At 47.9% G+C, this 71156-nt stretch overlaps 1 protein-coding gene and 1 long non-coding RNA gene across 8 annotated transcripts; one reads left to right on the forward strand and one right to left on the reverse strand.

Moving 5' to 3' along the window:
• Positions 1–11323: 11323 nt before the first annotated feature.
• BCL2L1 (BCL2 like 1) lies at positions 11324–60423 on the reverse strand. 6 transcript variants are annotated; one of them, XM_029917138.1, is made up of 3 exons: positions 60324–60423; positions 58089–58764; positions 11324–14800 (listed from the first exon to the last, which is right to left on the reverse strand). In XM_029917138.1, exons 2-3 carry the CDS (start codon positions 58650–58652, stop codon positions 14663–14665), a joined length of 702 nt encoding a protein of 233 aa, XP_029772998.1. In that variant the 5' UTR covers positions 58653–58764; positions 60324–60423; the 3' UTR covers positions 11324–14662. The 6 variants fall into 6 exon arrangements, with proteins under 6 accessions (XP_029772998.1, XP_029772997.1, XP_029772993.1 ...); XM_029917137.1 differs by lacking the exon at positions 60324–60423 and adding an exon at positions 60210–60315; XM_029917133.1 differs by lacking the exon at positions 60324–60423 and adding an exon at positions 59086–60011.
• Positions 31807–33548, forward strand: LOC115273864. 2 transcript variants are annotated; one of them, XR_003900992.1, is made up of 4 exons: positions 31807–31956; positions 32205–32335; positions 33181–33283; positions 33424–33548. It is a non-coding gene; the product is annotated as an uncharacterized LOC115273864 (long non-coding RNA). The 2 variants fall into 2 exon arrangements; XR_003900991.1 differs by having other exon boundaries at positions 32223–32335.
• Positions 60424–71156: the final 10733 nt, after the last annotated feature.

The raw sequence follows: 71156 nt of genomic DNA on the forward strand, positions 1-71156 counted from the left end.
TGAGCTGTCTGCACAGAGCCCGATGCGGGGCTCGAACCCACAAACTGCAAGATCATGACCTGAGCTGAAGTCAGACACTTAACCAAGCCACCCAGGTGCCCAGCAGACACAGTTTCAACATAGCTGAAGATGTTGGAATATACAGGAAGTTAACATTTGTTTAGATGAATAAATTACTAGGGTCGGTTTTTTTCTCCTGCAATAATGCTGGGTAACGACCTCCAGAACTTGGTAACTTACAACGTGGAGCATTTATTTCTACTTTCATGGGCTTGTGGGTTGGCTGAGGCTCTGCTGGGATCAGCCAGGTCTGGTTCTGGACTGCAGGATGGTATTTGGGTTTTCTAGGGCTGTCTTTTAGGTTCCTCGACCCACCAAACAATTCCCTGGATGCCAGCCGGGTGTATGAGCTCAGTTCGGACCCCATGTACTTGGAAATAGCATCAGCTTCCGCAGGTTAAGGGTTCAGTCCTGCAAGACTGCCCCGCCTCCTACTTTAAGACCCCCCCCAACCCAGGTTGTTACTTGCACTTCTTTTTTTTAACTCATGTCTTTTTTTTTTAACGTTTCTTTATTTTTCTTTATTTTTTTAATGTCTTTTATTTATTTTTGAGAGACAGAGAGAGACAGTACGAGCAGGGGAGGGTCAGAGAGAGAGGGAGACACAGAATCTGAAGCAGGCTCCAGGCTCTGAGCTAGCTGTCAGCACAGAGCCTGATGCGGGGCTCGAACCCACTAACTGTGAAATCATGACCTGAGCTGAAGTCGGCTGCTTAACCAACTGAGGCACCCAGGCGCCCTGTGTTACCTGCACTTTTGACTGACTGGCTCTAGATCAGAGGATCCCACCACCTCCTCCTTGGGTTTGATGAATTCACCTGCACGGCTCACAGAAGTCAGGAAACCCATTTACTCACTGGATTACCAGTTTCTTATACAAGGACACAACTCAGGAACAGCCAGATGGAAGAGATGCGGAGAGCAAGGCATATGGGGAAAGGCACAGGGCTGCCATGTCCCGTCCAGGCACTGCTGTCACCACACCTCCACGTGTTCACCAACCCAGCAGCTCCTGGAACCCGGTCCTTTTGGGATTTTATGGAGGCTTCATTACATAGCCATGATTGATGAAATCATTGGCCATTGGGGATTAATTCAACCTGGGGAGAAAGCCCTTTCCCTCCCCCAGAGATGGGAGGTATTGGGGGAGGGGAGGGGAGAGACTGAAAGTCCAATCCTCTTGTTCTCTGTTCTTTTGTTCTCTGTTCTCTTGTTTTCAGGGCAACCTGTCCTTAGGTGGGGTCCTCCGGAAGAAATAATCTCATTAACATAACAAGAGACACCTTTGTCGCTCTCTTCACTTTCGGAAATTCCAAGGGTTTTAGGAGCTCTGTGCCAGGAACTGGACTAGGACCAAATATTAGGAAAGGGAGGAATAAATCACAATCTCACAGGCCGCCATAACGAAATACCACAGACGGAGTGGCTTAACCAACAGAAAACTGTATTCTCTCACAGTTCTGGAGGCTACACATCTAGAATGTTGGCAGGATTGGTTTCTGCTGATACGTCTCTCTTAGGCTTGCAAATAGCCACCTCCTTGCTACGTCCTCATGTGGTCTTTCCTCTCTGTGTGCACATTCCTGGTGTCTCCTTGTATGTCCAGATTTCCTCTGCTCATCAACACGCCAGTCAGATTGGGTTAAGGCCTTTCCTAATGACTTCATTTTAACTGTATTACCTCTTTAATTGCCTATCTCCAGGGGCCTGTGGGTGGCTCTGTCGGTGGGCTCAGGTCATGATCTTGCAGTCTGTGAGTTCAAGCCCTGCATCAGGCTCTGTGCTGATGCCTCAGAGCCTGGAGGCTGCTTTGAATTCTGTGTCTCCCTCTCTCTCTGCACCTCCCCCACTCACACTCTGTCTCTCTCTCAAAAATAAACATTAAAAAATAAAAATAAAAATCCTATCTCCAAATACCATCACATTCTGAGGTATTGGAGGTTAGGACTTCAACATACGAATTTGGAGGAGAAATGACTCAGCCCTTCAGGGTTGGGTTCAAAATGATTCCATGTGTCTCCTTGTTCTGGGAGCAGTGGGCACTGAGGGCATTTGCTTCTCTTGGCAGAAGTCAGAGGCTGCCAAGGGGACAGGGGGATGGTTAGGGACACAAGATGCTCCTAAAGCTCGGCTCACAGCCAGCACACACAGAATCAGCACCACATCCCACTGGTCAGAGCAAGTCCTATGGTGTTCCAGTTACTATTGCTACATTCCAAACTACCCCAAAACACAGCGGCATGAAGCAGCCATTTTATTCTGCTCGCCAATTCTGTAGGTCAGGAATTCAGGCAGGGCACAGTGGTTACTGTTTGCCTCTGTTCTAGAATGTTTGAGGTCTCAGCTGGAAGGGCTCCAAAGGGCAGCAGCCAGAATGTTCTGGGGGGGGTTTCACTCTGGTGGTGGATGCTGGCTGTCAGCTGGCTGAGCTGGCCGGCTCCGCCAACCGGACATCCTTCTTTTGTGGCATGCCCGGGTGGTCTCTCTGTGTGGGCTAGCCTGGGCTCCCTCAGAGCATGGCGGGTGGGTTGCAAGAGCGAGAACTCCAAGAGAACAAGAAGAACGTGTATTGCACAGCATCACTTCTGCCGAACCCTGTTGGTCAAGGCACTCACAGAGTTCCACCTACATTCGAGAGGGAGAGGACACAGACTTCCCAATGTGATGGTCACAATGTACGATGGAAAGATGCATGTGAGATGGGAAGTACTCTGTGGTCATCTTCGGAAAATATAGTCTGCCACCAAAGTCAAGGCCAACAGCAGTGGGCAGAGAAATAGCCTCCATCAGAGTATCCGTGGCAAGTGTGGGGTCAGGGGGAAGGCAGAACCGTGTGCATATACTACATCCTATCACAGACGTGTAGGAGTAACCAGCGCAAGATCATGTCGATCAGAGCTGAAATGGACCACGTTAGATTGGATAGTGACAAAACTTCAAACAGATGGTAACATTTTGACATTTAGATAATAAAATTTGACCTAAAAATTTGACGGGGGTGCCTGGGTGGTTCAGTTGGTTAAGCTTCCGACTTCTGCTGAGGTCATGATCTCATGTCTGTGAGTTGGAGCCCCACGTCCAACTTATGGATAGGGGTGCCTGGGTGGCTCAGTTGGTTAAGCATCTGATCTCAGCTCAGGGCATGATCTCAGGTTCGTGAGTTCAAGCCCCCCATCGGGCTCTGTTCTGACAGCTCAGAGCCTGGAGCCTGCTTCGGATTCTGTGTCTCCCTCTTTCTCTGTCCCTCCCCCATTTGTGCTGTCTCTCTCTGTCTCTCAAAAATGAGTAAAGGTTAAAAAAATTGTTTTTAATTTTTTTAAAGAAAAAATCAAATGTGGATAAAAATGACTGAGGGAAGAATCACATCTTGTCAGTGGCATTTAGTCCACGAGGCTAAGTTGACTGCAATGAAAAAAATAATTTTGCTAAAATTAAATTGAAAATGGCAAACATTGGAAAGAAGTTAACTTTGGTCATAAAATAACTGACTGAGGAATAAAATTGACTTCATGCAGCTTGCTCAAGAAAGCTCATTCTTTTTTTCTTTCTTTCTTCCTTTCTTCCTTCCTTTCTTTCTAAAAGAAGCCCTTTCTTGATGTATTAGAATTAGTGTAATTCTGATAACAATATTTGGAGTCAAAACTCACAGTCAAAATAGTCTCAGGATAAACACATCCATGAGGTCAAAATGTCCTGTAATAGTAAAATTATCTGTAAAAAAAGAAAAAGAGAGACTGCAAGGACAAATAAGGAACTAGAAAGTATTTATCTGTATGAGAGATATGTTTATAAAAAAAAAGCAACACCTGGGGGCTCCATCAGTTCAATGTCATACTCTTGACTTTGACTCAGGTCATCCTCTCCTGGTTTGTGAATTCAAGCCCCAAATCCAGCTCCACACTGTCAGTGCAGATTCTCTCTCTGTCTCTCTGTCTCTGTCTCTGTCTCTCCCTCTCTCTAAAAATAAAGAAATAAATATAAAAAAAACCAAAACACCTGGGGCACCAGGGTGGCTAAGTCAGTTGATCTCCACTCACATCTTGATCTCAGGGTCATGAGTTCAAGCCCCATATTGGGTGTGGAGCCTACTTTAAAAAATGGGCACCAGGGGCACCTGGGTGGCTCAGTCGGTTAAGCATCCAAATTCAGCTCAGGTCAAGATCTCATGGTTGTGGGTTCAAGCCCCTCATCAGGCCTCCTTCCGATTCTGTCTCCCTCTCTCTCCCTCTCTCTCTACACCTCCCCACTTGTGCTATCTCTGTCTCAAAAATAAATAAACAAAAGAAAAAGTTAAAAAAAAAAAACACCTGGATGGCTTAGTCAGTTGAGCATCCTACTCCTGAATTCGGCTCAGGCCATGATCCTAGGGGCGTGGGATTGAGCCTGCGCTGGGCTTTTCGCAGAGTGTGGATTCTGCTTAAGATTCTCTCTCTCTCTCTCTCTCTCTCTCTGCCCCTCTCCCCTGCTCCAGTACTCATTCTCTCTCTCTCTCTCTCTCTCTCTCAAATTAAAAATTAAAATAAATTAAATTTATTGGGATTTGTTTTGTGGTTTAACACCCAGCCTACCCTGAGGAACATTTCATGTGCCCAGAAGAACGTGTTTTCTGTTGTTGTTGGGTGGGGTGTTTAAGAGACGTCTGGTAGGGCTGGTTGCTTCATAGTGATGCTTAAGTTCTTGATTTCTTCTCATTTCCTTTTGTGTATATTTTTAAGATATTTTCTTCATGGTCACCATGGGGATTTCAATTAACAGGAAATGCATAACTATCTTGCATTGATATCAATTTAAAAAATTTTTTTAATTTTTAATTATTTACTTATTTTTAAAAATGTTTTTTATTTATTTTTGAGAGACAGAGAGAGACAGCACAAGCAGGGGAGGGTCAGAGAGAGAGGGAGACACAGAATCTGAAGCAGGCTCCAGGCTCTGAGCTGTCAGCACAGAGCCCGATGTGGGGCTCGAACCCATGAACTGTGAGATCATGACCTGAGCCAAAGTTGGCCGCTTAACCGACCCAGGCACCCCAGTAAGATCTTATATAAAGCTTCATTTGAATAGATACCATCCAGGGGCACTTGGGTAGCTTAGTCCGTGAAGCATCTGACTCTTGATTATTACATGTCTGGTCATGATCTCACTGTTTGTGAGATCGAGCCCGCCCTGCATTGTGGTGTTAGCACAGAGCCTCCTTGTGGAGGGATTCTCTCTTCTTCTCTCTCTGCTCCCCTCCCCCAAATAAATAAACATTAAAAAATTAAATAGATACCATCCAAAGTATGGACCTCAAAAAAGAGCTGGAATTTTAAAAAAATGTTTAATGTTTGTTTACTTTTGAGAGAGAGACAGAGTGTAAGTGGGGGAGGGGCAGAGAGCGAGGGAGACAGAATCCAGAACAGGCTCTAGACTCTGAGCTGTCAGTACAGAGCCCAATGCGGGGATGGAACTCACGAATGCGGGTTCACTACCTGAGCCAAAGTCGGAGGCTTAACTAGCCACCTAGGCACCCTACAATAATTTTTTAATAGTTTATTTTAAGAGAGAGAGAGCAGGGGAGGGGCAGAGAGACAGACAGAGAGAGACAATCCCAGGCAGGCTCTGATCTGCCAGCACAAAGCCTAATGTGGGGTTTGAACTCACAAACTGTGAGCTAGTAAGTAAAGTAAATAAACTTAAAAAAAAAAATCAAGAGTTGAACCGACTGAGCCACCCAGGCCCCCCTAACCATTTGTGTTTTAAATCATGTAGGAAACAAAGAGAGCCCCAAAATACAATGATGCTTCTTTTATATTTTTCTGTGTAGTTACCCTTATCAGAGTTCATTTCTTCGTATGTCTTCAAATTTCGCCAGTTTCTACTCTTACGCTTATTATTTCCTTCCTTCTGCTTGCTTTGAGTTTACTTTGGTCTTCTTTATCTAGTTTCTTGAGGTGGGAGCTTGGATTGGTGAATTGAGACCTTTTCTCTTTTCGAATGTGAGCCTTTCTGGTACACACTCTCTCTGAGCACTGGTCTTGCTGTGTGCTGCACGTTTTGAAAAGTCATGTTCTTATCTCATTCAATTCAATGCATTTTTTTCTATTTCCCTGGAGTCTTCTTCTTTGACTCGAGAATGAGTTAGAAATGCGTTGTTTAGTTTTCTGAGTGTTCAGAGATTTCGTATTATCTTTCTGTTCTTGATTTCTGGTTTGATTCTACTGAGGTCAGAGAACACACTGTGTGATTTCAATTTTTTTTTGGTTTTTTTTAATGTCCAGAATATGGTCTATGTTGAGATACGTTCAGCAGGTGCTTGGAAAGAGTGCGTATTCTGCGGCTGTTGAGTGCCGTGTCCTGTAAATGTCAACTGGATTCTGTTGCTTGATGGTGCTGTAGATTCGTCTATACTCTTGGCGACTTTTGGTCTAACTGTTCTGTCGATTGTTGAAAGAAGTGTGTTGTTCATTGTGGATTTATCTGTTTCTCTTTTCAGTTTCATCAGTTTTTGCTGCTTGCATGATCTATCTTTTTTAAAAGATATCTTTTTCCTCCATCTGCCTATATATTGGAAGTGAATTTTTTTTTTAAGTTTATTTACTTACTTTGGAGAAAGTGTAAGCAGCGGAAGAGCAGAGAGAGAGAGGGAGAGAGAGAATCCCAAGTAGGCTCCATGCTGTCAGCATGGAGCCCGCTCAACATGGGGCTCAAACCCACAAACCGTGTTAGTGGTGCCATAGTTGTTACATTAAGTGCATATAACCACAGTCCACTAGTGCCATCACTTCCCAATTTGAGGGAAGTGTAGAAACTTTACCCTCTTGGGGCGCCTGGGTGGCTCAGACGGTTGAGCGTCCGGCTTTGGCTCAGGTCATAATCTCACAGTTCGTGGGTTCGAGCTCCACATTGGGCTCTGTACTAACAGCTCAGTGCCTGGAGCCTGTTTCAGATTCTGTGTCTCCCTCTCCTGCTCATGCGCACTCACTCACTCTCTCTCTCAAAAATAGACTAAAAAAAAAATAAAAGAAACTTTACCCTCTTTACATCCCTTTCATTTTACTACTTTCACTGTTGCCAGGTGGGGGTGGAATCCTGGGCTCCCCATGTGTCTCCATCGCCGTGCGGGAAGGAGGCAGGCGAGGAGGGCTCATGACTGGCCAGCAGACATGATGAAAGTCCTGGCTCCTTGGCCTTCCGACACCCCACACTGGTGAGAGTGTCTGGGCGCCTTGACTCATGAGGGTGGATGGCGTTGCCAAACCCCCACTTGGCCTTTGCTGATGTGGATAAGGCCACCGTTTTTTTCCGTGGTGTCTGGCTGGAGTGGGGCTCTTACTGTCTAGAAATGTTCCGCCCTGCTGGCTTGTTCCTTTCCTAATCCTTTGACTAGAGACAGCAGGCTTTTGTTGGGGCCGGTTTGCCTTTCCTGTGCCCATTGGCTTTTTTTGGGACACAGCTCCAGCTTCTTTGGCTCCGAGTCTAGGACTTCTGAGGCACATAGAAAACCGATGGAACTCACCGCGGGGTCGTTCCTGGGGTCCTGAGGTCCCCGTTTGCCTTCTCTTCGCCTTTCAGAGTTTTCTTATGCTTGTTTTATATACAGTGTCCAGGGTTTTTAGTTTAAGTAGCAGGAGAAAAAGGCACAAGTAGATCTGCTTCATCTTCCTGAGTGAGTGTAGAAGCAGGGTCACTTGTCCTGAGCAGTTTCCCCCAGTCTGCATTTTATCGATTGCGTTCCATGTAGCATTTATTGTGCCCCCGTGTCCCCTGCATTTTCTATCTGTGGTGGTTATATTTAGAGGCTTTGGTCACACTCACAGCGGACCTTCGAGAAGAATATTTCATGGGGCGTGCTGTGTTCGTATCTTTCTCTCTCTCTCTCTTTTGTTTTGTTTTGTTTATTTTTGAGAGAGAAAGAGAGAGGTAGAATGTGAGCAGGGGCGGGGCAGAGAGAGAGGGAGACACAGAATCTGAAGCAGGCTCCAGGCTCTGAGCTGTCCGCACAGAACCCGACATGGGCCTCGAACTCACAAACTGTGAGATCATGGCCTGAGCCGAAGTCTGACGCTTAACCGACTGAGCCCCCCCCCCCCTCCACGGGCGCCCCGAGTGTGCTGTGTTCTTTGACCAGGAGCCACGCGATGCCCAGCGTCCTTGTGTGCCAGTGGCAGCCTTGGCCGGTCATTGTGTGGATTCATTAACTTATCAGGGATACAGATGGCTTTCAAATTATTAAAAGATGCCAACCTCAATTAGAGTTTTGAAAATGAAATTTTAAAGTATAGGATACTATTTTTTTTTCATCAACCAGATTGACAAAGATCAAAGAGTGTTGACGCGGATGTTGGCAAGGGTGCAGGGGACACGCAGTTCCACAGGATGACAGCTTTGGCTGTCTCCATCAAAACAACACATGCATATATCCTTTGGCCCAGCGACTCTACTTCTATGAATATCCCGTGGGTGTACATGTGTGTGTGCAACATGACGGATACACCAGGCTGCTGACTGCAGTACTGTTTGGATTAGCAAAAGTTGAGGGAGAAATTGTTCCTCTCTCAAGGACAGTTTCCCAGCTGGTGCACTACACAGTTTCATGAGCTGTGGTGGACGTGTCGCTGCCCTGGCCACGTGCCCGTCCTCAGAAGTCATGTGTAACATTGGTGGACAGCTCTCATTCAGGGAACAGGCGCCTGGGTCCTTTTGACCATGGGTTTGTGCTGAGCCCAAGCATGGGGCAGGCAGAAAGTGCCAAATGGTGACAAGAAAGAACATAGAAACAGCCCTCGGCTAATGAGGGATGGGAGTTATGCGATGAAGACATTGATGTTCTTGTCCCTAGAATGTTCTACAAGGTTTTCAAAGGATGCCCTGGAAAGCAGCCCCATTGTCCAAAGTGGGAATCTACGTGTCATTGCACCCTGTATTGGCTTCTTGTCCTTCCCTGCCTCACTGTCCCTGCAGTCCTAGGATCAGCACTTAAACTACATACACCTGAATCCTCACTTTAGACTTTCCTTTTAGTGGCTATCTGTAATAAGACAGAGCTTGGGGCAGTTTGAGTCCCAAGACTAGACCCCTGAGCAGTGGTAGGGGTAACGGAAGCTGTAAAACAGAATTCCTCCTATGCCTAGGCACGTGCATTTATGGTGCCAGATGCCATTCTTCAGCACAACACAGGCATAGAACCTGCATTAAACCTGCACACCGCCCATTATTATCATCTCCATTTTACAGGTGAAGAAACTTAGGCACAGAGAGGTTAAGACACTTGTCCAAGGGCACCGACTATCGCAGGAAGTATGGTTTCAGAGCCCTGCTCCTAACCGCCACACAGCCTGCGTCTGCTCTGGCCCTCGCTGCTCCACCAGGATGAGCTGAGCATGGCCAAGGTTGGGCTCTTCCTTCCTGGACACCTACTGCAGGGAACAGCCACAGGGCTTGTGGCTGCCCGTCCTCCACGAGCACCTTCCAGAGAGTCTGTGGAGCCACTGGAGGAATTCTGTTTTACAGTCGGCCCAGGAGCTTGGCATGAAGTCCAGGGGAGACAGATGTGTCTACACAAATGGCCAAGCAGCTGCGCAGGGTGTCCTGCCACCTAAATGGTTGGCGTTTAAGGGCTTTGTCATTATTTTTATTTATTTCAATTATTTTTACAAGGCAGTAGGGCCGGGAACAGTCGTTGTGTTTTGTTTTGCAGGGGTGGGTGGGGGGCAATTTGAGCCGAGCCCCTGACTACCGGCCATTTCCCTGCTCAGCAACAAACTTACAAACTATTTTGCTGGCTACTCATTACATTGTTTATATTCCTTTTTATTTTCAGAACTTTTTCTTTCTTATGCTTATATTCTTGGTACTTCAGTGTTTGGTTTTTAAATATTTTATCTTTAAGTAATTTCTACACCCATTGTGGGGCTTGAACTCACAAGCCCAAGATTAAGATCAAGAGCCAGCCAGACACCTTGATACTTTTAAGCACTGATATTTTAGGAATGACTTCCTCAAATTTAAAAACATTATCTTTATAAATTTGTCTTGATTTTTTCTTTATGTTTATTTTGAGAGACAGAAAGAACAAGTGGGTGAGGGGCAGAGAAAAAGGGAGAGAATCCCAAGCAGGTTCTGCACTGTCAGCACAGAGCCCGGCACGGGGCTCGATCCCACAAACTGAACCATGAAATCATGACCTGAGCTAAAATCAAGAGTCAGATGCTTAACCAACGGAGTCACCCAGGTGCCCCTGTCTTACTTGATTTTTAATAAATATTCATGTTCTAATGCTAGACTTCTGGTCATACGAAGTATTAATTCCCTTCTAAGTTATTTAAACATTCCTGAGGGCTAATATATGAACACTTGGCTTGAACAATTCCATGAAAACAGCCAGTGGGTTCTTAGGAAATTTAAAAGGTCTTACCACAAAGTCTGTCCCTGCCTTCTTTACTTCCTTTCTCCCTCTTTCCTTTCCTCCTTTCCTCTCTTCCTGTGTGCTGTACAGCCTTGTCTAGTTTTAGTAATTTACGATTTTCTCAAAAAAAAAAGACTGGAAAGTTTTATGTCATTTCCTATGTTCTGTAACTCATCATTAATATAAAATACCTGAAATGAAAAAGTTCATTTGGATTTGAAATCCACTTGAATACATCATATTTGTCAATTAAATAAAGAGCTGTTGTCTATATGTTTATAAATAAAATTATAAGTTATATTTAAACATATAATTTCAATGGTAAGCTTTGGGATGGTTACCTCCTTGCAGCTATGAAGTCTCTCGGTGATGCCGACTACCCAGAATTTGATGAGATCATCATTAATAAGCCTTGATCGAAAACTGTGTGAACCATTTTGATTATAAAAGCTCACATATTTGTGTTTAAGAAATAAATTTTAAAATAGGTATATTGCTCTTTCAAAGTTCATTATGAAATATATTTCATTTTTCTTATTACAAATATAGTATATAGAAATGAATTCTGCCCCCCTCCCTGGACCCACATGGACAGTCTGAAACTGCTTCCAACTTTTCCTCAGTGTGCAATTCCAATATTTTATGCATGCGCCATAGCATGTATAAGGTGGGAAATCACTGAGTTAGATACTACACAGCCAGAAGAAATAATGAAGCTGCCCGGAGTATTGACAACCGGTGAATTTGCATGATGAGTACATGGGGATTCCTGTATGAATATGGAAACTTCTATAAGATACATTATTTAGGGGGGAAATGCAAGGCAGTGTGTCTGTTACCAATTTGTGTAAAAAAATAGGCAGAGCGGGAGGATAAAAATATATTTATATCTATGTATTTGTCAGTACGTGAAAAGATGTTTCCAGAAGGGCCAAAAATCTGAGTGGCTAAGGTAAAAGAGCAGGGGCAAGGGACACATTGTGGGGGCAGGGGAAAGGCTGGAGGCTTTGGTGTTGAACTAAGCAGAATGACGACCCTGAGCCCCGGGACAGCCGTGGCAAGCTCTGAACCCAGTACCCAACGATTGGAAGTGTACACTTCTGGGGAGCCAGATGGACGACGGACACCGGGGAAAGCTGGCCAGGGAGCCAGAGGTCTTGGGCGCCGCGGAAGGCAGCGGCGGTGGGCGTGGCTTCAGGTGTCACCCGCCTCGACCACCAGGGGGCAGCCAAGCTTGCTCCTGAAGGCGTGAGCGAGGGGCGGAGCGTCCGAGGCAGGTTCCCGCCTCCAGCTCCGTCCCCGGCTGGAGCGCCGGCCCATGGAGTCCTCGCTTTCCCAGACCTCTCCCGGACCTCCGGCGGCTACAAATGGAACTCTCTAGTGAGCACCTCCTTCCTCCTCCTGGGAAGCCCGCGCGATGGTGGGGTCATCGCTGCCGCGCACCACCCGCCCCCGCCCCCATCCAGCCTCCCGCAAGCTCTGTTAGGTTATTTCATTCAATCTTGACCACAATCGTGAGATGGGTACTGCCATCGATCCCATTTATGGAGGGGAAAGCTGGAGCACAGAGAAGGCAGGAAATTTGCCCAAAGTCAAGCCCAGGAAGGGCGACACAGGAAAAGCACCTGACTGGCCCACCCTGAGAACCAGAGCTTTAATCAAACCATGCATGCCTCCTTCACTGGTCTCCAGGTTCCTACTCTGCTCCCCTCCAGAACCTTCTCCACACAGCTGCCAGAGGGTGTTTTGGGGCTCTAAGTGGGCATATCATTCTCAGACTCACAACTTCGGTCTGGCTCTCACTGCCCCCAGGATCAAGTTCAGTCCCCTTGTGCCCCCTTTCTGGCATCACCTTGACCTAGGAAGCCTTCTCATCTCCACACACCAATTTCCCTTCAGCCTCAAGAAAACCTCATCTTGTGTGCTTGCTGCTTCTTCACCGGGACCCCTCTTCTCGCTTCCCCCCTTCTTTCAGTTAACTCCTACATTCTTCCAGCCTAGCTCTCATTACCACTTCTTCTCGGGAGCCTTCCTGGACTCCTGAGACCCAGGCAAGCTCAGGCCCCATATGGAACACTGTTGGGCCACTCACTATGAGCCTCTTAACGTTGTACTGGCCTCAGAAATGTGCTTCACTTTGGTAATTATAATGGTGTCACCATTCCAAGAACTCCCAAACCACCCTGGATTCCTCTTTCTTGACTGATTTCTAAGCCATCAGTAAATCCTTTGGAATCTGCTATTAAAATGCTACCTCAAGTCTGACTCCTTCCTCACTAGGTCCTTCATAAGTCTTGCCATCCTTCCTCTTGGTCACTCAGATCCCACCTTTGCCCTCCAGCAGCCAGACCCACCCTCGTATCTGTCTTCCTGAGAATGGAGAATGGGAGTTCCATGGAGGGTGGGCTTCGATCACTGCAGAATCCCCAGTGCTCTAGGATGGTGCCAAGTGTTTGCTTCTTCCCCCGGAATGTTGGTTCCTGGGGGGCAGGGATTGTGTCCTTCCCGTTCACACACAGCCCCAGCGCTCGGCACACAGCAGGTACTCAATAAAAACCCCATCAGTGCACAGGTGGAGAAACTCAGGCCCACAGGGAGCTCCCCTACTACACCACTGCCCCACAGCCAGCCGCACAGCCCCTCCTCCCCCAGCCCGGGGCACACAAGAGCCCAGGCCCTTTGCTCACTGAGTCAACACAGTTTATTACTGAACTGCACTTTCACCTTCACACAGACTATTTCAAAGAGCTGGAACAAGTGTGGGGTGGGGGGCTGAGTGTGGGGTGGGGGAGGGGGGACAGGTGCCCCTCAGGAGCCAGGACCCCCAGCTGGCTTCCCCAGACCAGGGCAGGGGAGGGAGCATCAGGCCGTTCCGTCTCCGGGCACCAGCTCTCCACGTGCACACGCACAGCAAGCCAGCAGCTCCTCACACATAAATACAGACACGCTTAACAAAAATAGTATATCATCTTCACAAGGAATAAAAACTAGTCTCGAATATGTACAGCAGAGAGCCCGGGATGGCTAGCGGTAGGCCGGGACCCCCAGGGATGAAACAGGCCATGGGTGGAGTAGAGAAGAGGGAGGCCTGAAGGACTCCTGGCCAGGCCACTCTGACCTTGGCAGCCTGGTAACCCAGGCTGAATGGGGGTGGGGCACACACCTGTTGGACCAGGTAGGCCTGGCCCTTCTAGCCACCCCCACCGACACCTCGTGCATCAAGGTCTCCTTCCTGCCCTTCCTGCCTGAGGTAGGGAAGACTCTAGGGCTCCCACAGCTGCTCCCTGTAGCTCCCCTTCAGCCCTGGGCTGAGGCCCCCAAACCCCTGGACTCCGTAGGCGGCAGCCCAAGGCAAAGATGCCCTAGGCTGATCTTCTTGCAGGAAGTGAGGCAGCTGAGGCCATAAACAGCGCTGGGGCACATGTCTTGGGCCCAGTTGGTCCCTTATTCGTGGTCATGGGAGCCAAGGGAAGGGAAAGGGAAAGGAACTAGGGTGGTGCTCAAATGCAAGGGCCACCCTAGCTTTGGCATGGGGTGCTTCCTGCAGGTACAGCCCCCTCCCTCCTGGGTGGGGCTGGCTTCTAGCCAGAGGCCTCTGGAGGACACTGGGATTGGGGTCAGGGACTTTGGCCAGGCCATAGGTGGGGAGGGGGTCCTGGTCCTTTTTCTTTATCCCAAGCAGCTTGAATCCCTAATCAGTCAAAAGTGGCCCCTAAGTGGCTCTTGGGAAGGTGGGGATGATAGGAAGGGGACCTAGATCCTGGAAGGGAGAGGGAATGATCAATTCTGAGGCCACAAACATCAAAAAGAAGGCAATCTAGTCTCTCCGAGGGAAAAGGGTCAGAAGACTTTCCAGCTCCCTGGCAGGAAAGCATTCTCAGGGAGGCTTAGGGGTCGGGCGGTTCCACCAATCAGGCAGGGCCCTCCAGCCCCTGACCACATACACCCCCACACTTGCCAGCTTCCATGGGCAGATTTTGGGGAAACTCTGTGGGTTGTGAGGTCAAGAGAACAAAGGTATGGGGAAGGCGGCTTTCACAGAAGCATGGTAGATTCTAGAAAACTAATTGCGGGGGCCCAGGTCTAGGCCCAACCCTGTGATGGGTAGGTGGCCACAGGCTGCATGTAGTGGTTCTCCTGGTGGCAATGATTGCTGGATAAAGGGATGTAGTGGGGGCAGGGCAGGGGTGGGAGGGTAAGTGGGTGGTCAGTGTCTGGTCATTTCCGACTGAAGAGCGAGCCCAGCAGAACCACGCCAGCCACAGTCATGCCTGTCAGGAACCAGCGGTTGAAGCGCTCCTGGCCCTTCCGGCTCTCGGCTGCTGCATTGTTCCCGTAGAGTTCCACAAAAGTGTCCTGCAGGGAGAGAGGAGAGAATGGAAGGTGCTGTTTGAGTCCTTGGACAGTAATGTAGGTGGGTGGGAGAAGGGGGCCGTCTGCTGCATGGTGGTTTGAAAAACTATAGCCATCTGTGCCTCCTCTGGGCCAGATAAAGGGTTAAGGACTGCCCTCCTTCCTGGTGGCCAGCTAGGGAGGACTAACACACATTACTGCTGAGATGACAGGTGCAAAGCTTTGTCTGAGGTGAGACTGAAAAGTGGCACTGCAGAACCTGCGGGAAAGAAAGGCACAGGCAGGGAACTGACAGGAAGCTAGGTGGCTGGAGCAGAGGGCAGGAAAGAAGGGGACAGAGGGAGAAGAGGGTAAAGTGGTGGGTGAGAGCGGGCCCATGTTCGGTCTGGAAGCAGAGGAGGAGGAGCATGGAGCTGAGTTTGTGAGTAGCCTTCTCACTGCTGGGCCAGAGGGGAGGAACAGGGAGGGAGAGGAGACGCGGCTAAATTCCCAGTGATTCAGGGGCAGGCCAAGTCTGGGGATTTTGAGCCAGAGGAGGGCAGAGTAGAGGGGTAGCAATGACTATGCAGGACTGGGATGGGATCTCTGAGGCCCTGTCCATGTCCTCTGGCCTGCCCCCAGAGGGCGTGACTCTGGGCCCAGGAGGAGGTGAGCAACAACAGCCTTCAGCCCGAGGCCAGTCAGGAGGGAAGCACATGATACGCGGAAGGTAGGGCTGTGGGTTAAGTTACCCAGCCCAGGGCAGAGCCAGCCTGTGGGGCAGGGAGAAGGGGCTCCCAGTACCTTCTGGGCAAGCTTTGCTTCCGATTTGTCCCCTAATCCTCCCAACAATGCTGCAGTGCAGACCCCCTCTTCCCATTTACAGACCAGGGGCCTCTGGGCCTAGGGAGGTGTGTGTCTAGAGTGTGAATGGATCACTTGCTGGTTCCAGGCCCCGTTCCTCCTCTCCACCGAGAACCCACACCGGAGGCCCTCATTTCCACCTGCTCCCAACTGGTTGAGTGGTGGCTGCCCCCTGAGACCAGCTGGTTCCAGGTTCCACCAGGCCAGTTTGCTCACTGTGACGTGTGCCTGGCCCTACTTCTGGTCTTGATACCCCCTCTCCGTCTGTGATCCACATAGACGGTCTCTAAGAACACAGATCTGATCATGGGGCGCCTGGGCTTCAAGTCCTCCAGCAGCCTTCCCTTGCACTTAGAAAGTCAGCGTCAGTTTTGCTCACGTCCTGGTACCAGCAGAGCGCCTTGCACACTGAACAGCCAAGATGACTCAAAGACTCCTCATTAAGCCCTTAGGGAAGCAGCGGTGACATGGAAGCTGCAGCCCTTATCAGAAAGTTCACCAGGATGGGGGTAAACACCAGAAAAAGCCCTTCCGTTCAGGCCGTGTCATTCCTTCCCATCTCATCCCAAGCTCTCAGCCTTCCCAAGGCTTCCCATCACACCTGGAATCAAGTCCTCATTCCTTGAGGTCATGCAGGACCTGCCCCTCCCTGCTGCACACTCCTATACGGGCCTCCTTGCTTTTCCTCCATCTGCTTGGAACCTTGCTGTGCTCGCTGCCTGGAGCACTTGACCTCAGATCACCACCACCTTGCTCCTGACTCAGAGAGGCCTGCCTTGGCCACCTCGTCTAAAATGGTACCCATCTTCATCTCTACCTGTCCTCTCACACTGCTTTATTTTTCTCCCCAGCACTTTTCATTACTGTTCATAATGGACAGATTTGACACTTTGTTTTGTCCCCTGCACTAGGAGCAGCTTGACAAGGGCAGAGATCTTGTCCTGTGTCTGTATACCCAGTGCCCAGGACAGTGTCTGGTACATGTTGGTACATGAGCAGAATGAAGGCACTACCAGTCTTCTAAGTGCCAGGCTGTTACCCATTTCACCTTCATCAGGCAGATCTAAGCCCCATTTCACACTGGAGAGGGAAGACCCAGCTGACAGGTGGCAGACCCAGGATCAGAATGCAGGGAGTCTCAGCTCCAAAGGAAGTGGGGCTATAGCAGGACACTTCCCCATGTGGGGGGCTGGGATGATCTGTCCTGTCAGTAGCGCTAAGATGGGATTCTAGAAAGAGGGGGTGGAGCTGAGGAGCCCTGGGTCTGGAGAGAGAAGGACAGTGGTGTGGCGGCAGCCAGCCTCCTAACTCTTTGGCCTTGTCGCTGCCCAGGCATCGCTGGTGTGGATATGCTTCCGTCTCTCCCCCCTCATCCTGGCTAGCCTCATGGGTGTTGACGGACAAGGAAATTCTTACCAGAGTTGTAATTTTTCTGGTCCTATGTGTCCTAAATGTAGGCCCAAGTGGAGTCACAAAAAAAAGATGGATCTGTGATGGGGGAAGACTCCTGGGCTCTCGGGGGCATGGGAGAAGTGAGGCCAAGGCCATAAGGACTGGCTATCCCAAGGGGCCCAATGTCTTGTAAGAAACCAGGGACACTGGGTTGCAGCCAAAGTGGGAGAGGCCTGGCTCTCTCGATGGGAACTTTCCTAAATTAGAGGGCTGGCAGCCACGGGAAACTTTCCTCTCCGGGGCTGGGCTGGAGTAAACAGGCCCTGTCCCTGCAAGGGCACAAAGCACTCACTGTCCAGGAGCAGTCATTCCAGGGTGGAGGGTACATTCTCATTTCGGTGCCATAGAGAACAAGACTGACATGCTCCCCCTCCCCCGCCCCCAAGCATTCCTGGCCAGGACGCCCTTCATTAGGAGATCCTTCTCCTAATGAGGGGGAGTAGGATTTCCAAGGGCCCTGGGTTCTGGGGACTGCTTTTGCAGACAGAACATGAGCAAAATGGGGTGTGCTACTGCAGGGCGGGTGCTGGGGAGGCAGTGGGGTGGGTATATTTAGCTCAAGGTTCACACGACACACTTGGAAACAAACACAGCCATTTTCTCAGTGGGCGGCTGCCCTGGATAAACAAACAGCATTGCAGAGCAGCCTGGTTCTGGAAAAGCAGAGATAAGCCCTTGGTCCTCCTCAATGGCTCCCACTACTTTCAGCCAGAGCTGGCATGGTGGGCAGGAGGGTGAGATGGAAGGCTGAGGTGCAGGTAAGTCTCTGATGTCACAGAGGCTTTCAAGAGATGCAGGCATGAGACGGTCTGCATTCTCAGCTTAGGTGACAGCAAAGTGGGGGAGGTCTTCTCTTTGCAGCTGTGACCACTGCCATGGGATTCACGCACTCCCCAGCCAGCCAGATGCCCCGCAAGTTAGTAGGACCAATGCACCTGCTCTTTCTACAGCTTCACACAGTTGGTTTGTGGTAGAGCCTGGACCAGGAACTGGTGTCTCCTGACTTGGCATCAGGGCCCTTTAGGGCGGTGAGCCAAGAGCCAGCGTCCCCAGGAGAAGCCAAAGCTGGGGCCACTTTCAAGGTCCTGCCTCCAACAGTCCTGGCCACATACATGCAAGGGCCCCACCCGACAGACTCCAGAGTGCTCTTCACTCCTGTGTCCTCCTGACTGGTCGCCCTCCCCATGCCATCCTCCTCAGATAGCCAACTGCTACCCAGCTTGCAAGACTCCATGACAAAGGTCTTTGTGCTCCCAGGGTTTTTGGACTTTCATTCACAGCATATATGTCTTTTCTTTCCTTTTTTAAAGTAAATTCTACACCTAACGTGGGGCTTGAACTCACGATCCTGAGATCAAGAGCGCATGCCATCTCTACCCACTGAGCCAGTCAGGTACCCCGCACCGTGACTATTTCTTGGGTGCTAGCCATGCTCCAAGCCCAGTGCCGGAGACACAGCAGTGGGGCGTGCACCAGACAAAGATCTCTGCTTTTACGGAGCTTCTGTTCTAGTCTGTGTGTTCTCAGCGGGAAGGGGATCACCTCGGGGGGCGAAGCAAAGCATTCTTGGATACTACAGTGGTCTGTGGTTACACAGGGCTGCAGCACACAGCGATACGGAGGACAGCCGTGCCGTTCAAATGTCATGGAAAGGCAATTAGGACAAGAACGTTGAAAAAGATGCCCTAGGTGGGTGGCAATAAGGAAAAAAGACTGAGAAGCACTGTCCTCCGTAAAGCAGAGAGGGTAAGAAACAAGACAATTTCGGAGACGATGGGGTTTTGAAGACATAAGTCGTGGGGAGATGACAGAGAGTACCCGTGGGACTGAAACAGGTGGGGTGGTCAGAGAAGGTCTCCCTGGGGAAGTGAGGTTTGAGCTGAGAGCTGAATGGCAAGGTGGAAGTGGCCAAGAGAAGATTAAAAAATCCTTGGTCAAAAAAAGAATGTGTCTCACCAGAAGCAATGAGTACAAAGGCCCTGAGGCAAGAATGAGAGGCAAGAGCCTCGGCTCCCGCCTTAGTCTTCGGGCTTAAGTCTGATAGATGTCTGAAGCCAAGCCCATCCAGACGGGCACAGACGGACCACGGCTAGATCTCTGCCCAGAGGTGACCCTGCAGCCGGCTGCAACCCTGGTGAAGTCAGGAGAAAGGCTGGCACGGCCGTGCCCCTCAGGCGGCGGCCCGTCCACCCTGCCAGGGCCTGAAGCGGAGCACCGATCAGTACTCCGATGCCCACCCTTCTCTCACCTCCCACGTTCCCAGCTTCCTCACAGCCATGTGACTTTGGGCAGCTCAGTGTCCTCACTTGTTAAATCACAATAAAACAGTAACAACTGCCAACACGGCAGCTGACTCTTCGTACACATTCGAATGTTAGCTGTGTCAGGCCCTGAGCTAAAGCATCCCCCCTTGACCAGGCCGCATTCCCTGGTTACACGCAGGGTCACATTCAGTTGAGTTATTATGTTTTGTCCTGTCTCTTTCACTAGACTGTGTGTGCTTTCATCCCTTGTATCTCTGGAATGCGATGCTGTACCTGGAATACAGCAGGTGCCATTCTAAATGGACCTGTTTTTTAATTTTTTTAAAAGTGAACTCTATGCCCAATGTGGGGCCTGAACTCCCCACCCTGAGATCAAGAGTCGTGTGCTCTACCGACTGAGCCAGCTGGCCGCTCTCTGTGAGAATCTATTTTAAATGAACAAATGAAAGATTACTTTCGTTTAATCCTCATACTATTTATCAATAGCCTCATTCTATGGATGTGAACATGGAAGCTTCGAAGTTCACCCACCCACCCTACAGAGGACGTGGTGGGACTGGGATTTGTTGGAGTTCCGGCCTCTTGCTCATTCTGATATCTGATCCTGCCAACTCGGTCCCTGCGGCCCCTGCCCACAGAGAACCTGACCTGCACAGTGGCAATGGTACTAGATGCTTCCTGAGCACCCTTTCTTGGTCCGTTTTGCAGATCAGTTCACCAAATCATCCCCACAGCGGCAGGCAGTGGGTACTGTGGTTAATCCATCTTGCAGCTGATGGCCCTGTGGCCCTCAGATGATCTGTGACTTGCCCAAGGCCACACAGAGGCTGGGAGGCCTGCACGAGCAGTCTAGTTCCAGTATCTCTGCTCCCAGCCTCCATACAGGACTACGCTTCCTTTCAAAAGGACAATACTTTTCAGGCCCCGTCACGGGCCAGGTGCCTGTACTTGGATTACTGAAGGAAGACTTCGTCTACACCCAGGTAAACTGAGGCTCCGAGACACCTGCCCGAAGTGGGTATGTGGGGAAGTTAGTTGTAAGCTCCAGCGTGTGCTGCAGCAAAACACCATTTTGCTGGGCTGGGGCTATGGTCCTGAGTCCCTCTTGGAGGGGGAAGGTGGCCCGAGGCCACCAGCCAAATGAATGAGCTCTGGCCCCCAGCCAGCTGAGGGGAACTGGGTGCCACAGGAAGAGGATGTGACGAAGACCAGGAGGGAAAGTGAAACCCTTCCGTCCTGGCTTCAGTGGGGAACAAGTGCTTGTGCCAGACGGGCCCTTCCTTCCTCTGGGGTGACTCTGGAAGGCCCAGGCCCACCACTTCCTTCCTGCTTGGTTATTTTGGGAAAGAGGTAGGTGGAGAAGAGGAAGGGGCTCCTAGCAGCCTAGGGAAAGTGCCAGAGACATCAGCACTGTACCTTCCCTTGGCCTCGTTACGGTCCAGCATGGGCAGGCCACGAGTCACTTGCAGACTCACTTTCTGCTGCTAGCCTCAGTTTCCCTGGGGGAGAAGCTGATACATGCCTGCTGAATAGATGAATGAGGGCTTGTTAGGAGATCCCAGGGAGATGGCAGGAAGAGGGGGATGGGGCAAAAGGAGAGGCCTTATCATTCTCTTGGCAGCGAGCTGCAGGCGGAGAGGAGACTCGGAAGAAGTGAGGTTTGTGGTTGGAATCCACTTCCCTTGGCTTTCCCAGGGGAGCTGTTGGGCTCAGCAATGTGAAAGGAACACAGCCTCTCCCTCAACGGGGAGTGGGCAGCTCAGGGCAGAGGCAGAGATGGGTGAACAGAGAGTGCTAGGGTGACCCAGGCAAGCCAGCCCGGCTATGGGCACCATAGCAAGCCTCTCTGTACTTCAGAGCCTCAGTTTCTCCTGTTCCGACCTCCCAAGACAGTGGTGGTGAGATTGAGGGATGAAAGCACTTAGTAAGAAGCAAGGTGACCTCGGTGTTACTGGCTGAGCAGTGTGTCACAAGAGGCTCAAGCCATCTGGGCTTCAGGGAATATTTGGAGGCATGCTCGCAGCAAACTTCATGTTAATCTTCCTCCGATTCTGCCCCTGTCAGCTGCCAGCCTCTCCTCCCCCGCCTGCTCCCTCACCATTAGTTCTCAGAAGCTAAGCCTGACAGATGTGCTCATTTCTCAGAAAAGGAAGTGGTTGTGCCGGGAGGAGATAACACCTCCGCTGGGGAATTGAGAAAGCGATCAGCCCCGCTCTCCACCTCCTCAGCTCAGAGCCAGGATGCTAGTCTTAGAGGCAGGGACGGTTCAGAAAAGCATTTACTGGGGGACACATATGCTCATTTAGGGGCTTACGACCTCCCTCCCTGGGATGCTGATATTTACTGAGAACTTACCACGTACCAGGCATGGTGCTAACTGCTTCATCATGTGTATGAATTCACTTAATCCTTGCAATAACCCCATGAAGTGCTATTGTTACTTCCCATGTTACAGATGAGGCAACAGGCTCAGAAGTCAAGGGACCCTGCCAACGACATATGATTAATAAATGGCAGAGTCAGGATTTGTATGCGGCAGAAAGGCTCGAGAGCCCAAGCACTGAAAGGCCCCCAGGGAGGCTGCTGCATGCTCACATGCGTTCATTCCCTGGCATTCCAAGACCTCCCTCACCTCGCTGTCTCTCCCCCCATCCCTGCTAACCCCCTACTGTCTCATGAGGTGATGGCGACAGCCTTTCATTCTCTCCCAGTGTTCTGCAAAACAAGGCTCCCCCTTCAAAGAGTCAGAGACTCAAAAGTGACCTAATAACATACCTACCCAACCTCTCAGGTGATGCTGAAGCTTATCCCTAACAACCTCATTTCCCAGACAGGTTCACAAGGGTGGAGCATCAAGGTCACGTGGTAGGTCTGTTTCACTCCTGATGGTCCATACTCGTGGGAGTTCACAGTCATCTCTAGGGCATCTCTGCTTATACACTCACGGAGCACTTCACTTTAGGAAAGCCCTCTTGGAAAACATTTGCCTCTTTTCCTCTATCTCTCCCCACTGGTTGGCATCAGATTTGGTCCTCTCCTCAGCTGCTCTCTCCTCCAACTGTCCCAAGGGCTACCCAAGAAATCACCAGGGGCTGGCAGAGGAAGCTTTGCCGGCCTTGCTCTGGGCCCTGGACCAGGTTGTGCTCCTCTCCAAGTAGGATTTCCTCATTGGTAAACTGGTAGTGCTATCTGGATGAGGCCAACGCTCTATTTCTGTTTCTTCTATTTCTCTACCAAGCTGGGCTGCCAGCACAAAGAGTAGGCAGGTACCCAGTAAGTCTTGCAATTAGACTTGAGAGGTGTTAGCTTTGGACATCGTCTATGAAATGGAGATTAAAGATGTGCTTATTTCACAAGAACACTGTGAAGACAGCAGTAATATACATAGGGCTCTCAGAATTCTGCATGGTGCAGAGCAGACTTTGACTATATACATGTTGGCTATTATTACTGTTCTTATTGTTAGACCAGGGCTCAGCTGGAGTCTCAGAGCCTTCTCTGTGGTCTGCAAGGCCTTGCAAGGATTTCCTCAGCTATGTCTAGGGCTAGGGTGCTTCATTCTTCACATACCATGTTCTCTTCAGCCCCAGGACCTTTGCCTATGCTGGTCCCTCTCCCAAGGTCTCTCCTACCTATCTCCTAAGTCTTCACTTACAGGTTACTTCTTCAAGGAGGCCTCCTGCTTTTTGCCTCTAAGTCTCCTTTAGCTCCCTTACCAGTTTGTTGTGCTGCTCACTTTTTAAGTTTTAATTTAACTTCCAGTTCGTTAACATACCGTGCAATACTAGTTTCAAGCATACGATTTAGTGACTCAATGCCTGTATACAACACCCAGGGCTCCTCACAACAAGCGCACTCCTTAACCCCCATCACCTATTTGCCCCACCTCCCTCCCCAAAACCATCAGTGGGTTTTCTATAGTTAAATGTCTGTTTCTTAGTTTGCCTCTTATTTTCCCCTCTGATTGTTTTGTTTCTTAAATTCCACGTATGAGTCAAATCATATGGTATTTGTTTCTCTCAGATTTATTTTGCTTTGAGCTGTTCATTTTCCAGCATAAACTCTTGTCTTTCAGGCCTAGCCCAGTCTGGGGCCAGAGAAGGTGCTGAGGAGTATGGCTGACCAATGGACAGTAAAGAGGGTAGGGAAGGAAGGCCAGCTCCCTCTCTTTATCCCTATCCTCACTGCCTGGCAAAACGAGAAGAAGGCCCTGAGACACCAGATGGTTGGGCAGGGTGGCCAGGACTCCCTAGACACCAAGTTCTTCCAGGCTCAGGAAGGGTGATGGGAAGTTCATGGGAAGGTTCTGGAAAATACATCATCTGCATTGTGTTGAGGCAACAGGTAGGAGGCACTGGGGTTAGCAACCTACAAAGAATAGGGCCTTGGTCTCTGAAGCCAACCCTTACCCTAAAACTCTTTCTTCTGGGTCTATGCTTCAAAGTCCTCCACAGTCCAAAGCAGCCATCCCCTTCTGATTTCTACCCAAAGCTATACCCACCACCACGTCTGGTGCTGAGCAACGCTGTGTGCTGTGAAGAGTCAGCAGATGTGGGTTTTGTGTTCCAGCTCTGTCACTGGCTTGCTTGGGATGAGTCTCTTCCCCCTGTCTGGGATACTGGGAAAGTCTGGGACTTTCCCCCTCTGTAAAATGAAGGGGGTCATCCTTGAGGACTCTTCCTAGTGCTACTGCAGGAAGAGAATGAAAGTAGATCATACATGGATGGATCAGGAGCTACCTGAGTTCTCTCTGACAGCGTGTTCAGAAGACCCGATAATTAGTGTGGAAGGGGAGAGGCAACATTCTGGAATAGAAAGACTTCTTGCCATGAAAGAGTCTGATCTTCCTCCACCGCAGAGCCTGCTGAGTCTTGCCCTCTACCCTGTAGGATTCTAGGGGTAAAGGGCAATGGGCACATCTGTGACCCAGGGCAAGCTCCTCAGAGAGGCCAGCTCTTGCCAGGCTCGGTCCCAGTGGCCTCAACCTCTTTTCTTCACCCTAGCACCACCTCTAACTAGTCCAGACAAGTCCGGGTATTTTCAGCCAACCTTTATCTGATCGGAAATGTTTGGAATTCCACAGCAGAAGGCCAGCTTGGGAGGATTTGAGGTTGGGAGCAAGTCCCTCCAACACCCTTCCCTCCCCCCCATACATATGAATGCTCACATACACACCCTGGACACCAAAAACTCAGAGCTGAAGGCTCCTGCTGGGTTGCATTTCCTACATTCTGGTTCCTTCTGGTCTTCTCCTCAGTTCATTCTCACCCCAGTCCATTGGTTGTCTCAAGGTGCACAACAGCAAGATGCTTGAGACAGTCCCAGGAGAGCTGGACTTCTGCCTGCAGCTGGGTGACACGGGGTGGGGGCCACCAGGAGGTTTGCTGTTCACAGTCAACACCCAGGGCACCAATAAACTGCAGAAGATCACCACCACCAGGAGGCCCCAAAGCAACTTCGTTGTCCCACCTCATGTGACATGTGGATCACTCAAGAATTCATGTGTCACGACCTGTGGTTTACAGAGGTGTGTAGTTCAACTCCGTCCCTAAACAGATGGGAGACTGAGACCCAGAGGAGGTAAAGGGACTCCCCGCAAGGCCTCCGGACCCTTGGAGTTGGACAGTGTGGGTTTTGACTTAGGCTCTGAGACTGCCTGCTTGGGGACCTAAGGCCAGACTCATTACCTTCTCAAGCCAGGGTTCCTGCATGAGAGCTCTGCACTTACCCCGCAGGCTTGGCAGCAAGAAGTAAATTGTCCACAGAACTCAATAAATGTTACCTGTTGCTATTTTTTTTACAGCTAAAAAAGAGTGGCTTCATTTGTGCTTCTCATGGTGCCTCTCATTATTTACAGCTACAAATACACAAAAACAGCTAATATTTGCTGAGCTCCTGCTTGAATTCTCAAAATCTTGCAAGTAGGTGTTGTCCCCATTTTGCTAACGAGGCAGCTATGACTCAGGGAGGTGATGAGGCTTTGCCTGAGATCACCAGCTACTGAAGGAGGGGGTCTGACTCCAGAGCATGTTAAGTTTGCCGGTGCAGTAGGACAGATGCGCAGGGATGTTACTTACTAAGCATTTCCTTCCTTCCCCCTTTCACCCACATAGCTGCCTACCTACTATTTAGTGACGATCTCCTACCCTTAGGCCCTGTGAGTCAGAAGTGGTTTTGAGGACAGGGAAGAGAAGTGGCATGCTCCCTGGTGCCTCGTGGGTGAGAAAGGGAGACATGTGCTGTGGCAGCTTAGAGCTCCCCCTGCCAGCTCCCCCACCACCTCCACACCACCAACCCATCCCCTGCAAGGCCAGTCCCTCCCTTCATCTGGCCATTATCTTGGAAACAAAAGTAATGCCAAGTAGCTCTAGCAGAACTCTTATCTGAGTTTTCTGTGACAGATCATGACCCCTTTGTGGGTTGAGCTGTGAGGTTGCAGGAAGGACCAGACAAGCTGTCCTGCTGGCTAGGGACACTCATTCACTCCATAAATCTTTATTAAGTACCCACTAAATGCCAGGCACTATGCTAAGTACTGGGGATAAAGCAGTGACTAAATTAGATGAAAATTCCTACCTGTGTGAGTTTACAATTTAATGGGAAAAGACAGGCAATAAATAAATGTGTCAGATGGTAGTAAGTGCTAAAAAGAAAAATAAATGGAAGAAAAGGGTTAGACAGAAAGAGAATTAGAGTTAGAACCCGTAGTCAGGGAAAGCTTCTGGAGGAGGTGACATTTGATCAGAGCCCTGAATAAAGTGAGGGTACAGGCATCACAAGGATCTGAGGAAAGCAATGAGAACAGAAAATGCAAAGGCCCCAAGGCAGGAATATACTTGGGCACTCTTGAAACAGGAGACACCGCTATGGCTAAAGGAAAATGAATGAGGGAGAGAATGGGAACAATGGGGTCTGGCAGTAGCCAAGGGTCAGACTGTGCAGGGCCCTGAATGCAATTCAAGAACCTGGTCTTGTCCTTTGAGTGACATGGGAACACTGCAGGAACATGATCTAGCTTTGTTTTAACAGAGTCCCTCTGGCTGCTGGGTAAAGACCTCTAGGGGCAAGGGTGGAAGCAAGAGGTCTGGTGAGAAGGTGATGCAGTCATCCAAGAGAAATATGACAGTGGTTTGGCCAGGACGGTGCCAGGGAAGCTGGTGAGAAGCAGTCAGATTCAGACTTTATTTTTAAAAGTAGAACTGACGGGCATTTGGCTGGCTTCGTTGGTAGAGCACGCAATTCTTGATCTCAAGGTCATGAGTTCAAGCCCCATGCTGGATGTAGAGCTTACTTAAAAAAGGAAAAAAAAAAGTAGAGCCGAAAGGATTTGCTGATGGACTGGCTGTGGATTAGGAAAGTTACTAGTCTCTCTGGCCTTGTTCTCACCTACAACAGGCAGGAAAGAAGGCTTTCAGGATCTTTTTCCAGCCTGGTAACTCTGGGAACCCTATGGGATGAAGAGACAAAATCATTTCTGCCTGCATAGAGGCAAAGCAGTTTGCTCTCCAGGCCCTGAGAGCTTGATGGCAATGACAGGAGGAAGGTAGGAGCTGGACAGAGACAAAGGAAAAACAGGGTCTGCCTACACTGTGGCCGCCCACTTTCAGCAGGCACATCACCCAACTACTAGGGACCTGCAGGGCCACGGAGTAGCCATGCCCAGGCTGGGGTGGAGGTAAAGGTGGCTCGCTTCCCATGAGGAGAGCAGGGGCATCAGAGCTGTGCTGGGTCCGGGGCCTACGAGGCAGAAGGTGCTCGGTGTGTGGGAGAGTGAGTGAGTGAGTGAGTGAGTGATTGAGGCAATGCCTGCAGGCCAGGACGTGTGTGAGAACTTCCCAAGTCGTTCCAAGGGGTGAGCCTGACCCAAGGGATTCATCTCCTGTCATTCTTTCAGCATTGATGACATTCTAGGCTGAGTCTCAAGTTCCCATTCTTCATGAATGGCAGACGGCGAGGTGTGAGATCACCAAAGCAGCATTTGAGAGCTGAAAGGAAGCAGACACATCTGGCCCACTCTATCCACAATTTCACCATCACTGTTTTGGCCTGCTCCATGTATCATTGTTATCATTAACATATATCTATCAACTGACGCACTTTTAAAAACTTCAAGGAAATGTATTGAAAACTCTCAATCCCTTCTCTTCTCCCTCAAAAAGCCCTGTTCTTTCTGCAATCTTTTCCCTTTTTATTTTTATTTATTTATTTATAAGATTCTTTTTTTTAAGTAATCTCTACACCCAATGTGGGGCTCAAACTCACAATCCTGAGATCAAGAGCTGTATGCTCCACCGACGGAGCCAGCTAGGCGCCCCTGCAATCTTTCCCCTTTGTAGTAAAGGGCAGTCATTTCATCCTTCCAGGTGCTGAAGCCTGGAACACCTTGGAGTCATTCCTAAATATCCTCCCTAGTTCTGATCTGTCAGCCAATTCCTTTGAATCTCTATTTCGAATTCATCCAGAATTCTACCACTTTTCATTACCTCCACTGCCGTCAACACCTCTCATTACCTCCACCACGGTCATTTGATCCAAGCCAACACCACGTTCTGCCTGTATTGTTGTAACAACCTCCTTATTGGTCTCCCAGCTTCCTGCCTCCCCGTACAGCCCTTCACCGGAGCAGGCACATTCTGTCTGGTTCTGTGGGGTCAAAACACTCCACTGCCTTCCCATCTCACTCAGACGAGGAGCCAGAGGGTCCCGTCACGGCTCACACAAACCTTTACTTGCTACCTCTGCTCACTCTGTTCTACACACACTTAACTTCCTCTGCTCTTCCTCAAACATGGGAGGCACACCCTTCTCAACTTGGGGCCTTGGTACTTGTTCCCTCTGTCTGGAATGTTCTTACCACAGATTGAATGCAATTCAATGTAACACAGATTGATACATGGTTTGCCTCAAATCATGTAGATGTCTGCCCCTGTGCCTCCTCCTCAGAAAAGCCCGTCCCAATCACTCTTTACTTAAAAGAAAAAAACAAACAAAAAACCCAAATGCTGCCTCATCACCCTTCATTCTCCACCATCATTCTATCTTTTTAGAATATAAACTCCATGAAGACAGATATTCCCAGTAGCTAGAATGGTGCTTGGCACAGAGGAGATAGATACTCAGTAAATATGTGCTAAATGAATAAATGAAATGAAAAGGCAACTTACATTGTTACTACTATAACTAGAAGATCAATATCACACTGGAAGTCAACATAAAATAAAAATATTATTAAAAGAAATGTCCATTTGCATATCGCCTATAAGTTACCTTGAAGGTCAGTGGTACATGTGTCTATTGATCTTGGGCTCACACCTTTACAAAAGAGACACATGAGGTCCAGGCAGAAGAAAAGCTCAGGACAGAAGCAGCCAGTTGGAGGTGAGTCCAGAAGAACCACACAGGTAAACCCCTCAGTGCCTTAAAACCACAGCCCCGCCCCCCAGAGCGCACAAAGTGAGGGAGTCTTGGGAAGGGTACAGCTGGGTTGAACCAACAGAGCCTGTGTGAGGGGCCAGGAAAGCTGTCCTCTGGGCCAGGACAGACCTGGAGGCTCTGCCGGAGAGAACAAAGACCAAAGAGAAGTGTGCCAGGCTACAGCAATCTCATGGGGCTGCACTGTGGGGGACGGGCACGCACAAACCTGTAGGTGAGGTCCATGGAGACCAGACAGCTGAGAACAGAAATGAAAACAGGCTGGGTCCCAAAGGGTGGCAGCTTCAATCCTGTAAACACCAGACAGGCGTGGGGGTTCAGGTGCAGGCCTCGGGCCCAGCTGAGCTCAGGGGGTTGGATGGGACCTTCCCAGCCTCCTCTATCAATGACGATAAGCTGAACGGAGCAGAGGCACCGCCAATCCTGCTCCCAGTCACACACAGCAGACGTTCAGGGGAAAGAGACAGCTACCCCCCTAGTCCCCACATTCCAGATGGTCTTCTCCAGCTCCCTCCTAAGTCCCAGCCAATTCCACCCACATGGGCCCTTGAGGATTCGCTATTTGGAGGGGAACATCCTTTTCCCATCCTCATGGGGCTTAGCAAACATGGCTGCAGGTGCAGGGAGTAAAGCTACTGCAGTTGTAACTGCCAGGCCAGCAATGCCTGACCTACATCTCCATGGTTGGTTGCATGCAAAGAAAAATACCAGGGATTTCCGTTGGTGTTCACCAGATGCAGCTGCCAAGGGAAGGCTGGGCCTTCTGTAGGCCTGTTGTGAGCAGGGCAGGGCAAGTGGTAAACTGGCTGGGAAAGATGAGGGGGCTGGCCTCTAAATTATTTCCTGGCTTTGAGGACCTCCCTAGATTTCAGAGACTCTACCAAATATTTATCTTTTTTCTACCAAGGTCTTCCACTGAAGCTTGTTCCCCCTTCTCTTCTAGTATATTACACTAAGAATTGAGAGAGAAACACAGGGCGGGGGGCGGAACGAGATTCTATTTGGAAAAGAACTCCCCAAATGAAACAGTTGTTCCAACTGTCAGTTCCTGGCACTGGAGTGAGGCTTTTAGCTCTGCACAGGAAAGCAGTAGTTTGGAAGTTCTGCATGGTAATGTAAAAGGCCCTGGGCCTTGAGAGTCAGGAGACAGGGGTTTACTCCTGCTCTGAGGTGGCTCCATCTGGCTGCAGACAGGGCAGCTGGGCACCCTGGGCCTCACTTCCGTCATCTGTCAAGTGTAGACAATGGACCAGATGATCTCTCTGGCTCCAGCAGTTTCAAGGCTATGATTCTATTCCTAGGACTTCCCCTTGAGCTCCCTCAGAGGTGCAGTGTTGTATAAGGAAAAAGCTCTCTTAGGAGACAAAAGACCTGAGTTCTAATCCCAGGGTTGCCTTTTATTAACTCAAGTGATCTTGGGCAAGTCACTTCACTTTCTTCATATGTAAACCAAATACTTGAAAGTGCATTGAAAAAAAGCACTACCAGATTTAGCATTATTGTGTCTCCCTTGTGTCATTCATCCCCTGGCATCTGCCTGCCTCCCTAGTGGCTTGTTCTTTACTTGTAATTGCCCCAATTTGCAAACCTAAGATCCTAGAGACAGAATGGAGGAGGTAGGGATTCAAACCCAGGTGTGTCTGAGTGCAGAGACTATGTTCTCTCACTACAGAAATGTGGACTTGGCATGGATGATGGAAAGGACTTAGGATTTAAAGTCAGAAGACCCCAGTTCGCTCCATGGTAATAAGACAACCTTCCCTGCTTCCTAGCATAGTAAGAGGCTCAATGAGATTATGTATGGACACAAAGAAGCACTAGACAAACCTTAGTTAATGACCCTGTGCCATTACTTTATGACCCGAGCCTGGGTTTCCCCACATTCAGAAGGAGTGCTTAAAGTGCAAGTCATGATATCTTAGGAATAGAACAGCTCTATTTCTCAGCCTTTCAACCTACATCTTGATCTCCCTTCTTATCCATATTAGGCCCATCCTTCCAGACTCCTGTTACCTGAAGCCCTGAGACCACCCAGCACAGAGCCCAGTGCCCTCCCCTCACGGGCCGTGGAGGGTTCAGAGTCCTAGCTCTGACATTTATTTGCTGTGCAACTCTGGGCTTATCACTCAAACTCTGAGTGTTTATAAAATGGGCAGATGCCCTGCCCTATAGTCTTCCATGACTGTTTGCTACTATTATAATTATGTTGTGTTTCCTCTCTCCTATAAACTCTTCTGATCCTTTTAGTCTGCTCCATTTACTTTGGTCCTCGCAGTCTCATAACTTAAGTTATTGAGAACTAGGCCTGTACTTTATACTTCTCTCCCACTGGAACAATATATGACAGGTGTTCAAAGAACACCTGCTACACAATTGGGAAACGGGTCCTTGCTGAGCCAGTATCAATGGGGGCCATCGCCAATCCTCAGGCATCACGTGGCAGCCTCCTCTTTGACTGCTCTATGCTAAGCACTGGGGGTGGGAGTCCGGGGGAGGGGGCAAATGGAAGCTAAAGGATCCTCTTCTCTAAAGCATTCAGTGTGAGCCAGACTTACCCTCCAGAGAGAGCACCAAATGATATGGACAAGTGGAAGAGGACGAGAGACCCAAGAGAAGACCATGGACAACAGAGTGAGTGATTCTGGGTCTAACAGACTGGATCTGCATTCTGTTCTTAATAGCATTTGACCCTGGGACTATTACTTAACCTGTCCAATCTGGACAATAGGAACAATAATATGTTTCCCAAGCAAGATTATTGTGAGGGTTAAAAATATCACACGGGGCACCTTTTATATAGCATATTACACAGGAAAGGCACTCAATAAATAGCAGCAACTGTATTTTCATTAGTGTATTAATCATGGATGGGTTTTGTCTATAGGCACCTCTAATGGTCAACACGTGCACAGAGAACTGGTAACTGACTTATGGCTCTCTCTAGCAACTGGAGTCTGCATGGAGAAAGTTCTCTTCATGGAATCCTAATGTAATTGGACATTCTTTCCATGAAAGGAAGGGAGGGAGCACAGTACAGACAAACCATAGGCCTCAATGGACATATGGGGTTCCCCCTTGGGGACTCCATAGCTTCCTGGATGTGTGTTCTTTTGGCCAGTTATTCTCTCTGAGCCTGATTCTTCACCTGTGTTACTAGACTCTAAGACGGTAAATTATTCCTCCTGAGAGGCAGTCAAGGGAGTTGTTTAAGAGCACAGGGGTTAGAGGATTTAAACCTGGGGTTAAATCCTGCTCTGCTACTTACTTACTAGCTTGGGCCAGTGGCCATGGTACATTATTTAACCTTTCTGAGCTTCATTTAGTTTTCTCATCTCAAAACCTTCCTTCTTAGCTTTCTTGGGGCTGTATTTGCCTGTGCTTGGCACATAGTAACCATTTTACTTGATACACGAAAGTGTTACCTTTGTATCCAGGACCTGGCACTGGAAGGCACTCAGGGAATGTGCAGAGTCAAACCCAGCCCCAGTGGAAGGGATGCATGGAGAACAGATGCTCCTGCAAACTGGCACCACTGCTACACTCCCAGGTTGGCAAGATCTATCAAAATCATAGGGGCACATATCCTTTGACCCTGCAATTCCACGTCAAGAATTTTTACCCCCCAGAGACCCCGTATTCACACATGGGCCAAATGACAAATATGACAGGGCTCTTTACTGAGTATCACAACTGCAAGAGACTGCAAAAAAGTGCCCACTAATGGGAACTAGTTAAATAGAGGGGCCCCTGTGGCTGAGTCTGTGAGCCACTGACTTTGGCTCAGATCATTATCTCTAAGGTTCATTGAGTTTGAGCTGCCCATTCCGAGGATCCGATGCCCACCCCACCGCCACCTCCCCTGCTCAAGCACATGGGTTCTCTCTCCCAAAAATAAATAAACATTAAATAAATAAAGTCAAGGATAGTACCATGTACAGAATACTATGCAGCTATTAAAAAGAATGAGAAAGCTCTTGACAGACTGATACAGAATGACCTCTGAGATGCTAAGTGACAAAATCAAGGTCCCAACCATGTGCATAGCATACGACTATCTGTTTAAAAATTGGGTGAAACTTATGGACATTTGCTTGTGTCTACCAGGTCTATTCTCCAGAAAGGGAACTGGGCAGCTAGGACACAAGGGCGAGAGGGAGATATTTGTTCCTTTTGAATTTTGAGCCACTTGACTATATTACCTATTTCATGAAAATACATCAAGATTAAAGAGTGGGAGAGAAAGAATTTGATTCTCCCACGAGATGTATTTGGGACTCCCCAGAGACTGATGCTCCAGCCAGTTATTACACTATGAGAAGAAAAATGACAACTCGGGTATTTGCATCCTGTGATGCCAAAACAGCACCACTACTATGTGACTAACTGCACTAGGGTTGCCACCATCTCTGACCCTTTGTCCCAGCGTCCTGTTGAGGTGGGAGAAGACCAGGATCCACGAAGAGGCTCCTTTACCTTCTGGGTTAAGGCTGTCCAGGTAGAGTAACAGGGGAAGAAGGCTCTGGTTAAAATAAAAATTATCTGTAATAGCTCTGGAAGAAAAAAAAGGGAGGGAACCTAGTCCTGGAGGGAGTGGGGGTGGTCAGGCTCTGGGTGCATCCCATCTTTATTTTCCAGTCCCTCCTGTTTTCCTTAACAATTAATCTCCTGCTTTCCTGCTGAGAACACTACTGGGGACTCCTGGAAGTAGACGGGAGACCCCAATGGCTCTGGAAGAAATACAAATGGCCAATAAAGTATAAGAAAAGATGTTCTACCTTATAAGTAACTCTAGAAATAGTCCTTGGATATTTTACATCTTATTATGAGAATAGTTAAACTTGTACAAAAGTAGACGGAATGATAAAACAAACCACCACGTACCCATCACTCAGCTTCAACAATGATCAACTCAATACCAGTGTGATTTCATCTGTTCCTAAACACTGTCTCTCACCCCTTTATTATTTTGTAGCAAATTCCAGACATAGGTCAGTATGTATTTCTAAAAAATAAGAAATATTAATGAGGAAAAAAAACCCATAACCACAATACCATTATCATATCTAAAATCTGAAAAAGCAAAAAAAATCTTGGAAGGGCTTTAAATGTGATCAAAACTCTTTTCCAAAGAGGGCACCTTTGTTCAATATGAAATTTTAATGCAGTGTACATAATAAGCTCCAGGTACAACTCAAGTTATAAATAATTCAGATTTGTAGACATTTAAAACCCACAGAAATAAAGGTATCCCGCCAACAAAAACTTTAAGGTGACAAGAGAGTCAATTCTAGATCTATTAAAGACTTAAATGTGAAAAGCAAAAGTTTAAAACTTTTCAAAGAAAATATAAGCACGTCTTTAGGACCACAGGATAAAGGAAGAATTCTTCATGAAACATAAAAGGTATATAAATCATAGAAGAAAAGACTAAACTGCATTAAAGTCTAATAATCAAAAGACACATACAGAAACTGAAAAGACAAACTATAAACTGAGAGCCTAGATTCGTAACACATGTAGGAAAAAGATTAGTATTCAGAATATATAGAGAACTCCTACAAATCCCTAAAAAAAGCCAATCAAAAAAAATAAAGCAAAGACTTAAACAGGTATTTTACAAAAAAGGAAACGTGAATGGTCAATAGAAGTAAGGAAAGATCCTCCACCCCACTTGTAATCTGAGAAATGCAAATTAAAACCACAAAATACCATCTCATACCTACCAGCTCTATAAAAATTTTAAAGTCTGACCATATCGATTATTAACGAAGACGTAAAGCAATGGAAACTCATAGGCCGCTGGGGCAGTGGAAACTCTCCGAAACACAGGAAAGCAATCCAGGCATGACCTTCCATCGAGCGATTCCGCTGCTGGGTGCATACGCTCCAGAAATGATTCTCAAAGTGTGGTCCCAGGATCCCCACCCAGACATACACCCAGAACCAAACACTGTGGGGGCGGAGCCCAGCAATCTGCAGTCTAACAAGCCTTCCAGGTGATTCTGATGGGCAGTCGAGTCTCTGAACCACAGCACTGGAGAACATGTGCATGTGGAGGAGACATACACAGGGCACTCAAAACCGCATTTGAAATAGTAAAGACAAGGGAGCAGCCCAAATAACCACGGATGGTAAAATGGATACACAGACACATAATCATACAAGGAGATATGAAAATGAACTAAATACAACTATATACTTCACACTGATGGATCTCACAATGTTGAATAACAAAGCAAACTGTGGATGAATACACGCACAGTATGATATTTAAATGAAACCTGAGAGCATGCAGAATACTCTCTGTATAGTGAAACTTTTTAAAGGCAAGGGAATGATAAACACAAACCTCAGGAGAATGGGAGGGAATGGCTATGACTAGAGAGACACACAAGGGAGCTCCAAGGTGTTCATAAATGTTGGAGTTATTTTTTTTCCATTATTTAAAAAAATTTTTTAAATGTAAGTTTATTTTTTGAGAGAAAGACAGCAAATGCATGTGAAGGCGGAGAGAGGCAGAGGGAGAGAATCCCAAGCAGACTCTGCAATGCCAACACAGTGCTCAAACTCAACAACCATGAAATCATGCCCTGAGCTGAAATCAAGAGATGCTTAACCAACAGAGCCACCCAGGTGCCCCTGTGTTTGAGTTCTTAAACTGGGTGATGCGTTGACAGGTGATCGGTTTTCTTATTCTTGAACCTTTATGTACACATTATATATACTGTTGTACTTATAATAACTTTCTTAAACAAAGAAAAATGGTGTGCTGGAAAATAGTGCAATACTCAGAATGGCAACCACTAACTCTGGCTACGTGTGTGGTGTCCAAAGGGTTAAGCCTGTTTCTTGGCCTGTGGGTGGGAGAGCAGGCGGCAGCTGGGGCACAATGGGAGTCCCCGCTCCAGCTGGCTCCAGGCTGGCTCCGCCTGGATCAAGCACCACGCCCAGGAACTGGCACCTGGGGAGGGAGGACGGGGCCCTGGACAGGTGGCACCTGAAGCCCTTGGTGACCTGATACATGTGAGGTACTCGGTTCAGTCAGATGGATGGCAGTTTCCTCCTGTTGGAGCCTCTCCATCTGGTAAGGAAGTGTGGTGGTGGCAGTTGGGGCTGGTGAGAAGAGGAAGAGGGTCTGGGACTCCTGGTGGGGGTGGAAAAGGAACTGGGTGGGCTGGGCTCAGATACCAAGGGAGGCTGCTGGGATTAGCACCTGCTGAGAATGAGATTAAGTTTCTTGGGAAGGGCTCATCTATCTAATGCCCCCTGAAAGCTGTCTCCCTGTGGCTTTTCTCTGCTGGACAGATGGTGTCTGAGCTGCCTCTTGGAGGGTGGGCTCCTTGAGGGGGTGGTGGAGGTGGGGTGGGACCTGCTGCCTGCTTGGTCACGGGATTCCCTGCCTTCCACAATAATAATAATCAGAGCTGAACCTTACTGAGGACTTAGTGTACACCAGCGCTGTTCCAGCCCTTAAGAAACATTACCCCCTTTTAGTTTTCACAGCACCCAACTGCCTAAAGCCTACACAGGTTTACATTTGAGGAAACTGAGGCTTGGTGAAGTCAAACACTTGCCAAAAGTCAAAGAGCAAGCAAATGAGGACTTGAATGCAAGCAGTCTAACTCCACAGTCCTTTCAGGAACCTGCTACTGGCCATGACATCTTCCTCTTCTCATTAAATGGCAGCAAGCTCCTTCCAGTTGCTCAGGCCAAACACTTGGGACTCCTCTCTCACGCCTCTTATCCAATCATCAACAGATACAGTTGGCCCGACCTTCAAATTCTACTGAAGCTCTGACTTCACTACTCACTACTTCTGCCACACCTCCACCCTGATACAAGCTCCCATTGTCACCCGCCCCGTTTCTTACTGGTCTCTTGCTCCGGTCCATGCTCACCAGCCTGAGTTCTCATTAGTCTCCTGCTTCTGCCCTTGCTTGTACAGTGAAAACGGGGGCTTTGGTTTGTCCACACTGTATACCCAACCTACAGCTCAGTGCCTAATGCACGGCAGGCACTCAGTAAATACTCGTTAATGAGCAAGTGAATGAATGACCAACATGTCTCAGGAAATGACTCAGATTCAGAGGGGAGGAGGCCTGAGTGCTTTGGCTTTCTCAACCCTGATGACCTTCAAGAGTTCCAAGGCAGTGGTCAATGTCCTGTCCTATTATGAAATATCCTGGGTGCATAGCATCATCACTGTGTCATTCACTTGTGCCTGCACACACGCACACACACAGGGACACAGGAGCAGGGCTGCTTCGGAGAAGCCTAGGGCACTTATTTCTAGGGGACTGTCCTCCATCTGTCCCTGCACTGTATACACTTCGGTTTTTATTCTCATGAATGGCAAGTCATTCAAGGGTTTTGAACTGAAGAATGACCAGATCTGATTTCTATTTTAGAAAGATCACTGGTTGTGGGGCACCTGGGTGACTTAGCCAGTCAGGCGTCTGACTTTGGCTCAAGGTCATGATCTCATGGTTTGTGGGTTTGGGCCTCACATCTGGCTCTGTGCTGACAGCTCAGAGCCTGAAGCCTGCTTTGGATTCTGTGTCTCCCTCTCTCTCTGCCCGGCCCCCCACTAGTGCATGAACTCTCTCTGAAATAAACATTTTAAAAAATTAAAAAAAATAAAGGAAAGATCACATTCACTATATAGATAACAGATGGCGGGGGGCGGGCAGTGGGCAGGGGGTGAAGCAGGGAGACAGCTGATCCAGCTACCCAGGTAAGAGAGGGAATGAGCAATGCCTGGGTCTGCCTGCATCCCATTTCTTGTCTTTACCCAGGCTGGTTCCCTTACCAAGTAAGAAACAGCAAAAGCACATGCTAGAGAGGGACTCTAGTCAGTGGTTTCCATTATTAATATAGCACCTTAATAATCCCTTCAATAGCCCTGTGAAGGGAGTTCTAACAGGACCCGCGTTTTACAGAGAAAACCGAGGCTCTGAGAGGTAAAAAATTAACTGTCACAGACTACACAGATTATCAGCATCCACCACAAGCATCCTGGCCCCAGAGTCCAGTTCTAAGCCCACCTTTCCCCTGACCTTACCCAATGGGCTGGCCCTCTTTTGAGAACCTATCTAAAGGGCTACCATTTAATGAACACTCCCAGGGTGCTAGGTACACTGCTGAATGCTTTCCATGTGTTACATAATATTCTAATGACCCAAGGAGCCAAAACCCTGGTGAAATCCATTTTACATGTGAAAACAGTGAAGCTGAGAGAAGCAGAGTCACAGCACAAATAAGCCATCTGTTGTCCTCCTTACCTGGCACTGAGCCATCTTTTTATTACTTTCCTTTGATTTTTTTTCTTTTTTTAAATCTACTTCACTTATTTTTTTCCTTTATGGTCACTGGGTCAAGAGGCAAGGGCAGGTATTCGATAGCTCATAGTGTGGTGGCTGCTCTGCTCTGCGATCTGTTTTTGTCCCCTTGACTAGACACTAAATGTCACAAGGCTAAAGTCCACAAATACCATTTTGTTTGCCCATCCTGCAGTGCTGGGCCTGGACCTTGGACTTGGGTGAAAGAGATCAGAAGGGTCAGGAGTTCTTGCTGAGGTCACAGGGCTCAATGAAGGTAGAAGAGGGGACACCTGGGTGGCTCAGTTGGTTAAGCATCCGGACTCTTGATTCTGGCTCAGATCATGATCTCAGAGTCATGAGATTGAGCCCCGCTCAGGCTCCACACGGTGTGGAGCCTGCTTAAAATTCTCTCTCTCGCCCTCTGCCCCTCCTGGGTTCACATGCATGTGTGGCTCTCTCTTGCTCTCAAAAAATAAAAAGATAAAAAGTTAAAAGAATAAAATTTAAAAAAATCCACACTGACTTATTTAGAAAGAAAGAAAGAAAGAAAGAAAGAAAGAAAGAAAGAAAGAAAGAAAGAAAGAAAAGAAAAGAAAAGAAAAGAAAAGAAAAGAAAAGAAAGAAAGATGGAACAGAGGCACCAGGGCCCTCCTGTGAATCCTTCTATCCCCCAAGGACACTGATCCTTTAGCTTGGGAAGCCTTGAGGACAGCTTTTTCCAAGAAAATGAACCTTTAAGCTCTCTAAAACTGGGAGCACTGTTCCACCCAATCCCCTGCAGACAGGTGGAATACCTGTACCCCAAACTCATTCTGGAGAGACTTGCAGAGCAGAAAGGAAGGAGCAATGACTTTCAGTTCCTGTTAAAGTGTCTAGAAGCAGCAGCTGATTCAGCTAGATGATGTCACCTACCCAAACCTCCTGACCAGCAGCTGAGATGGTAAAAGCAGGAAACTGGGGGATACTCAGCTGGTTAAGTCCGAACATGCCTCTGGCAAAGGCCAACAGTAACCCCAGGCTCTGGGGACCTCCTCCTGAAGATGAGCAAAAGGAGTCCTCTCAGTGGGCAAGGACAGTAGGTTATCATTCCAGACCCTTATCCTAAGATTCCTCCTCCACTCTGCTTTTGCTACGTGGCTCTCTGCACATCGTGAAGCAACAATGCTTCATTTATTCGAAAGGTGGGGCAATGGAAAGCAATCTGGCTTTAGATTGCTTTAGATGTTACCATTCCAGACCTCGGTTTCCTCACTGGAAGAGAAACTGGGGCCAACAGACCATGTACACCACAGGCTGGGTGGCAGAATTAAATGAGAAAATGCACAGAGCACCAGACATGGGATAGGTGCTCAATAAATGGCAGTCACCTTTGGATTATTTATTCCCTTTGGGGCTCCATGAGGGAGGTGTGAAGATCAGCTTCATCTGTAACATTTCAAAGGGAAACAAAGGCCCAAGACTGGGCATGCCAGTGTCAGAGCTGATTATCTGCATGGCCCAAAGCTTGGATGAGCCAAGTTCAACCCTGCCTTGCTTTTCTGTTTGCAAAATCTTTGCTTCTACTCTTCCCAGGTGGGCTCTTTCCCCTTAACCTAGTCTCTGGTCAACTGTTACCTCCTTAAAGAAGCCTTCCTTGATCTCCCTGCAGAAAGTTGTTTCCCTAGATACTCCATTACTCAGTTTCATCTTCTTTACATTGTTTAACGTTCTATTTGAAATTGTCTTACTTGTTTTACAGGCTAGCTGTCTTCCTCACTAATATAAGAGTTCAGTGACAGCAGCATCCTGGACTGTCTCATTCATCAAGCACCCCCAGTACTTAACACAAAACCTGGCAAGTAAATGGTGGCCAACAGACATTTGCTGAATCACCAAAATGAGGGAATGCATCCAGAATGGCCAAAGTCTCAACTGACAAATGCCCCAAGCTTACTCCTCTGGTCACTGTCAGTTCAAAATCCGGGCTCCCACTTCAGATGCTGGCGCTGCTACCTGGGAATCAGTGGACTGACAGGCAGCCAGGATGGGCATCTATGCCTGGCAATGACTCATTTCTTGGGATACCAGGGCTGCTGAGGAGGGCCTGGAATCTTTCCTTGGCATTTGAGGCTTCCACAAATCTGGCTCCAACTGACCTTTCTGGCTTTATCACTTAATAAGAGAGGCCATTCCACACATACTCCAAACTGGATGTCTGCTGCTTATGGGTCTCTTCTCAAGAGACCATCCCCGTTGGCGCATCTTAGCTTGCATGACCCCCTGCTGGGAACACCAGTCCTCCTCCTCCTCCTCTATGGTAAGCTCCAGCTCTAAGGGCCCCTCTGCTGTGATGTGCTTCTCTCACTGGACATTTAGCATTTACTGGTGGCTTGCACAATATCTCTTTCATGTGATTATGTCTTCTCTCTTTAATTCAGTTCAAAGCATCTTAAGAATTGGGTCTTCAATGGTGATATCTCAATCTTCTGGAGAAAAGACTCTCTTTGAGACAAAGTTGGGGTTGGGGCAAGGGCCAGGCTCCTCCCTGCTGGACTGGCTCTTCTGGTAAATGAGAAGGAAGAGATTATGCTGCCTTAGTCCAGGAGCCCAGCTGATGAGGTGGTGAGGTGATAAGGTGGTGAGGAAGCCAATAAATCTTGGGCTATTATATGCAGTCTGGGTCAATATAAAGGTCATGTGTGTGATTGGATTTTATTTTTAAAGTAGGCTCCATGTGCAACGTGGGGCTCAAACTCATAACCCCAAGATCAAGAGTTGCATGCTCCACCGACTGAGCCAGCTACGTGCCCCATGACTGGATTAAAAATAAAAAGATTTTCAAGAATATGGGCATAATTTAGTTATCAATTATGACAATTTTAGAAAAACTTTGTTCAGTTCAAAACTCATGTATCCATTTCTGTGGAACCTATTTTAATTCTGGCTCTTGTTTTCTTACCCATACTTTTCTTTCACCTGATGTCTCTAGCTAAATCCTTCTAGTTTTTTTTTTTGAATTTTTTAAAAAATTTTTTATTTATTTTTGAGAGACAGAGAGAAACAGCGCAAGCAGGGGAGGGTCAGAGAGAGAGGGAGATACAGAATCTGAAGCAGGCTCCAGGCTCTGAGCTAGCTGTCAGCACAGAGCCCGACGCGGGGCTTGAACCCACAATCGTGAGATCATGACCTGAGCTGAAGCCGGAGGCTTAACCGACTGAGCCACCCAGGCGCCCCTAAATCCTTCTAGTTATATGAATTTTCCTAAGTTGCCTCCAACTCTTTGTAAAATAGAATGAGGTTCCAATAAAAAATTAAAAGTTGGTCTAGTTTCTTTTCTTTTTTCTTTTTTTTTTTGAGAGAGAGAGAGAAAGAGAAAAAGAGAAAAGAGCAGAGGGAGAAAGAGAGAGAATCTTAAGTAGGCTCCCCCCTCAGTGAGGAGCCCAACATGGGGCTTGACCCCACAACCCTGGGATCATGACCTTGAGCTGAAATCAAGAGTCAGATGCTCAACCGACTGAGCTGCCCCTCTAGTTTTCTTTTAAATGCTCTAACAGTGTACCAAAAACAATGTTCCAAACAACTCATTATAACAATTAAAGAGAAGTAACAAAGATAATGCAAATAAATCACTGAACACAGTGCCTGGCACTTAGCATTCCAAAGAGGAGCTGAAACAACACTCTCAATTCTTATTGGCTTCTCTTCTCTGGGCCTCAGTTTTCTCATGTATAAAATGAAAACAACATCTCAGGTTTGCTAATCTGCTCAGTCACTTGTTCCAAAATCATTCACTGAATGTTTACTACTTGCAAGGAACGGTTTTAGGAACTACAGATAAAATAATGAACAAACCAAAGTCCTTATAATCATGAGGCCTGTATTCCAGACAAAAACCAGGTGAATACACAAAAGGAAAATGTCAGAGACCAGTGCTATGACTAAAATACAAGCAGGTAAAAGACTAGATAATGTAGTAGGTAAAAGACTAAGTAAGGTAGCTCAGCTACGTTGGATGAAAGGTCAAAGAGAACCTCTTGGAGGAGGTGACCTGGGAGCTGAGTCAAAGGAAAGAACCAGCAAGGCACACACAGGGCAGAGCATTCTAGGTAGTGGGAACAGCAACTACAAAGGCCCTAAGGCAGGGACACGTGTGATGGGAACCAGGAACAGCAGAAGCCTCTGTGGTCAGGGTACAGAGAGAGTGTAGGAGTGGAGGGGGAATGGGAGAGACAGCCAGGAACAGATCATGCAGGCTTTAGCGGACTTGGTAAGGACTTTGGGTTTTATTCCAAGCGGGTGGAGGTTTGTAAGCAAGAATGTGATAAGATCTGAACTTGGTTTTTAAAAAGTTTTTTCAGTTTATTTATTTTGAGAGAGAGAGAGAGAGCGAGAGAGCGCGCGCACCCCCCACCGCCCCCCACCAGTGGTGGAGGGGCAGAGAAAGAGAGCGAATCCCAAGCAGGCTCCTCTCTTGACAGTGCATAGGCAGATTCCACTCAGACTCACAAACTGTGAGATGAGACCTGATTAGACACTTAAGCAGCTGAGTCCCCCCAGGTGCCCCTGTGCCTGGTTTTTTAAAAGGTCACCCTGGCTGCAGTGCCCAGGCAGTAGCGATTTTTTTAAGGTCCCTTCCCAACTCCAAACTTCTGATTCTCTTCCTGTCATTCTAGGCTTCCATGACCTGGCTGCAGGAGCGAGAATAATGCCCGCTCGCTCCTGGCTGGAGAGGGTGCAGAGAGGAGTGGCTTCTGCCTCAGGCTGGAGGAGGGAATCTGTGCCACCTGGTTCTGCAGGAGAGGGAGGGAGTGGCCCAGTCAGGGAGGGGTGGGAATCCCAGCTTGGAAAACATCCCCCAAGCCACCTGTATTGTTTCTGCCTCCTGTGTGGAAGTTTCTGCCGGTGACACAGCGCTCTGGAATGCTCCCCCACCCAACCATACACACACCCAATCTTCCGTTTACGTTTACGTTTACGGAGGCAGAGTTGTACTTTGCATTCCTCCCAGGATTTAGTTCAAATCTAGCCTACAGGAAATGGTCGATAAAGAGCTACTGGTTGATTAATGAAGATGGGGAATATTCTCAGCCATTAAGCAAATATTAATGAGTACTATGAGTACTATGTTGGTCTTTGGGGATGCAAGGTGATTAAGATGGGTTTCTAGCCTTCACTGAGCTCAGAATTCAGCAGACAGGCCAAAACCACAGACAGCTACAATGTTGGATATAAGAGTAACAACAGCAGCAACATTTATTGGGTCCTCCTTATCCAGAGGAAGAACCCGTGGCCTTTGGAGTCAGCAGGCTTGGGTTCAAATCATGACTTCACCACTTAATGGCCGTGCATCTTTGGGCAAATTCCTTAAACTTTGCTACGACTCACTTTTCTCTTCTGTAAAACGAGAATAAGAAGAGGACCTACCTCAATGTTACTGTTTTGAGAATTCAGAGAATACATATGAACACTTAAATGCAATTACACAATAAATATTACTGTTAAAATTACTCTAACATCTGTGTTGAGTTTGAGATGTATGATCTCATTTCAGCCTTACGAAAAACTGAGGTAGGTATTATTATCTCCTCTCCATTTCTCAGAGGCTCAGAGAAGGGGAAGAATGTGCCCAAGGTCCGGCAGCTGGTACATGATGGAGCCTGGATTCAAATTCAGCTGTGTCTGACTCCACAGTCCATACTTCCAATAACAAAATGATCTCGTTTTCTTAAAAAGCCCCCACTACAGTACTCAACCCACAGCAGGGGCCCCATAAAGGGAGCAATGATTATTATTTCATTGTCCCTAGAGATTTTCTAGAAGGAGTGCCATGGAGCCCAGAGTAAGGGCTTCTTTCAACCAGAAGGAGTGGAGAAGGGTTCAAAGATACTGACTTGGGTGCCAACTACAGGCTTTGCCCTGGAGTTCCGGGGGCTTCCCTCACTGAGGTTTGGAGTTCTCATTTGGAAGGCCAACTTCCACCACTAACTCAGACCAGAAACTGCCCCCAGGTGCCCACACAGCTGCATGGACAGGCAGCCAGCTTCCTCTAGGTTGGCTTCTTGTCTGGCCCTATACATCTCTCAGTTTCGACACTTAGCCACCAGCCTGGGGCCTCATGCCTGCACCTGCTGCTTGTCCCAGTCCCAGGAGACCCTGAGCTGAGACTTGGGCTCCCTTACTAGACCCTGCTCCAAAGGGCCGTTTCTGAGGACTCCCTGAAAATTTCCTTGACATGGTAACCCCTGGGGTTTCATGTGAACATGGGTGCTATGAGCAAAGGGAAATTTTTCTGGCTGGGTAGCAGACGGAGAGTGGGTAGAACAAGGGGTGGTTGTTCTTGTTCTGAATCAGAGGGGAGCATGGGGCGAGGCCCACTGGGCCTCATGGCTTTCTGTTTCAGCAGCACTGATCCTGGCTGGGTCAGATCTCCCACTCAGTGGTCCCGCTCAGGCAGGCAGGGACATCCTGGGGTCAGCAGGGAACACTCATTTCTACTTCCCATTTGAGTCACACTCAAGAGTTCTGGCCTTTCCTGGTAATTTGACTACAGAAGGTATGTAATGGCTTATGTCACTAAACCCCCAGCCACCCAAGTGCTAGTCCTAATCATAGTTGGTGACAGGGAGAGAGACAGTTTCCAGCCTCAATAAGTTCAGAGGACCTTGCTTTTGGCTAACTCCCAACCGTCCTGTGAAAAGAGTATTATTTCCATGTTATAGATGGTCAGACTTAAAGAAGTAAAGTAACTTGTCCAAATTCGTGAAGCCAGAGAAGTGAGAGAGCCAGCTGGCGCTTCCACTCAAAACATGCCTGTTGGTTGAATGAATGAACGAACGAATGACACAGCTATGGCTGTGACCTCGTCGAGGAGCAGCAACAAGACCAAATATTTATAGTTCTCAAAGTGCTTTTTCATCTATCGTCTCCCTGGGCCTCACAGCTAGCTCACGAGGGAGGCAAGGCGGCTGTTATCTTTCTGCAACAGATGAGGCAACAGGCAGAGCTTGGGCAAGAGGCTTATGGCCACGCAGCAAACAAGGAGTGGAGCCATCCTGGAAAAACTCAGAGGCCTCACACCACCTCATTTAATCATCCAAACACATGCCGTGCACCTACTATGCGTTAGGTGTGCTTCTCTGTACTTACATTTTTATTTTATTTAAAGTACTTTATGTGTACGTACTCTCTACACCCAACATGGGGCTCCAATTTCCAACCTCAAGATCAAGAGTCATGCTTCAGATGGAGCCAGCCCGGTGCCCCAACTCCTATATACTTTATTTATTTAAAAAAATTTTTTTATGTCTCTTATTTATTTTTGAGAGACAGAGAGAGACAGAGAGAAACAGTGCGAGCAGGGGAGGGTCAGAGAGAGAGGGAGACACAGAATCTGAAGCAGGTTCCAGGCTCTGAGCTGTCAGCAAAGAGCCCGACGCGGGGCTCGAACCCATGAACCGTGAGATCATGACCTGAGCTGAAGCCGGACACTTACCCGACTGAGCCACCCAGGCGCCCCTCCTATATAAACAGACAACTTACGAAGCCTTCCACTCAGTCGACAAATAATGACTGAGTGCCTTCTATGTTCCAGGTTCTAGGGATATAGCGGGAAATAAAGCAGAGAAGGGCCCTGTCTTCTTGGAGGTACTTGGCAAAGATCGAAGATAATATCCCCTATTGCCAAATGCCAGGTCAGCCACAATCCCTGTGAACAGAGCATCACTTGGGGCACCCTCGTGGAGGAGGTGGAGGACTAGGTTACGGACCACTGTCCTCAGCTTCAGGAATCTTAAGATCTCCAAGCTCTTGGTTCAAAGGATATCCACACACTTTCTCAGTCTAAAAGTTTGCTCTTGGAGAGTAGTGCCAATAGGGGATCACAGCAACTTGATCACCTGGGAAGACACTCTGATAATAACACCAGTCACAGTAGCTGCCATACTGAGTAATTACTATATGCCAGCCCCCATGCTCAGCGTTCCATGTATCTGTTAAGTTACTTTCATGCTCCCAGAAGTCTTTCAAGAAAAGCACTATATTTTATTTCCTCCTTTTTATAGATGAGAAAACTAAGGCTAGGGGAGATCAATTTGTCCAAGGATAACTACAGAGCAAGGAGGCTTCAGTACTGGTTTGCCAAATCTTGTGCCTCTTAACAGTGATGAAATTTCTAAGGCAGGCAGACACCAGGAATACCAGGAGTAACTACTGCTGGGAGGGCTGGAGCCTCCAGAGCCCCCAGAAAATTCTTCTTCACCCACTTCCATCCAGTCTGAACATCACATAGATGAGAAGGTAAGGAGGAAATGGTTAGGTATGCTCAAGCTGTCTCTAGGGCCATAGAAGTCTCTCCCTCTACTGAACCTCCAGGGAAGAAGTGTGTGACCTTTGTTTGCCACCCATCAACCCCCCCAGAGAGAGAAAGAAGTGGACAAGGGTGGGGCAGGGGAGTCTTTTCTCCCTTGGGTGGGTGGAGGGCCCATCAGGGAAGATGGGAGAAGCCTGATTGGTTCTTTCCTTTCTTGGACAAGAACCCTAGACATGTGATACGGTGCATGTCCTTCACATGGAACCCCCTTGGGGGAATGCCAGGGCACCTTTTGGACCCAAGAAGCCTCAGAAAGGAGAGACTGGTACAGCCCTAAACTGCAAGCTAAGCTAACAATCTCTAAGCATTGTAACTAGGTCATCAGGTTCCTAGAGAAGCCAGCTGTGGCTGGGGGATGGGGAGGGAAATTTTGTAGTCTACCAAGATCCCTACTTCCCTTCAGGCCCCGCCCTCCCTGAAATCTGCACCTGCTCCCAAACTGATCCCTTCCCCCAGCTGGGCCCAGCTGTCAACGGCTCCCAAAGCCCTGCCCCTGCCTTCCATGGGCCAGAACCATGGGGGCCTCTTGGGCAGGATGTATCTTATTGCCACCTGAGCCCATCAGAAAGAGGCCTGTAGGACAGGGAAGGAATGGCATGTCCTGGTGGGTAGTTCTTGCTCCAGGAGGGCAGCAAGAAAGTTGGGCCCCTTCAGGCCTTGCCAGGGTACCTTCCTGGCATTGTTGCCACAGGTGGCAGGAGACAGGTGATGTTTACCCTACTGAGACAAGAGTGGCCAAAAGGCTTCAATCAAGCCTTTGAATACGCACCTGCCCCAGAGCCCCAAAATAACAACCAGGGCAGCCTACCTGAGCCACAGGTCGCAGGTGCCTCTGGCTTTTATCTCCCTGCAGTTTTCCCTGCTGTGCCCCAGCTGGCAAGAGACTCTCTTTTCCAGGGGTTACTCAAGACCTGACTGCATCCCTCCGGTGCTGGGCCTCTCCCTGTTGGGCCCACCTGTACTGTCAACCAGCGCCATCCCTCTGCCCGGAAGCTTCTGCCGTCAGTCACCACTCCCTCCTCCCTGACTAGCTTTATTGACAACCCAGACCCTCTTCAGCCAGTCTGCCTGCTCACTGCCTCCCCAACACATCGTACACTTTCTACCCTCCAGACCTGCCCGAGGGGTTCTTACCCACCGAAGCTGCCCATGTCACATTCCTTCCACCTACCGAAAGCCTTTATGGTCCACATCTTCCTAATGGGTAGTAATGATGCCTAACACTGACTGAGCGTACTGTGTCGGGCACTGCGCTGGGTGGGCTATGGGGTCTCTAGCTTATTTAACGAATATGTGCTGAGTGTCTCCTACATGCCAAGCACTCTGCTAGATGCTGGGGATGAAGGAAAAACTGAGATGAAACTCCTGCACTCTAGGGGACTTAGACTTTACTGGAAACTGACAGTAACCATGCAAACATGGGCGGCTTCTCAAGAGGTGATAATTTAGGTTGAGACTTAAATGGTAAGATGACAGCCCTGATCAGATCTAGGAGAAGAGTGATCCAGGCTGAAGAAACCCAGCAAGCCTATGAGAAAGAGATTACTATTATTGTCTTCATCCATTGAGGGATGATTCTTATCTTCCCTTTACAGATGGGGAAACTGAGGGTTCAGTGTGAATTGCACTGCACAAAGCTACACTGCTGAGAAAGCTATTGTTCAAGCCTTTAGTGCTCGTTCCCCTTTCCGACACTTTCCATTAGTGGTGTAGGAGAGGGTCCAGCTGGGCAGTGTGGTTGGCAAGGGAGGAGGCGCATACTGATGATGCAGCCTGAGAGTGGAGGCCTCTCGACCAAGTCAGCCACTGAATAGCTGATGGTGGAAGTGGACCGGTTTGGCAGAGTTCCAGGGCATCCATGGGATACAGCCAGTGGGTCTGTCCTCTTCTGCTTCTGGAAACAACACCACAGATTTGGCACAGTTTGCCTGGAGCCCTTCACCAAGTGGTCTGGGTCCATCCCTCCTGCTGCAAATGAGTTTGCTTCCTTAGGGACAGAGACATTTTTGTCACCTAACCTGCATCTAATAATAACCCTCCATGTTCATTGAGCAGATGCTGGCCAAGCCCTTACTCAACCTCAGGCTCTGTGCCAGGAACGCAGGGTAAAATAAGCCAGTCCGGACCTGCAAAGAAGCAACGACGCAGTGGCTTGAGGGTAGGCTCAGATACATCTGAGGGCGAGCCTCCTACAAGGTATGTCAGGGTGGACTTGTTATAGAGCCTCTGGAAGCCCTGGATTCTCCATCATGACATGGTTGTAAGGACCAAACAAGATGATTATGTCAAGGGCATCAACGTAGCACTTGGCACAGAGCAAATACTCAACACACACCATCTGTTATTATTAAAAAGCACTTTTACATTTCACTTTCTTGCTTAAGCCTTCCTTCCTCTGAAGGGTTGGTATTGTTCTCTCAGATTTAAGGATGAGAATTTGAAGGCCTAGTACTTAGGTAGTAGAGCAAGGACTCAAGCTGAGCTTCAAATCTGAGTCCAGAGTTTTCTCTCTGGGGGTGTGGCAGGTGATCAGTACATACTAACTATAACGAACCTTGCCTTGTGTCTGGCAATGGAAGGGGTAGACGGATGGCACATACAGCCTGGTGCAGATGGCAGAAGGATACCAGCAAGGCCCCAGGTGTGGGGCCTGAAAACAGACCACTGAGGGAGAGGACCCCGCTCCACTCACCCCAGTACCCACGGCATCCCCAGCACTTAGCGCATACACAGCATTCATCAGTATTTGCTGCCTCAACAAATGAAACAGAACTCTAAGGACTGTTCCAAACAATGAACAGCCTTAGGGAAGGCAGGCATCACAGATAACATTCAGGCTTTAGTTAAAAGCCAGAAAAAGACTTATAAGTCTGACTCGGCCATTTACGGTGGGACAAGCCTCCTTGCCTTAGTTTCCTTCCCGAAGCGAGACTAAACATACCCACCTCACCTACCTCACTGTAAAAAGATGTGTACAAGGGGGCTGGTAAATCATACAGCGTTCGCATGCACATAAAAGCTACTGTCACAAGGGCGCCTGGGTGGCTCAATCGGTCGAGCGTCTGACTTCAACTCAGCTCATGATCTTGTAGCTCGTTGAGTTTGAGCCCCGCGTCGGGCTCTGTGCTGACAGCTCAGAGCCTGGAGCCTGCTTCGGATTCTGTGCTCCTAACCCACTCACATTCTGTCTCTGTCTCTCTCAAAAATAAATAGAAATTTAAAAACATTTTTTTATAAAGCTACTATCATCATGCTATAGACTGCTAAGGCAGTAAAGTGTTGAAAAATGTCACCTCGAGTTTGAAGCCCAGGATGCCCTGGCATTAGCTTATGAGGCCCAGGGCATGTCACGTTTCTCTGAGCCTCAGTTTTCTCAACCACAGAATGAAGATAACCTTGTAGGACTTTTAAGAAGGGTAGAAATAAAGAACACAGGCTTTGGAGTATGATGGTCTTGGTTTCAAATCCTGACTCTGCCTCCTGCTAATCAAACCCTCCAAATCTCAGTGTCCTGTAATGGTAAAGTTGTTGGGGCAGCGGCACAGAGATGATGTTGGGAAAAGGCCTGTCACACAAGTGGCCACCATCATCTAAAGGCTGGTACAGTGGGGGGAGGGGCAGAGTATTTAAAAGTGGGAGCTTGAAAGCTACTCCCCCAGGCTTTGCCACTTACAAACTGTGCAACCTTGTGTAAGTTGCTTAACTTCTCTGTACCTCAGTTTCCTCATTTGTAAAACAGGGTTAATAATAGTACCAACTTCAAAGTGCTGCGAGGCGACTGGAATAAATACATATAAAGCACTTTGAACAATGCCTGGCATGGAGTAAGCACTTGATAAATGTCAGGTGCTATTAATAGTAATGTTAACAATAATACTCGTCACCAAGTGGAATAAGAGGGAGGGACTGTGTAATTCTGGGATGCGGGCATCCCGTGGAGCGATTCCAGGGAAGTCCCTGGACAGCTCTGCAGGCAAGTTTGCAGCCTCTGAGAGAAAGACTCTTCCATGGAAAGGACAGGAGGCTGGGGGCGGGGGGAGGGGAGGTTCCAGAGCAAAAATCTCAATCCTGCTGACCAGGAAGCCAGCCTCTGGGGAGACAAGTCAGGCTCCTTGGAAGGGACACTGTGTTCCTGGCTCTGCCTGGCCTGACCGGGGAACAAAGGCACGTGTGTGTGGCCCGGGAGGAGGGAGGGGAATGTTTCCCTTTCAAGAGCGGAACAAAGGATCTGAGGCATAGTTGAGTGCGTTCCAATCCCCTCCCAAGCTAGCTCCCATTCCTCAGATGGTTGTCCAACAAGGTTTTCAACCTTCTAGCTTCCTCTTGAAAGGTGAAGGGGGGAGGGGCTGGCTCCAATTCACTCTATCCTCCGTCATCAATCTCCAAGAGGCAGGATTTATATGTGCCAAAACTCTAAGATCTCTCTAAGGAGTCTCCGTCCTGGGGGTGGGGGGGGCAGGGACCTCTGGGGGGAACTCAGGGTTAATGGATGACACAAGGCACTGCAAGTGACAGGCTTAATGTCCCTCTAGGGGGAGTCCCAGACTGAAATTGCTACGGAGTGATGGAGCCTGGGAGAGAGACCCAGTTCTGGACAGCCCCCAGAATGGGGAGGTGGGGGGACAGCCTGACAGAAGTCAGTGGAAATGCATGTTCAAGTCTTAAAAGAGTCAACCAAGGGCTGGAGAGGCTAGGTGAAGGGTGAAGGGGGAGGGGGCAAAGAAAGTAACTGACAGGAGGAAAGGGAGGGACACGTCCAAAAAAAGTAGTCTGTGGGGAGGGGGAGTCTTTAGGGACATTACTTTCCAGTTTCTATACTCTCACCAGCAGGAATCTGCAGGGCTGGGACAGGAAGCAGTCCGTGGAAGTCATTGCAATGGCATTTCCTGAAGAGCCAGAGAAAAACCTCTAGTTCCGAGGGGAGCTCTGGAGTCTGCCCAAAAAGTCCTGTAGCTTGGAGCTAGCTGTAAGGCTCCGGCTTGGCCTGAGAGCCTCATCAGGGATGAAACCAAGTACCAGAAGGTCCCAGAGGCAGTTTCTTTCTGCAAAAACACTATTTACAAAAATCAATATGTAATAAAGGGGAAGCCAGAAGGAGCCCTAGGATGGGGCTGCTGTTTGCTGTGCTGTTCTGAGAACATTAAGAGATGGATTAACTCACGGAGTCTTCAAAACAAGGCACTGTTATTACGGCCACTTACAAGTTTAAAGACTTGTCCAAGGTCACACAGCAAGTAAGTGGGCCAGTGATCCAAAAATCCAAACCTTGCATTTTTCTCCTGATATGTTACCTGGGGCAAGCCATTTCACCTTCCTCAGACTGATGTTCTCCCCTGCTCACCTCTCTGGGTGGCTCTAAGCATCCAAAAGGCAAGGTGGATATGAAAGGGCTTTCGAAGTTGCAAAGTGCTACATAAATGTAGAATGTTAGTATTGTGGGGTCGTAAGAAATTACCCTACATCGACACTGGAATTACTTAATTTTTTACAGTCCAACTGCTGTAGCTGTTGATAGGCAAGAGCCATCCTCCAACGTCACTGATAGGCCTTAATAGTGGAATGGGCCACAAGGCTTAAAGCCAAAGACAACCAGGATTCCTAGACTGTCCACCTCAACCCTCCATCCTACAGATACGGGGGAAACTAGAGCCTGGGGGTGCAGCAAGTTGGCCACGGTGAGTCAGAGCAGAATGACAGGAGACCAAGGATCCTGAGTCTACAACCAGTGCTGGGACCACCACGGCACAGAAACACATGGTCTCCTGCCACGACAGAAACACAGCCGAGAGCCTGCCCTGAGAATGGGCTGGAGGGGCACGGAGTCCAAGAAATGAGAATGGAAGTTAATGGGTTTCTGACTTGAGTTCTGGGGCAAATATGATAAGAATTATGATAACAACATGTGCCAGGCTCTACACATCTTGGGCATGCCTCATTAGATCTCTGTCATGACTTGATGAAGCAGGTATTATTTGCCCCAAGGTTGAGAGATTTCAAGGAGCTTGCTCAAGGTCACACAGCTAGATGTAGATGAGCTGGGTTCTAAGCCCAGACAATATTTCAGATAGAAATACTGCTAGAATGGAGGAGGCCCATTCAGGATACAACATTTGGAAAGAACTATCCCTGAAGAACATCTAGCTTATTTAGCCTTGATTTAATGACCTCCCAGGGGTTAAAAAATGTGGCTTCCATCAATAGGCCATGTGCAATCTTGGCCATACTCTTAGTCCCTCCTTACAACTTCCACCTCCATCTCCTGATCCAAACCACTATTCTTTCTAACCTGGCAGTTGCACCAACCTCATCACTGGGTTCCTGGCTGCAGCCCTTGCAGAATTCAGGTCACTTTACCCCTGCTCCAAACTTCCACCTGGCCTCTCGCTCATTCAACCACGGCCAAGTCCTCCCCAAGGCCTGTGATGCCCTGTGCAATCTGGCCTTTGGCCGTTTCTCCCACCTCAATCCCAACCTTCTCCCTCTTGCTATTTCTTCTCCCGCCACATTCTTCAGGTTTTGGTTCAAATATTACCTTTTGGTGAGGCCTCCCCTAACCACTCTTAAAACTGCCGCCCCACCTCCCTTGCTAGGCATGCCCTATACCTCAACCTGCATTATTTTCTTCATGGCGCTTACTCTCATTCGACATGTTATGTAGATGTAACTACATATTTGTTGTCTGCTTTCCCCACTAGAATGTGAGCTTCAAAAGGACAGAAACTTCATTTTACCCCCAAGTAAGGCAGTACCCCCAAGTACCTAGGACAGCCTGTGCATAGAAGCTCAATAAATACTGTTTGAATCAATGACTGAACCATCAGGTAAAGGAGGTCCCATGACTATTATTCTGGTTTCTAGTTTGATAACTGTCTGTTTCTTCAGAAATTTGGCACCCGCTTTGGCCAGGACCTCTGCTCAGTGCTGAGGAAACAGGTATGGACAAGATGCAGAGCAGACCTTCAGGGAACACCCAAATCTGGCAGAAATATGATCGCGTTAAAAATGTCTTCTTTACACTCATTTAATGCTATCACTGTTAATTTTTCTTTCATTTATTTGAGTTCTGCTGGGTACCTGAGCAATAAAAAAGGCTCAGCCCCTCTTCCCAGATATTCGAAACTGGTGATCATATTCTCCTGAGTCTTCTCCTCCCCCAGGCTAAACAAAAAGACCCAGTGGGATTGTCTGACTCAGGTCTGCCAACTGGGAATGGGGAAGACAGACTGTTGGCTAGAGGGACAGAAGAGAAGTGGCTCCAGGAGCAGAGTGACTCCTTCAAAGAAAAGAGAGGGAGTCCCGAGGGAGGACTCTGTGGAATTAGGTTGGAGACTGGGGGTGGGGACAGGGGACTGCTAATTAAGGTAGTAGGAGATTATGCTTCTGTCGGAGAGCTCACTGGGAAATACCCCTAAATCTGTCCATGCTAAACCCAGACAAGACCACGTTTGCTGCAAGAAAGCCCCATGACGGAAGGCTGTGGGTACTTGAAACTGCTGCAGCCCACTGGCCTCAGGACAGATCCCTTTTGGGGAAAGGACAGCTGACAACCCCTGCTTCCGGCAGCCCAAACAAATGTGATTGACTGCCCCCACAAAAGACAAAATCCTCTGGGTTCTGTCCAGACCCCCCCCTGAAAAACCACCTGGGTAACTTTCTAGCAGAAGCTGAAGGGCTCCGTGGGGCCATGGGGGAGATTAGTCCCAGGAAGTCTGGAAAATTCTGTGATGGTGACAGAGTTTTAAAAGCAACCTCAAATGTACGTCCAGAAGAGCTGGGTGTTTTGAGGTGGAGTCCCAGAGACATTTCGACCTCACTTTGGGACCTGAATGAGATTACTAAAAATTTCCACGTTTGGGGTTTCTAATGGGGTTTCCCCAAGAAAACCGCAGAACTGCCAACAGCTGCTGAGATCTGCAAAGGTCACTGAGGTGCTTCAGCTAAGCATGTACCCATGCCAAAGAAGCCAGAAGAGGCAAGAAGAAACCTATAGAAACTAGAAGACCACAGAGCCATGCAACCTGGGAAAGGCCAAATTTTGTTTCATCTCTCCACACACACTGTTCACTGCTCTCAGCAGTGGTGTTTCCATCAAGCTTAGGAGTTTCCCAGGGACAGCGATCCCAAAATGGCCTAGGCTACCTGGGCCCTCACCCTAACACTGTCCACATTCCCATTGGAAAGTCCCAGAAACACTCTGTTCCTACAGGGAAGGCCACATCATATTCCAATCTAGATGATTATCTCAGGAGCTGGCTTTGTTTCTTGAAGCGCTCTGGGGCCAAAGTTCAGTTTTCTAAGCGAGAGCGCCCACTCATTAAAAAAAGGTGTTTCTCTCACCCTACAATTAAAGCCCAAGAAGGGCTTTTGTTCTAGATCCTTTACAAGAGTCAAGCTATTGCAGGGGACTATCATTATTCTATTTTACAGGTGGGAGAGATGGATGGAGACACAAACAGGTTGGGCACCTGGCCGTGGGGCTCCAGTAGGGCAGTGGTGTGGCTATGACTGAAATTCCAGTCCTTGGAACTCACCCACAATTAAGTAGGTGGATCTGAAGCAGGCCACCTCTCCCCACGTGCACGTGACGCTTCTCCACTGGCAGAGCCTGAGAGGGTAGGACAATGAAAAAACTAACAAGAAGGTCACTCTGGCTGGGCAAAACCTTGATGCCCCCTTGAGTTTTACCAGCGCCAGAATCGGGCCACACACAAGCCTTGGGAACCTGCTACTGCCAACAAAGGCGCTATTCTACCTGCGGCTACTTGAACAGAGTCAGCATCACCGACCAGAGTGAGTCCCTCCACAGGCATGTTTGGTTTGGCCTTACCATGTCTCTGGCTTTCTATGCCAGGATGGCTGAGTCACGTTCTTACTCCTAGGACAACCTGATATGAATGGAAAAGACTTCAAGCTCTGGAGTGCTCAGGCTGACCAAGGTATAAATTCTCACTCAGTCACTTAACTGGTTGAGGGATACCTGGAGCCAGTCCATTAGCCATCAGGAGCTTCACAGGTAAACTGGGAATAAAGCCCACCTACCTCGGAAACTTATTGTGTGGGTGAAATAGCAGGCCATTGCCATGAGGGGATACCACGTGCAGCTTATGGTCGGCACCTCGCACAGTGCCTGCCTCATGGTAGCTGCTCAATAAATTTTGGTTGCATAAATAAAAGACCCAACACGACGTCTCATACATAAGAAGTACTCCACAAAGGTTCGTTTCCTTTCCCTTTCCCATAGGGATACTAAATTGAGAGCCTACCCCAAGGTGGTAATGGCCCGTAAGTCCTACACTCTGGATCCACCACAGCCCCAGGAACGTTCTGAGATGCCCCTGTGGTAGCCAGTCTGTGCAGCTCAAACAGGATGGGCGGGCAGCTTCCACCCATAGGATCCCCAGTCGAACATTCTTTACCTCCTGGCCTCAGGGAGCATGGGTGCCCAGACATGGTGCTGACATAACTTGCTCTTCTGCACACAACCCCTCTGTCCACCAAGAGGAAGTAACATATGGTATGTTGTCTAATGGGCTCTGAAAATCCTTGAGCAAAGAGACAGAAGATGGAATTTCAATCCAGGGGCCATCTGATGAACTTGCCCTATGCTGCTGGGTCTGAGGCCTCTTTCCATGTACAACACTGGGGGACTGGCAGGTCCCTGCTCCACGAAGCCCTCCGCAGAGGCTGGCCGACGGAACAGGCACCTCTCCCAGAATGCCTTTTGTTAACAGCAGCCAACAGCCCACCTGGTATCAGCACCAAATAGCCAAAGACAATAGTCGGGCAAGGTGGGCAGAAGGCCCAAGTCTACTAGGAGATGCCTCAGAGGGTGTGTCTGAAGCGCTGGAATCCCATCCCTCCTGGAATCAGCTGAACAAATATTTGCCCCCAAAGAGAATCAAAGCAGGAGGGAAGAGGCGAGGTCATCACACAAACCAACAGGAACTATTTAATCATTTATCCCCCTGGGGAGTTCATTTACAGAATGGCTTTCAAGTCAGGTCAGCCTCCGCTGGTGAGCTCTCCACCTTTACCTCCCCCGGCCCCACCCCACCCCAGTCATCTGACCTCTACTGACTTGACCCCTTTGTATTTTACAAGAACTAGCAGCAGGAAGAGTTAATGAAGTTGCAAAGAGATGGGAAATAAGACGGGGGGAAGGGTTCCAGGGCAAACCAGGAGGTCTCCAGCTCAGAGGTAAACCCAAGTGCCACGCCCTAGGCCCAGCCTATGGATAATTTGCATGCTTGACATTCCAGAGTCCCCTGTGCGTGGCCCCTTCCACCTCAGCTCCTTCAATAGATGACTTATTTCCCAAAGCCAGCTCAGTTTTCTGGGTATTCTGAGGGGACCAAATACCTCTCATAAGCCCGGCATCTAGCCTAGGCAGGGAGATAAGCAAGGAAATTAGGACTGATCTCACTGTGGAAGAGCAAAACTTGCCTACAATGACCCCTGGCAAAGAACCTCTCACCACGATCTCCTAGCACCTGACCTCCTCCTGACGTGGTGATGGGCCAGGGAATTCTTCCTCCCTGAGAAAGGAGGGGGCAGGACTCTGGGGCCCAGAAAGTGCATCTGGAACCAGTAACAACTGCTACAGAAACCTGCTGGTGCCAGTCGATGCTCACTTTAGCTCCAAGATCTACAATATCCTGCAGGGCAAAGAGGGCTCACCGCAGTTTTTTTAGTGGAAGAAACTGAGGCTCAAGGTAAAGTGGCCTGCCCAGGGTCACACCGCCGGCTAAGTGACCAGGCTTGGCACTCGAGCCTAGGTCAGTTTGTTCCCGAAGGCTATCACTGAATCTCAGTGCCCCAAAGACCGGGTTCGTGCTGTGCCGGCACACAGAGCTCCGCGGAGGCCCTGAGGCCCTGGGGCCCTGGCCGGAAAGCAATAGGCAGAACAGCAAGAGCTCCCCAACCGACCTGGGCAGCGAGGTGCAAAGTCCCTGCGCTTCACGCGTGACACAGCAAGGGCTCAGCAGACAGGCCAACCATGCAGAAAGTTACACACTCTGGAGCAAACGGGCAAGGGGTGCAGCACGAACACAGCCAGCCCACTGGCACTACCCACACTGCCCTGAAATCTGACAATCCTCGGCCATCCGAGCCAGTGGGAACTTCTGCCTGGCCATGCTCTGTTCTTGGAGGAGAGGAACACGTATGCAAACTCTGAAAGAAAGGGAACTTGATGTGCGGGAGGGAAGCCCAGGACAGGGCTGACATCCTGGGGGGAGTTAAGAATGGAGGGGCTCACAGGCATTATGTGCATTAGCCCTTCCTGGGATGAGGCATTTGAGGGGAGCACTGGACTCACTTCCCACTTGCAAAGATGTGGGGCCAAATAAACACACAGGCCGTTTTCTTCTGCTGGGAAACTGGAACTCAAGTATGAAAGAGTGGGGCCACAGGGGTGACGGGAATGAGAGCTGCCCAGTCCTTCAAGAACTAGGTCATCTGTATTTGAGAACAGCTAACCTCTTGTGGTGCAAGGAGGCCAGTCACGTCTCCTTAACAAACAGTATCTCCAAGAATCACCCAGCATGACAGAACGAGAAGCAGGGGAGAGGCTGGTAGGGATCTCTCTGACCAGAAGCCAAGGAAAAGGGACACACAAGGGGCGTGGTCCTTACCCAGCCGCCGTTCTCCTGGATCCAAGGCTCTAGGTGGTCGTTCAGGTAAGTGGCCATCCACGTTGCGATCCGACTCACCAATACCTGCATCTCCTTGTCTACGCTTTCCACGCACAGTGCCCCACCGAAGGAGAAAAAGGCCACAATGCGACCCCAGTTCACCCCATCCCGGAAGAGTTCATTCACTACCTGCTCGAAACTCTGATACGCTGTCCCTGGGGTGATGTGAAGCTGGGATGTCAGGTCGCTGAATGCCCGCCGGTACCTCAGTTCAAACTCATCCCCGGCCTCCCTCAGCGCCTGCTTCACCGCTGCCATGGGGATCACCTCCCGGGCGTCCAAGCTGCTGCTGTGGCCAGTGGCTCCATTCACCGCAGGGCTGTCTGCCAAGTGCCAGGATGGGTTGCCATTGACGGCACTGGGGGTCTCCATCTCTGATTCAGTCCCTTCTGGGGCCTCAGTTCTGTTCTCTTCCACATCGCTAAACTGACTCCAGCTGTATCCTTTCTGGGAAAGCTTGTAGGAGAGAAAGTCGACCACCAGCTCCCGGTTGCTCTGAGACATTTTTATAATAGGGATGGGCTCGACCAGTCCATTGTCCAAAACACCTGCTCACTCACTGAGTCTGGTCTCTGCTTAGTGATTCTCTTCTGAGATCCAAAGCCAAGATGAGGTTCTGATGGAAGAGAAAGAGCTTCAGGAAAAAAAATTAATATGCATACCATTTACCCTACAATATCCCATTCCCCCCGGAGGTACCAGAACTGGGTTCTTTGTGGCTCTTAGGAAGGTCCGGGTCTCGCTTCCAGGAGACTTCAATGAAGTCAAATTGAAAGCACCAGTCGGTTCTTTCTGAATCATCGCACAGGCTTTTTTTTTTTTTTTTTTTTTTTTTTTTTTTTTTACCCCAGCCACCCCCTTTTCTCCGAAATGCCTTCCTCAGAAAGTCACCCGCACGGGCAGTCTGCCCCCCAATCCCCACCCCCGCACCACCTACATTCAAATCCGTCTCAGGCGACCGCAGGCAGGTGCAACCCCCGGAAGATCTTTTGTAACATAGGTCGGGAGACGAGGTGGCAGCCGGGATGCCGGCAACTAAGCCGGCCTCACGGCGGCTGGCAAGAAAAGGAGCTCCGGCCGGAGGGATCATGCGACCTGGCAGGCTGGGAGCCCAGAAGGCGACACAGGAATTACGAAGCTCAGGAACCGGCCCCCTCGCTTGCTTCCTCCTCCATCGCCCGGATCGAGGGCGGCCACTCGGCAGCGGCCTCCTGCCACCCGGGAGCCCAGCCCCCTCGCTCTTGCACGCCCCTTGGCTCTCCGCCTCCTACTGGGAGCCAGGAGAACTCTCCCGGAGGTGGCTGGTGTGGGGTTTAGGTTTTTTGTTGTTGTTGTCGTTTCTATTTAAGTACCAGCCCGGGGTAAGGCTTCCGAAACCCTGAAGGGACTTCTCAATGGGGTTCAAGGTTTCGAGAAGAGACAGGAGGTGGGGGAAACTGCCTCGGATCTGCGGTCTGACTTCGGAAAGGCCATAGCCGGGCCTTTCCGGGAGGCTGACGGCCGGGGACCCCCCAGAAACACCGCTGATTTTCTTTGAATTCCCCAAAGGCCCCGGACGTGGCGGCGGTGGTGGGGGATTGCCGGGTCCTCCATTCCCCGCACGGACACAATGGCCGCCGGCGCCCTGCACAAAGACGGGGTTGAGGGTGAGGCTCCGGGCCTCTCCTCGGGTCAGGGAGAGGGACTGAGGCCTGCTCGAAGTCCCCCCCCCCCCCAAATGAGACCACGTTTTCCTGAGGACAGGCCCAAGGTGGCTTCCTGGCGCCCCCGGGAGAGCTTGGGGGCCGGGGGCTGCACCTCTCCGGAGCCCGGGGCCGGTGGGCTGCGGCCTGGAGGCTTCTCCCGCGCGCTAGGCCGGGTACCCGCCGGGCCACCGCCCCGTTGCCTAGCAACTGCTCTCCCTCAGGGGCGCCCCCTAGCCCTTTCAAGAAGGAGGGGTCTCGCCCCCGGCGGCCGGCTCCGGCGTAGCCAATCATCGAGGCCAGTCGGCACGGAAGCGGGACGGCGAGGCCTCCCATTGGGCGCAGCGCCTGCCACGCACAGGGAAGGCGGTGCTCTCACCTGCGAGCCCCGCGAGCCGTGGGGGGCCACGTCCCCCCTTCATCGGCCAGGTAGTTTCCAGAAGCGAGGGCTCTTCGTGGCCAAGTTCCGCGCTGCGGACCCGGGCCGGCCTACCTGGCTGACGGCTCACGCTGTCTTCCGAACGAACCGGCCTCAGTTTCCCCTGAAGAGACCGGGGGAACTTGCAAGCTCAGTCACTTCCGGTGCCGCGGCAGCGCGCGCGAGCCCGAGACGCAAAGGGAGTGCGCGCCTTGAGGACTGGCGTCAAGACCTGGGAAGGGGCGCCCCCTTGCGGCAGATCTGGGGAATCTGGAGACGCAAAAAAAAAAAAAGAAAATCAAATTTTATATTCACATTTCCGCGCGTTCGTTCATTTAGTCAATGTCAACCATCTGTGAGTTTATATATCTAAAAAGCGCCGCGTTATAACTAAGAACGTTGTGTCTGGGATTCCAATTCTCTCGGTTGGGCAAGTTATTCAACTGCTCTGTGCCTTAATCTCCTTAACTGTAAAATAGGTAAAAACACAACCTCCCTCATTGAGTTATTGTGAGGATTGAAAGAGTTATTTGTAAAATCTGTAGCACAGTGTGTGGTCCCTAGTATATGCTGCATAAATATATTCAATACATGTTTATTATTTGGGTTGCTGAAGACAAACAAGACAAGACATGGTCTTGGCTTTCATGAAGACTTAAACCCTTGAGCTGGAGACAGTAAACAATTAAGAAAATACACAAACAAGGAAATTTCAAATAGTGACGAGTGCTGTGAAAGAAGTTGTCATAGAGTGAAGGGAGTGTGCTGCTTTAGACTGGGTACTCAGGGCACCAGGGATGTAAAACCCTGCCCTGCCAGCCCAGTGAGAGAGGCGTTAATTCAACAATGGTTTATGTGGGGTGCCAGGGTTGGCATCTTGGAAAAGAGACATAGAACCCAAGATTTAAAATATAAGAAAATGCTGACCCATGGCAAGAACCTAGAGAACGGCAACCTCGGCAGAGGGAGCAGCTTAATGCAGAAGGTTCTGAAGCAGGAAGATGTTGGCATGTTCCGGAAACTGGAAGTTGAGTGGAGGAAATGTGAGGTAGCAGGAGGTTGGAAAGTTGACCCTGGAAGTGAGTTACACTTGAGTGTAAACATTGAAAGGTGTTTTATGTTAAATTAATTAATTAAAAATAGGTATACAGGAACACTGAATATTAAAAATATACAAAGGGCACCTGGGTGGCTCAGTTGGTTAAGCAACCAACTCTTCATTTCGGCTCAGGTCATGATCTCATGGTTTGTGGGATTGAGCCCTGCATTGGGGCGCAGACCCTGCTTGGAATTCTCTCTCTCCCTCTCTCTGCCCCTACTTCTCTCTCTCAAAATAAATAAATAAACTCAAAACATACTTTAAAAAAATAAAAAATAAAAATATACAGAAAGTATAGAATGAGAAAAATAAGTCCTCTTCCCACCTCTGCTTTCCAATCCACAATTCTCCCCACATCCATCATATTCTTCTGTAGTCTTTCAGAGATGGTCACTGTATTCACTGTATTCACAAACAAATTATGAGCACAGATTTTTTTACACAAATGCTAGCTTGCTATAAACACTTCTACATCTTACTCTTACGGCTGAGCTCTACATTTTCGGGTCTGCCTCAATTTTTTAAATTAACACACAACTTTATAAAGACCTGCCTTAATTTACTTGCCTAGTATTCTACTTGAGTACATTTGGGTGGTTTCCATTCCTTTCCTATTACAAATAATACTATATCTTGTCCGTTCGTTATTTTGCATACGTGGGAGGTTAGGTTAGGTACATTCCTGGAAGTGGAATACCGGTAAATGAGTATATGAACTTGTTTTTGTTTTGTTTTAATGGATATTGGCAACTTTCTCTCTACAGCAGTAGTACCAGTTTGTCCTCTCACATCAATGAAATAGGAGAGTGCCTTTTTCCTCACATCCTGAACTGCAGCGTGTTACCAGTCAGATAAAAACGAAGAGGCACTTTTCTTTTTCTTTTCTTTCTTTCCTTTTCTTCCTTCCTTCCTTCCTCCTTCCCTCCCTTCCTTCCTTCTTTCCTTCTTCCCTTCCTTTCTTTCTTTCTTAAGTGAAATTGAGCAATTTTTAGAATCAAGTCTTTTTCTGGAGAGAGTTTGTTCTGGTGAATTCTCTGTTCATTTCATTTGTCCCTTTTTCAGTTGGTTTTTCCATTGAGTGTTTTCTCGTTGATTTATAGGAATTTATATCCTTTTCTCCTACATCTAAGATGTAAAATTTTTTTCAATTTTATTTATTACCATGGACAAATTTTTACTTTGTATGTATTTTAATTTATCAGTCTTTTCCTTTGCGGCTTCCAGGTTCTATGTCATTCTTCGGAATACCTTCTCCAATTCAGTATTAGAAAAAAAAATTTCCTCGGGGCACTTGGGTGGCTCAGTCGGTTAAGTGGCCGACTTCTGCTCAGGTCATGATCTCACGGTTTGTGGGTTCAAGCCCCGTGTCCGGCTCTGTGCTGACAGCTAGCTCAGAGCCCAGAGACTGTCTTCAGATTCTGTGTCTCCTTCTCTCTCTGACACCCCCCTGCTCACACTGTCTTTCTCTCTCTCTCTCTCTCTCTCAAAAATAAAACAGTAGAAATTTTTTTTTTTACTTCTCTGCATTCATCTAGTTTTTACCTGTCTTCATATTTTATATCTCAATCTTGTGTCATCAGAAAGTCACTTCGGTATAGGCTGTGAGGCAGGAATGCACAATCTTTTTTCCAAATAACTACCCAGTTACCCCACTACTATCATCTTTTCCCAACTCATTTGATATGTCTTTATTATCATAATCTACATTCCCAAGTGTATTGGGGCCAGTTCCTGAACTTTCTATTATGTTCAATGGGAGAGTTTTAAACTGGGGTAGAAGGTGATCTGATTTCCTTCTTGAAACCTCCGGTGTCACAATTATTTCAATATGAAAATTATCATCATGGAAGTCTATGATGTGCTTCGGGGGCCCAGCAGAGGGCAGATCAACCCTGCCCAGAGACATGGGCTTTATTGAACTGGTCCTTAAAAGAAGAATAGGATTTTGCCTGGAAGAGAAGGGAGGTAAGGGGCATTTTAGGCGACAGGCACTGCCTGAGCAAAGGCATGGAGGTCTGACCTGAGAATCCACGGTGTGTTCTAGAAATAAATTGGGATGGCTGAGAGGGGAGTGATGGTAGCAGAGTCTGAATGTAAATGTGTATTTGCGTGTTCAGGACACTGCATAGACACCGGAGGAGCCAGCCAGAAAGGACATGAAAAGATTTATATTTTGGAAAGATAGATAGTCTTTTGGGAAGAGAATTTTGCAATATTTACCAAAAGCCTTAAACACTAGTCTGGGAAGACCATTGAGAAATGATCTTCGATCGGAATTGAATTTAGGAAGTGAAATGCATCCAAAGATTTATCCACAGAGATGTCTGTGCAAGGTTATTTATAACACAGGAAAGAAAAAACTAAGAAGGGCAATAAATAGGGTGATGTTTTGCATGGGTTAAATTCCCACATTAAGATTGTAACTGAGGAATATTTAACATAGTGGAAAAATGATCGAAACATAACACTTAAAAATTACAAAAATTATGTTTTTTAAAAATATGTATTACACACAAAATGTAGTAGAAGGAATTATACCAGAGTGCAAAGGGTAGTTATTGCTGAGTAGTCAAATTATGGGTGATTTTTTAAAAATACTTTTCTGTGTTATCCAACACAACTATATTGTTTTAATGGGAAAACACTTTTTTTTAAATGTTTGTTTATTTTTGAGTCAGAGAGAGACAGAGCATGAGTGGGAGAGGGAGAGAGAGAAGGAGACACAGAATCCTCAGCAGGCTTCAGGCTCCAGGCTCTGAGCTGTTAGCACAGAGCTGGATGCAGGGCTTGAACCCATGAACTATAAAATCATAACCTGAGCCAAAGTCACACACTTAAGCCACTAAGCCACAAAGGCACCCTGGAAAATGTGTTTTTAAAAACATGTTTGCTGAGATTTAGATGATGAGGAAATGCTTGTGGTATAATGTTAAGTGAAAATAAAAGTACACAAAATTAGGGGCTCCTGGGTGGCTCAATGGGTTGAACGTCCCACTTCAGCTCAGGTCATGATCTTGCAGTTTGTGAGTTTGAGCCAGGCATGGAGCTTGCTGCTCTTAGCACATAGCCCACTTCAGATCTTCTGTCCCCTTCTCTCTGTGTCCCTCCTCTGCTTGTGCCCTCTCTTTCTCAAAAATAAATAAAACATTAAAAATTTTAAGTACACAAAATTAGATGTATGATACAATCTCAACTCTAAATACCATGCATAGGAGAAAGACTAGGAAATCAATGTGATAAAGACAAAATCCTTATACAAATGCTAAGGAGAAATGGAAACCGAGTGGTCAATAAATCTGAAAAGATGCTCAACCCATGTTGAGTTATCAAGGAAAATGAAAACTAAGACCTTAGTGAGATACCATTTCAGACCCACCAGACTGGCAAAAATGAGAAAATCTGATAAAATCAAGTGTGATTCCAAAAATATGGAATAATTTGGGGGAAAAATGGATTATTGCCTAGTAAATTGATGGTGCCCAGCAATTCTATTCTTTGATATATGCTCTAAAATAACCCTTGCACATGTACTGATGCAGGTGTAAGAATGTTTTTGGGATCAGGGCACCTGACTGGCTCAGTTGGAGGAGCAAGTGACTCTTGATCACAGACACATGAGTTTGAACCCCACGTTGGGTATAGAGATAATTTAAAAAAAATTTTTTAAAGAATGTTTATAGCAGTATCACTTACAATGGCAAAAACTTAGAACTACTCAAGTATCCATTATAGCAAAATGGTTAAAGGAATAGTAGTAGATTTATACATAGTAATATGATACAATCAGAAACTAAGTGGATTTAGTTACATACAGCATGAAAGAATCTTAGAAACAGTGTGCATGAAAAAAATTGTAAGAGAATAATGAAGTGTGATTCCATTTTTTCATAATTTGATCTTTTTTGTTGTTTTATTTTTATTTTTGAGGCAGACAGAGCACGGGTGGGGGAGGGGCAGAGAGAGACAGAGACACAGAATCTGAAACAGGCTCCGGGCTCTGAGCTGTCAGCACAGAGCCTGATGCGGGGCTTAAACCCAGGAACCGTGAGATCACGACCTGAGCTGAAGTCGAACACGTAACTGACCGAGCCACCCAGTTTCCAAGATGGCCCCCCAAAGATCCCTCCCTCCGGGTGTTCACACTGGTGTGTAGTCCCCTCCCACAATATATCAGAGCTGGTCTATGTTACTGATGACAAATGGCAGAGGGGATGGCGTGTCACTTTCGCGACTAGGTTATCTCTTTCTCTCTCTCATCACTCACTCGGGGGCGGGGGGGCAGTTGCCATGTTATGAGCAGCCCTACAGAGAGGCCCATGTGTGGTGAGGAACTGAAACCTACTGCCAACACTCATGTGAAGATCCTCCTGCCCCAGCCTCCGGGTGATTATAGCCAACAGCTTGACTAAAACCTCATCGGAGACCTTGAGCCAGAACCACTCTGTTAAGCTGAATTTTTGACCCTCAGAAACTGTATAAAGATAGTATCTGTAATTTTAAGCTACTCTGTAGCTATAGGTGACTAATACAGGGATATATGCCCATGTAGTAAAATTATTTAAAAAATGTAAAGGAATAATAAACACAAATTCAAGGAATTCATGGAAATGTTCTTATTAAATTGAATTGCGCACACACACACACACACACATATATATATACAGAATTTGTTGCCTCATTTTTATATATACATACATTTTACATATATGTTTGTACCTACTCAATATCTAATGCAATCAATTTAAAATTTTTTAATGTTTTTATTTATTTTTGAGAGACAGACAGAACATGAGTGGGGGGAGGGGCCGAGAGAGAGGGAGACACAGAATTGGAAGCAGGCTCCAGGCTCTGAGCTAGCTGTCAGCACAGAGCCCGACGTGGGGCTTACAAACTGTGAGATCATGACCTGAGCTAAAGTGACGCTTAACCAACTGAGCCACCCAGGTGCCCCATCTAATACAATCAATTTTAAAAAGACTGGAAGGAGGGCGCCTGGGTGGCTCGGTTGGTTGGGCGTCTGACTTCAGCTCAGGTCAAGATCTCACGGTTCATGGGTTTGAGCCCCGTGTTGGGCTCTGTGATGACAGCTCAGAGCCTGGAGCCTGCTTTCGATTCTGTGTCTCCCTCTCTCTCTAAAATAATAAACATTAGAAAAATAAAAAAATAATAAAAATAAAAAGACTGGAAGGATGGGGTTCCTGGGTGGCTCAGGCGGTTTATTTGACTCTTGATTTCTGCTTAGGTCAGGTTCTGTGCTGGGGTTCTCTCTCCCTCTCTCTCTGCCCCTCCCCTGCCTGCATGCTCTGTTTCTCTCTCAAAATAAATACATTTTTTTTAACAAAAGCTTAAAGGGGGTGCCTGGGTGGCACAGTTGGTTAAACAAAAGTTTAAAAAAACTAAACTAAAAGAAAAAAAGGGCTGGAAGGAAATATACTAAAATACTAGTAGTGGAAATGTTGCTTCTAAAGGCAATGCTTTAGCTATTTTTTGTTTCTTCTTCATTATTTCCTATATTTTCCAAATATTACAAATAAAGATTACTTTTTAAATGAGAAATTAAAATATATAAACACATATATGAAAATATAAAAATACATAAATATGAGCATGTATGGATATCGTTATGAGGATTTACTATTTTTATGAAAAGATCTCTGAAAGTTACATACTCATCTTTTAATACTACTTTTTTAACTGAGGGAGAGGGATTGGTGATGGGGTCAGTAGGGGGCAAAGGGCTTTTTCACTTTTACTTCATGTGTGTTTATGAACCCAGATGGGTCTGGCTGCAAATCTTAACTCTGATATGTGACCTCAGGCAGTGCACGCCACCTCTCTTGAGCCTCCATTTTTTCCATCTGGCAATGGGATATAATTGCTAAATGGCAAGGCTGTCACAAAGATTAAGTGAAGTCATGGATGGACAGCGCTTTATATATACTCTCCACTCTGTCATAAGCATGGTTTTTTTTTTGTAATTTAAAAACCGATTTAAATAGAAAAGATCTCAAATATTCAAGTACCTGGCCTATGTACTGAGCCAGTGGACACTACAAATGCAGAAGATGGAATTTCAAGGGATTCTCTTTCCTCTTCCCAAAAGACAAAGGCCTCACGTGAGCCTCACTACCACTGATTTTACGTGAGTTTATTGAAAAGAACCCTTGCATCAACGGTCACTCAGCGCACCGCCCGCCCCCCACCCCCTAGCAGCCATCAATCTACTTTGTATCTTTATGGATTTGCTTCTTCAGGAAATTTCTTATAAATGGAGTCATACGATATTTGTCATTTTGAGACTGGCTTCTTTTACTTGTATGTTTCAAGTTTATGTTGTAGTATGTATCAGTACTTATTTAAAAAAAATTTTTTTTAACATTTACTTATTTTTGAGAGAGAGAGAGAGACACACAGAGTGTGAGCCAGGGAGGGTCAGAGAAAGAGGGAGACACAGAATCAGAGGCAGGCTCCAGGTTCTGAGCTGTCAGCACAGAGCCCGACGCAAGGCTCGAACCCATGAACCATGAGATCATGACATGAGCTGAAGTTGGCCGCTTAACCGACTGAGCCACCCAGGTGCCCCAGTATGTATCAGTATTTACTTGATTTTGTTAAAAAATACTACCCCATTGCATGGATTTACCTACCACCTCTTATGGATCCATTCATCAGTTGGTGGACGTTTGTGTTGTTTCCTATAGTCTGTTGTTTTTAATCACAGTTTCCTAAGATCTCTATAATCCTTCCCCCAAAAGAATTCCACATCAGCCATGAAGAAAGAGACCAGGAAATGCCTGCAGGGCTCCCTTTGCTTGGGTTGATGGGCGAACTATGGAAGATGGAGTGGTGCCCTCTTCTCCAGGGATCCTTTTGATGGCTGTCATCAATGGCTCACATGTGCAACTTTCTCCAGACCAGTGCTCTTGGGTGATGCCAGCCATCCTGCCTGGAGGTGTCTGAGAGTTAGTCAACACCCAGAGCCAATGACCTGCTGGTATCTGTTCTCCATCAAGTAGGAGGCCTCCATCGAGCTGGAAAGTAAGTACAGATCTTTGGCTTGGTGACCACTGCTTAGATGTTGGAGGGACTGACAGAGACACAATGAAGGAGCAGATTTGGAAGGGGCAAAGGTAGAAGTTGGTTCTTTCTTTCTCTCTCACTTTCAAAAAATAAAAGTTTGAAGAGCCTGAATAACTTTCTACCCCACTGGCTCGTCCTCCTCTCCTTTGCTGACTTTTTTCCCCTACCAGCCTTCCATTATAAAAAAAACAATAAATTCAAATCACACAAATAATACATGGTTACGTTCTTTTCTTCTGATCCATAGTCAGATGCGTTATCCATTGCACCACTGGCCCTGTGGTGGCTACGTTCTTTTCTAAAGCAAAGCTAAAACCCACATTATCTAGCCTTTCTCTCCGCAATCCAGTTTAGTTCCTTCCCTCTGAAGTTCCCACATTTGTCAGTTTTTTGTGAATTCTTTCATACCTTTCTGTCATATGTACATCATATTTATATTTATATTTATTTTTATTTACTTTTGAAAGAGAGAGGGAGAGAGGAAGAGAGAGAACAAGCAGGGGAGGGGCAGAGAGAGAGGGGGACAAAAGATCCGAAGCAGGCTCTGTGTTGACAGCAGAGAGCCCTATGTGGGGCTTGAACCCACAGACTGCAAGATTATGACCTGAGCTGTAGTCAGGCGTTCAACGGACTGAGCTGCCCAGGCGGCCCATACATTTGTGTTTAGAAGAGGCAATGTAGGGGCGCCTGGGTGGCTCAGTATGTTGGTATGTTGAGCGTCGGCTTCAGCTCAGGGCATGATCTCACGTTCGTGGGTTCAAGCCCCGCGTCAGGCTCTGTGCTGACAGCTAGCTCAGAGCCTGGAGCCTGCTTCGGATTCTGTGTCTCCCCCACCTCTGTCCCTCCCCTGCTCACGCTATGTCTCTCTCTGTCTCAAAACTAAATAAACATTAAAAAAATAATTAAAAAAATAGAAAAGGCAATGTAGGGCAATGGTTAAGGGTTTGGCCTCTGGAGTTGGACTTCTTGTGTTCAAATTCTGGCCCTGTCACACTCAAACTGTCTACCTTCTACTGACCTTAGAGAAACTGTCTACCTTCTCTGAGTCTCAATTTCCTCAATCTATAGGGCAGAAATGAGGACATTACCAACCTCATAAGTTATTATTAGGATGAAATAAGTTCATATGTATAAAGTATTTCAAGCAGTGCCTGGCATACTGTAAATGCCAGATAAGTGCTAGATGTCATTATTTATACACACCCACAGAAAAAGTAAAGCATTGTTTTGCATATTTTTTAAATTTAAATTCAAGTTAGTTAACATACAGTGTAGTATTGGTTTCAGGAGTAGAACCCAGTGATTTATCATTTATATAGAATACTCAGTGCTCCTCCTAACAAGTGCCCTCCTTAATGCCCATCACCCATTTAGCCCATCCCCTCACCCACCTCCCTCTAACAACCCTGTCCTCTGTATTTGCATATTTTTTAATGTTTTATTTATTTTTGAGAGAGAAAGAGATAGCTGGAGCAGGAGAGGGTCAAAGAGAGGGGGAGATACAGAATCTGAAGACAGGCTCCAGGCTCTGAGCTAGCTGTCAGCACAGAACCTGACACGGTTCTCGATCATGACCTGAGCCGGAGCCCGATGCTCACCCGATGAGGCACTCAGGTGCCCCATCATATTTTTAAAAAACATAATGGTTTTAGGGGGGCCTGGCCAGCTTAGTCTGTGGAGCATGCGACTCTTGATCTTGGGGTCATGAATTCGAGCTCCACGTTGGGGATAGAATTTAAAATAAAAATAAATGCACAACTTGGTTCGAGGGTTGTGGGTTATCATTAAGCTGATTAAAAAATAAATATAAAAAAAATAATAGCTCCATAATGAAATCGTATCAATCAGCAATTTGGTTTTTTTTTTTTTTTAATCAAAAATGTGTCTCAAAGATACTGGCCTGTCAGTCCGGATCAATTGAACTCTCTCTGAACTGATGCTAAGTATCCCATCTATAGACAGTTCATTAAAATGCCTTCCTACTTAACGGACATTTAGGTGGTTTCCAATTTCTCACAACTGCAATGCAACAGCCTACTAATTGATTTCCCTTTTTCCATTCTTGTTCTCCTTCCCTCTGTTTTCAGCATAGTAGCCAAAATTATCCCATTAAAAGCAGAGAGCTAATCAATGCTCAAAACCCTCCCAGGCCTCCCACCTCATTCAGAGTAAAAATCAAAGTCTTCACAATAGCCCAGTTGGTCTGCCAGAATCTCTCCTGACATTCTCCTCCTTGTCCATTGGATTCAGCCAGCCTGACTTCCTAGCTATTTCTACAACACGCCTGCTATGCTCTTCCTTCAGATATCTAGATGGCCTACTTTTCACCTTCTGCAGGTCTTTGTCCAAATGTCCCTGAACTACCCTACTAAAAATTACAACACCCATTCACATGGAGCAGGCCAAAACAGTGATGGTGAAATTGTGGATAGAGTGGGCCAGATGTGTCTGCTTCCTTTCAGCTCTCAAATGCTGCTTTGGTGATCTCACACCTCGCCGTCTGCCATTCATGAAGAATGGGAACTTGAGACAGCCTAGAATGTCATCAATGCTGAAAGAATGACAGGAGATGAATCCCTTGGGTCAGGCTCACCCCTTGGAACGACTTGGGAAGTTCTCACACACGTCCTGGCCTGCAGGCATTGCCTCAATCACTCACTCACTCACTCACTCACTCTCCCACACACGGAGCACCTTCTGCCTCGTAGGCCCCGGACCCAGCACAGCTC

Source organism: Suricata suricatta, chromosome 12, assembly GCF_006229205.1.
Source record: "Suricata suricatta isolate VVHF042 chromosome 12, meerkat_22Aug2017_6uvM2_HiC, whole genome shotgun sequence".
Lineage (NCBI taxonomy): Eukaryota > Metazoa > Chordata > Mammalia > Carnivora > Herpestidae > Suricata > Suricata suricatta.

Excerpts from the sequence above, each read along its gene's own strand:
- BCL2L1 (XM_029917138.1), bottom strand. The coding sequence starts at position 58,652 with ATGTCTCAGAGCAACCGGGAGCTGGTGGTCGACTTTCTCTCCTACAAG. Across the intron at positions 14,801-58,088 it reads TCCAGGAGAACGGCGGCTGG|GACACTTTTGTGGAACTCTA; the intron begins GTAAGGACCACG and ends CTCTCCCTGCAG.